Below are 72,089 nucleotides of genomic sequence, written 5' to 3'. Positions count from 1 at the left end.
TCAACTTACAAGGTTCCATCAAGACGTAGCAGATATTTTAGTTTAGGCCTAAAGGGGTCAAATTGGCTGGATCGCTATTGACTTATCCGAAGATTTTGATAGGGTAGATCATGGGAGACTACTAACGAAATAGAAGGCCACTGGATTAGACAAAAGTGTGATTAAATTGGTGGCCAAATGTCTAGAAAATAGAACTCAGAGAACTAGAGTAGGAAAAGCATCATCTAATCCTGTAACGATTAAGAGGATGGTTCCGAAAATTAGTATTATTGAACCTTTATATTTTCTAAACAGTAATTATGATTGGTGTAAAATGGCAAATAGAAATATTAATGTCCATTGGGGTGGGTTTAAAGCACTTATTGGAAGGTGTGAAAACAGGCATGTACCCTTACGGGTGGTAAGGAATTGTAAATAAATCTCGCATGTTCATAAAGTATATGCTGGAGTAGCCCCCTGGTGAACTAATGGTGAACTAAGGAATGCACAAATCTGTTCAATATTAGACAGTCGTACTTACCACTTAATGTAATCTTGGGGCAAAAGATCTCTATAGGTCGACGCCTCGAACAAATAACATTTTAAATATTAATGTAATCTTTGATTTTTTAACATTTATGGTATCCACTTGAACGGAAGCAAATGCAAGTGCATTATTATACTGAGGAATGTTCCGGATGTAATTCTTGGTTTTAATATAATTCTCTTCTCTACTGATAATTACAGCATATTATAATGGCATAAAATAGGAATCCCAGCAGCAAAAATGTGAAATGGATAGCAAAGATGGCACGTACTTGCCTACAGCAACAGTATTTGCAAATCGCACACTTCGTACAATTTTTAATTTTATTTTTAAAAAATGTCGATATTAATGAAATGAGAGTGTAATTCATCACTGTTCATATCTATTTTCTTTTGAATTTTCATTTGTCTCGATCGGTTACTTGTGAGCGCCACCAAAGGGATCTATTCTACTGTAATAATATATATGATAAAAGTAAAGAACTGGAATCACAGATAAGCCTTTTTGCTGATGATGTTATTCTGTGTAGAGTAAGAATTACCCTACAGAATTGTGAACAACTACAAAATAACCTCGACAAAGTTATAGGATGAATGACAGGCTAGTTTATGCTGATAGGTGGGGTGATAAGAAATCAGGTTGTAGATTTCACCAAGAGGAAATGTCCACTCAGTTTTAATTACTGTGTAAGTGGAGTGAATGAACCTCATGTATCCTGTTCTAAGTTCCTAGGTATTAATATAAGGAAAGATCTTCATTGAGATAATCACATTAACGGAGTTGTAAATAAGGGTTACAACTATCTTCTTATAGTTATGAAGGTATTTAAGGGTTATAGTAGGGTTGTAAGGGACAGGGCGTATAAGTCACCGATACGACCCCATGTACAGTATTCTTCCAGTGTATAGAACCCTCACTAGGACTACTAGTTTCGATAACTGGAAAAGATCCGAAGGATATCAACACGATTTGCTCTGGGTGGAGTAGTATTACGAAAGTGTAACAATATTTGGGCTGCGAAGATTTGGGAGTAAGGAGACGAGCTGATCGACTAAGAGGTAACTTCCACACTGCCAGTGGAGAGATGGCATAGATGAATAAGCTTGAGTAGAGTTTTTAAAAGTAGGAAATATAATAATATGAAAATAAATGTGGAATTCGAGAGCATTAATTGGGGCAAGTATTCGTTCATAGGAAGAGGAATTATGGATTGGTATAATTTACTGATTAATATGTCCGCTAAATTTCCAGATTACTTGAAATTATTTAGGAATACGCTCGGTAAACAATTTACAGGGATCTGCCACCTTGGAGATAGCCCTAATTATATATCAGTTGTAAATAATAATAATACAACAATAATAATACAATAATAATAGTGCTTAATATTATAGTCGGTGCGGTACATACTCTTACGACTATTAATCACAAGGTCCAAATTCGAAATGACCTGTTCATTTGCATGTTTACGTAAGGAAATTTCCAAACCATTAAACTCTTTACTTTGTGTCATGTAAACTGCAAGTTTGTCCACCATCGGTAGTACTGAAATTTCCAACTATTCAAGGTCAAATCAGCGCAGTAGGTACAAGGAATTTTTGAAATGTGTTGCGTGAACACGCTGCTAATATTACTGTTTAGTGTGTAATATAATGTTATTCGTTAACCTCTTATTCCTGAAGATGTGTATCCCAGTTAAATTTATGATGGTACGTTATCACATGGAGGTACTTCTTAACAGGATTGTTCTTTCTTTATTTGTACAGTAAGACAATTTATTCCATTTTGTACGTTAGTTATATATATTTAATTATATATTTACTAGGTGGTTTATATTAACTTGATCACGATCAGTCAAAAATTGTGTTATAAGATTTGTTTTACCATTTCATTCTTGCATAACGTTTGCAAAGAATCTTCATATGCCCACAGGATGTGGGTATAACTAGATTATTTTTCTGCGATGCTCATGTGATGTAGCCTCGTAATTATTCTAAACAAGTGGAGGTAATTTTTGCAGGTATTGTTTATTGGCATCGTTGTATCCCGAAGAAACAAATTTCATTTCTATTCTAATTGTTTACTCACTTCACGTGTAGAATGGATTAGAATATAATTTTCAGCAGTAACATTAATATGGCAATGGGAAAAATAGGAAAATGAAAGCATTAGATATTCTTTCAAGAAACGTACGATAAAGGTTGAGAAATTAACAAATTGTTAATATACCCGATACATTCCGATGTATTGTGTTATACATCTCAGAGAAGTTTTACTGTTTTTAAACAAACCCCCCAAAATTAACCATGTTCAGTTTTCTACATCTCAGCCAATTCAATGAATGTGCCATCCCATCATGTGTGATAGTACATTCATCGCACCCTCGCAATGTATTCACAACTACGAGATATTATTTTCATTATTCGTATGAATATTCAATATTGTTATTTAATTTTTATATTTATTCTTAATATTTTAAGCTGGATGGTCTCCATATGTGTTATCATTAATTTGTTTGTACAAGCGGATGGGAAAACTGTGCTATTTACAACTCGGAAAGTTCAGAGTCCGATGACGTGGCTTTGTTATTGTCTTGGGACCCGGAAGAGGTTCGCGGCGTAGTCTTGGAATAACAAGAAGATCTTCCATTCGTGATTGGATGGCAATCAGGAACAGTCTAGACGTACCATGAGAGAGTAGGGTGAAGCTGAGGTCTATATAGGCATGTGAAAAAACGGCCGGAGACATGGATTAAAATATTTTTGAACGTGGTTGACTTGAAATTTTTGTTTAATGTGCAGTGTGATACTAACTTACAAACTGTGGAGTGCTTAAGCACTTGGTATTGTACCACTTGTGACGTCTTGGTGTCTTATATGCTGATTATTACTGTATTTCAGACTTTCCATAATCTATAATCTGGAACAACAAGCGTGTGTTGCTCAAATGAAAGTACTTTTAAACCAAGTGTTAGAATCAGTGAACACAGATTTATAAAGGTACAGTATCAAGTGCCGACAGTCAGAAACTGCAGGTTGTGTTGATACACAGGGACAGTGAAGGATATTCATCTATCTATCTATCTATCTATATATATATTTTGTAATTAATGCTCATCGGGCTGACTACAAATGGTAGCTTGGTCCTCGCTTTTGTTTCCCACTGTTTTGTTGTTGTTGTTGTTGTATAATTGTGTATATATGGAGTCTTCCAGCAGTATTTTGTGAGTGTATTCTATGCATATCTTTGTGGATTGAAAAAGTGCCCATGCAGGGATATTATTCAAAATATAGTTAGTTATTTTAGAATCAGTGGAGTTATTGATGAACCTAGGTGAAGTTCCTACCTATTTATTCGTTTCCAGAAGGTTAGGTAAGATCTGGGTGTACCAGTACGCACCTTTATGTACACGCTCTGAGTGAGCATTATCGCGCTCTCTTAAAATTCGAGGGATCCATTTAGGCGAACTCTGGCGCCCATATTACGGACATTTCTATTAATTATTTTATTAACTTGTTTGAGTTAATTTATTTATTCATGTGTCTTATTTATATATTACAAATAACAGCCAAGCGTGAGGCGATTAAGTAATTTATTTTATTCATATTTTATTATTTTTAATCATATTTTAATATGGCACACAACAGTGGGGCAATGGTCATTAATTGTTATTTTAATCATATTTCACATGTGAAATTGTGTTTGATAAGAATGATTATGTTATATTGGTGCAGACGCATGTGAAAACGAATAAATTACAACTTGGTTTTAATGACCCAGATGTCTGGCGTAAAATAAATAGTCCTACATGTTTTAATTATTATTAACGTACAGTAAGTTATCTGAATTGATTAAGGCTGGAAAGAAGACAAGGACGTGAAACTCTTCAGTTCACAGGTAGGCTATATATCTATATTAAGTGAAGCAAGGGATTTATATTTTATTTTAAATATGAATACTCTTGTTAACGTAAATGTCCGTACAGGTCTTGGATCCGTTGAAGGAGTGGAATGTAAAGGTTTCCACTATTTGTAACCTATGTACTAGGTAGGTAGAGTGGTTAGCTCTTTGCCTGCCGTCGTTGGCTGTCAGGAAGGAGGCTGTGCCGACTTGATGGAACCAAGGAGGTCCATATTCCTCTTCAGAAGTCGAAAACTCGTGCCTAAATATTTCTAGTCAAGGGATTTGTTCTTCTACGAGTACAATCCTACAAACTGGCTGGGATTCGAACCCGATACGTCAAGGCCGAAAGGGGAAGACACTGACCAGTTAGCTACGGATTTTGACGTCTACAGTAATTCTGAAGTTTATAATTTACAGAGGAATTACGTTCAAGATAGAATAAGATGTAGTAGCTTACTCTTTAGAAATACAGACAGGGATTATTAGAAATAACCAAAATTTTGTGGGGAAAGGTTTATTTCACTTGCAGTTTATATGTGCTGCACTGTTCACATCAAGAAATATAACATGAACCGTTGAATTAAACGAATCCTTCAATGGAGGTAGAGGTATCCGTGTTTGGTATGGATATGACTGTCCATGTAGTGAAACCGGAATCCTATTTTCAGGATAAAATATTGCATTAAAATGTCCAAAGTTCGGTTAACTTAAAGAAATGGCGAATGGTGAAGGACCAGAGAAGATTTAATACAACTTCAAAAAATTGGAGGAATTAACATCATATGTACACCATTTAAAATTAATCGAGAATTGGATTAGAATAAAAATCCTTCTGGGGCCGATGACCTTAGATGTTAGGCCCCTTTAAAAAACAAACATCATCATCAACATCAAAAATCCTTCTTGTTTTCATCATTTTCAATTTCAGAATAGGATTACTTATCCACAAGTTACCTCCACACTGATGTATTGTATGTTGGGAAAAACACAGATGCCACTTAGCGAACAAGGCTGAATGAAATGGCTACTGCTCGTTTGACATGTTAACTGTGAACGATATGTAGATAAGACTACAATGAGCGGAGTGGCAACGCGTGTTAACGCACTGCGGCTATGGAGCCAAGCTCTGCATTCGGGAGATGAGTGGGTTCGAGCCCGACCGTTGGCTATCCTGAAAATGGATTTCTGTATTTTCCCATTTTTACGTCCAGGAAAATGCCGAGACAGTACCTTTTCATAGGCGACAGCCGATTCCTTCCTCCTCCTTACTCAATTTCTTCACCATCATTCATTTCATCACCATTAGATCCTCAACTGAGGTTGGAGTCCGGAAGTGCATCAGGTCATAAAAGCATGCCATATAATTTCATCTCACATCATGCCCGACCCCACATCAGGAGACGGGAGTAAGTGGTAGGAAAGACTACAAAATCACAAACCCACTGACTGAAAGGTTTCTGGAAGGAAACTGAAGGGATATGCAAATTAATATTTTCCACTCTTTCCGTTCATTTTTGTCCTTAAACTATTTATTCCGTAGAATAATTTTTCGTTGTATATTATTCCTAAATAATTACTTGAACATTATTTGCCCGAGCTATTCCTCCAAATATCCTTTACTCCCATAGCAGTATTATGTACATTTTACCTAAATACGAATTCGCTCATTTTTCTCAAAACTATAATGGCTACCCAAATGAAACGGAGAATTTAATCTGAGCGTCGTTATTCTAAAAAATATATCTTCGGAATATATATGAGGGTGCTGTATCTATGTGCGAAAGCAAAGCAGTTCTGCCATGAATTCGTCCAAAATAGAGAAGCTTATTTCCAAGAGGTATCACATTTTAACCCTCCAAGTAATATGAGTCGTTAATAACGACTCATTTATGCCTTTGTGAGATGATAAAGTCGTTATTAACGACTCATTTTTAGAGCCGTATTGCTGGGAAACCATTTAATGAATATCGTCTAACTTTGCACTAACCGATATTTCAGTGCATTACCTATTTCGTGTTGATAACAGTGATAAAAGCATTTATCATCTTTCCTATAGCAGAACTAGTAAAAAACATTGGAAAATAATATTTTTCAATCTTTTCGACATCGCTCTTATTTGATGCATTAGTTTTGTATTCTAAGAATGCGGATACGCCTATAGGTCGAGATGAGTTTGTGGACTGTATTGTATTAGATTTAGCAGATGGAGTTCAGCCTGAACATCCAGGACTCAGTCAACAAGATGAACATTGTCTTCAACATTTACCTTGGCGAAAAGAAAGATTATGCGTAGTTTGTTCGGAAGATCCTACCACAAAAAGAAAGCGAAGCAACTTCTGGTTCCCTAAATGTAATTGGGGCATTCATCCTACTTGCTACCATAAGTTGAAACACTTCTACAGGTACATAGTAAAGGGGAGGAAATGAAAAACTCTTGCAAGTGACTCGAAGTAAAGAATTATGCCCGAAGGGGAGATGTACATAATTTGTTTTTGTACATAACTTTCTGTTCTTTAGTTTTACGGTAAGTATGCACTCTAAATCTATTGTTGCTAACAAAATGGTGAATATTTTATTTATTTACATTTACCTTTTGTTTCGGTTTTATATAGTTTTGAAGCTACGTACAGTGATAGTTGAAACATTGTTTTTTTTTTCTAAAGTGGAAAATTGTAATTCACCAACCCCAATAAAATGGAATCAAGATATGTACACAATATTCTTACTCAATCACATTCTCTAGCTTATACTGAACAAAAAGACATGTAATATGATATATTTTACTGTCATTTTGTATTTTTATGATTTAAAGAACTTGTACTAAGACGTTACAGTCGCTTATCACCTAAGAGGTTCTTACGAATCACTTGGAGGGTTAAAATAATTAATAATACAGGAGAAATGGAAAACGCTCAACGACGGGAAATTCATTTTAGCACACTTATTATGTTCAGATAAAACAAATGCAATGTTATACGACGTATTTCTGTTAAAACGTTTGCAGCTCAGGAAATATTCGAGAAAAGAAACATGGATTTGGAACGTTTTGGCTCTGAAATTCTGAAGACTTCCATCTGAAAGTCATAAATTTCGCTGCAATCATCAGAAAACTGATTGTAAATAAGTACATAATGATCAAAATTAAGTTATTTACATTGAAGGTACAGATTAGTGAAGTCATATTGAATGAAACCACTGAGCACAACAATGTAAATTGCTGCTGGTCACGTGGCTCCTCATTCACTACACGGGTGGCCAATTCACCCCGTGGGATCTGGTACTTATTGACACCAACCGTGATTTTCAACGCGCTCTTGGACATGGATTTGTGCCATTTTAACGATTTCTTCTCCGTTCATATTATGAAGCTTCCTACCAAGGTATATTTTCCATCGTCATCTCAATTTTGAACTTTTTTGATCTGGTACCGTTTGAAAATAAGCTTCTTAACGGACCACCTTCGGTTATTCAGTTTTATGTGGCAGATGGTGTTAGTGGAGCCGACGTATGTGTATAGGAGTGAGTGAGTGAGTATCGCTCTGTACAATGTTCAGATGGTATTGGGAATTACGTCATGGTCGAGTAAGGATGCGCCAATACCGGGTGAGGCACAGTGGCCCACTTGGTGAGAAAATGACTTCAAGGGATGCCATTTCGCTAGTAATAGTGAGTCCGAGGCGTCGTTGAAAAATGAGTCCGCCGCCAACAACGGACACCGTTCACTCGTGGTGTCCGTCATCAAGTGGACGGCAGGGACACTGCTTGAATCGATAAGGCGACTATATTTAGGCAGATCTATCACTCACATATCAATCATTCTTTACTTCATGAATGTTCGCGTGTTCAAATGTAATGAACCATTACTGAAATCAACAAAAGGTCCCACTTCTATTTGGACAACCCTTATATTTTTCACCAGTAGCATTAATACCGATTCCAGCTGTAACCAATAAACGTATTTCGAAATAATAAACGTCTCTGGTACAAAAATAACCGAAAGAAGAAGAAGAGGAGGAAGGACAGGGCTTGTCCAACCTAGATTCTATCCAAACGATGGAACAATTATTATTATTATTAAACAATTATTAATGGCACGAAACGTATTCCGGAAGAATGGCACAATCGGTTCCGATTTATTGTAGACAAACACCATCCGTCTCTATACCTACAGTACGTAGCTCTGATAGAAATCCAAAAATAGCAGAACGAGAGAGAAATTGCCATTACCCAAATAAGCCTACCTCTGGGCCAAGCAAAGATGGAAATCGAACTGGAAGTGGCTGCAATTGAAACAAAGAATGCGCTCCAATATAATAAATTACAATACTTATAACAAGGAATTAGAACATATGTTGGATTATTTAAGAACTCTTGCTTGTCTTTTCACTTTATGAAATAAATCGTGCTTTATGTTCACAATGTTGATGATTTTGAAATAAATTACTGTAAATGGTGATACATTTGGGGGAAAAAATTATTCCAGGGAGAAAAGGTATTGGGAAAACACATATACGGAGAATGGTATTACGGAGAATACATATTGGAAAAAATCCTTTCTAGGAAAAATGACCGCGAATCACCATGATGATAATGTTATTGGCTTTACGTTCCACTACCTACATGTTACGGTTTTCGGAGACGCCAATGTGCCGGAATTTAGTCCCACAGGAGTTCTTTAAGAGCCAGTAAATTTACCGACATGAAGCTGACGTATTTGAGCACCTTCAAATACCATTGGACTGAGCAGGATCGAACATGCCGAGTTGGGGTCAGGAGGCCAGCATCTCAAGCATCTGAGCCACTCAGCCCGACCCGCGCATCACCTTGCTCTCCATTAACTTATGAGCGATGGAGATAAAGTTCTAGCTCCCGATTCCTCTGCATATTGAACAGTGTGATTTAGAATAATTATTACTTTAGTACTGTGGGTGTATCCCCACGTACATCCCAGGCCGTAGTTGGTTGCCCGGATTTACGGAGAGCTTAGTTTAATCCCTTGTGAGGCTTGCATTTAATGCATAGTTAGTAAACCAATTGTGGATGTCATTGCTATCGCAGCGTGGGAATCACAATGGATACTGGGCGTTTAATGCGTTGAAGTCATAATACAAGCGAATATCAATATATAAATGACGTATTATCTCACTCTGATGGAGAGAATAACGTAGTTGACGATTCATATGAACATACAGATATGTAATACTAGTTGTAGTTGACAAGTTAGTGTTTGTGATATTAGAATGTATCTGTCCACCTCTGTGGTGTAATGGGTAGTGTGATTAACTGCCACCCCCGTAGGCCCGGATTCGATTCTCTGCTCTGCCACGAAATTTGAAAAGTTGTACGAGAACTGGAACGGAGTCCACTCAGCCTCGGTAGGTCAACTGAGTAGAGGGGTTTCGATTCCCACCTCGGCTATCCTCGAAGTGGTTTTCCGTGGTTTCCCACTTCTCCTTCATGCAAATGCCGGGATGGTACCTAACTTAAGTCCACGGCCGCTTCCATCCCTCTTCCTTGTTTATCCCTTCCAATCTTCCAATCCCCACACAAGGCCCCTGTTTAGCATAGGGGTGAAGGGTGGGAGAGGTACGATCCCACGCTGGCTCCGAGGAAAAACCAACCCTGGAGGGTAAAGAGATTGAGAAAGAAAGAAAGAGAGAAAGAAAGAGAATGTATCTTGATAATAATAATAATAATAATAATAATAATAATAATAATAATGACCGGGCGAGTTGGCCGTGCGCGTAGAGGCGCGCGGCTGTGAGTTTGCATCCGGGAGATAGTAGGTTCGAATCCCACTATCGGCAGCCCTGAAAATGGTTTTCCGTGGTTTCCCATTTTCACACCAGGCAAATGCTGGGGCTGTACCTTAATTAAGGCCACGGCCGCTTCCTTCGAACTCCTAGGCCTTTCCTATCCCATCGTCGCCATAAGACCTATCTGTGTCGGTGCGACGTAAAGCCCCTAGCAAAATAATAATAATAATAATAATAATAATAATAATAATAATAATAATAATAATGATAATAATTGTTTTACGGCCCACTAACATTTTTATACTGTTTTCGAAGAAAATGAGGTGTCGTAATTCTGCTCCGCACAAGTTCGTTAACGTGTCATTAAATTTACAAGGCCGACGTATTTGAGGACCTTCAAATACCAGCGACCGGGCGAGTTGGCCGTGCGGTCAGGGGCACGCGGCTGTGAGCTTGCATCCGGGAGATAGTGGGTTCGGATCCCACTTTCGGCAGCCTTGAAGATGGTTTTCCGTGGTTCCGATTTTCACACCAGGCAAATGCTGGGGCTGTACCTTAATAAAGGCCACGGTCGCTTCCTTCTAATACCTATGCCTTTCCTATCCCACCGTCGCCATGATACCTGTCTGTATCGGTGCAATCTAAAGCAACTAGCAAAAAAAATACCACCGAACTGAGACTGAATTAGACCCGACAACTTGAACTCAAGTTAGCACTCTACCATCGGCATTGCTCATCCTAACACTCTTAGAATATTTCAATTCATCATGTACAAATAATTCTTGCTTTTTATGTAGACTTACGTAAATAATAGGCTGAAATATTTCTGATAAACTGTTTTAGCTAGTTGTGTATGTGCATAAACTGTCTGATAGTCGATTGGTTTATGGTATCTGTGGAGTAATGTGTAAGTGAAAATGATTCGGGTTTAGGATTGGGACAGACATCATTGATATTGAAAATGCACAATCTCTACATTTTCCTGATTTCAATGTGGAATAATCGAAGAAAAGATTGCATTTAGGAAAACCAATGTCAGTATCTGGATTTGCATTTCAGATTTATGAACGTTGCAGCACCCCAATCCCACAGTGTGGAAATTCTCGGAGAATATGGGTGATATAAGTCTTTCTGGTGCCCTGGAGTTGTTTAGGTTAGATCTAATAAATTCTTCGACGACATTGTAGCATAGCTTGCCTTCATATTACTGAGCCAATCATCAAGCTGAGACCAGGTCAAAATCTCCCCTCAGAATATTTACATGTATGTGTGTATGTATGTTTAGTCATCAGCCCGAAGGCTAGTTGGATCCTCAACAGTTCCACCATGAGCTGTCATAGATGGCCTAGGCATCACTGAAGAGGCGTACTAGGGAAATTAGGAGTGAGGTAGTTTCCCGTTGCTTTCCTCACCGAGCCAGAAGTTGCTATTACATATCAGTCTTCCAAGCCCACTGAAATGTATGCACCAACCGACCCTATGAGCAACAGTTTTTCACACCATTCATAGCAGGGACTGACTGCGTAAGGAATGGCATTACTAGCATCGCTCATACCTCAGTCACTTTCATATCGTCAAAGCCAAGGATAAGACAGAGACAGATCAATGAAAGTAACAAAATTGCTCTAGCCTATACCAGAAGACATAGTGCAGGGTAAACACTAGGTCCTGCCAGCAAAGGCATATGTTTACATTACGTACCTATAATCCCAACGAAAACTCCCAAGTTTACACTTCGTCTAACAGGGAAAATTTTAATTTACCTATTAGATGAAATCTAAGTTGCACTATAGCAGAACATTAAAACGAGACTTTCTTTCTAAGATTTTAAACAATGCAACGTGCATAATCTAGCAGCATATAACTTATCTTTGCAGAGAGAGAACTGGAATGGCTTGGAGGTACTTATTCGCTTGCTCTTTGTACTCTGCTATGAGGTGGGATGCACAAACAAGTTTCTACAGTACATAATAGAAAATATAATATAAAGATTAAAGAATGTCTCCCGAAGGCGAATGCGTATTTCAATTTAAACCTCATATAGAGACAAGGAAAGAACTTTCAAACAAATTTCCTTTCACTATATGTGTACACATGTCTTTCAGCAAAACAATATTTGATAGGAGGACAGAGTGGAGCCATTTAACGGGATTGAATCTACGCTCATTTAGTGATTAAATAGTCTGTATTAATATCGCAAAGGCAGACATTTTATGAGTTTGTCCCTGGAGGCTGAACTCGGAAACCACTCAATTAGTTTCAGTAATTCTTTCGCCATTAGGGAACTTATAATACTGTAACTTGTTTAAAATGACACAGAAGATACCTGACATATTGTGTGGTTATAAAAGAGTGTAGTCGTAACCGATATTTATTTTAGCAGTCGAACGAGGTGGAGAATGATGTAGAACAAAACCTAATTAGGTTTATTTAGGACTGTATTTTATAATTATTTCCTTTAAGCCTGAAATTCATGTGCAAAGTTGATATACGTACGACATAAAACACAGTATTAAATTTCACAAGCAAGCTTTATGTCGTACAGTCAAACTTACTGCTTATCTTTTTCATTTAGGAATATGAACTGATATTTTTGTCCGTTCTCTGTGACTCAGTCAATCCGTACATTCAGTTATAGGAAGTCCCTTCACTGTGATTTTTATGTAAGTGTAGGCCTAGCTATTTTCCCGGATCATTCATGTGCACAGGCAAGAGTTATCTCGATAGTTTATGAAGAAGGAACAGTTAAAACTCTTTGATAGCAACATCTATTACATCAATAAAACTTTCTTTACTCTGTCACATAATTTTTCGACCTACTCTAGCTTTCAGCAATTTAAATTATCTTCAAATTCAAATGCAGTACATGCTCGTTAAGTCGTGTTTTTGTTTGTTTGTACAATTTGCTCTTAGTTGCAGCGATACAGGCAGGTCTTATGGTGACGATGGGATAGGAAGGGGATAAGAGTGAACAGGAAGCGACCGTGGCTTAAATTTATTTAGGAATAATAACGAATATTTTTCTTGTACTCTGTGATTCAATTAATCCGTATCTTCAGTCAGAGAAAGTCCCTTCGCTGTGATTTTTACGTGAGTGTAGCTAATTTCCCTGATGATTTGTCTGGGGCGAAAATGGGTAACCACGAAAGACCATTTTCAGGGCTGCCGACAGTGGGGGTTCGAACCCACTATCTCCCGAATTCAAGCCGATAGGTACTTGACTCAAAACGCGCTGCAAATTGCTCTGTAACTCTTGTTTCTTCTCTTCGAAACATACTAGAAGTAAGTAAATAAAAATATTTTCTTTCAAATTAATGTGTTTCATAGGTCAAGCTGAAGATATCTACGAAAGAACTAAGGGTTTTCATTATCTTTATCAACAACAAACTATGAGACCTCTCATACTTCAACACTTCCTGTCTTGAAATATTAAAACTCCGCTTCCAGTCTTATGGGCACTGTTATCTTCCTACTTTCCAGTATGATGAAGTTCAAGTTTGAGTCTTCTGAGTAACCCATTATTATCCGTTAGCATCTTGTGGCATATCTATTTAAGAAGAACAGAACTGCCCCATGCATTTTGTCGTACTGCTAGCCCAATATTTAGTACAGTGAGCCTTGCACATGCCCGTCGTATATTTTTATGCTCTACTATACTCTGTGTCAAACACCCTCACTCCACAAATTTTGTAGCCCAATCCCCACTTGGATTAGTAATGTCCCAGGGGTTGAGGGTTGCTAGGACATGCTACATAGCGCACCTGTTTCACCTGTTCTACCACATTTCTATGATGAAAATTTCGTCCTGAAATACGCAAGCATCCCTTGCAAAAACTAATCAGTTAGTTATACTATATTTTCACGAATCTACATGGACCTTCCATTTGTCCGTTTTCTGTGTTATTTATTTAGTTTATGCACGTTAAACCGCGCAAAAATTGAGAAAGAAAGTACATGATCACAAACGCAATCAATATCATTAATAAAACAGGTTAAATATAAGCCGGTCCCGTGGTGTAGGGGTAGCGTGCCTGCCTCTTGCCTGGAGGCCCCGGGTTCGGCTCCCGGATATGTCAGGGATTGTTACCTGTATCTGAGGGCTGGTTCGAGGTCCAATCAGCCTACATGATTACAATTGAGGAGCTATCTGACGGTGAAATGGTGACCCTGGTCTAGAGAGTTAAGAAGAACAGTCGTGAGGATTCGTAGTGTTGACCACACGACACCTGCTAATCTGCAGGCCTTCGGGCTGAGTAAAGATCGCTCGGCAGACCAAGGCCCTTCGCGGCTGTTGCACTATGGGGTGTGGTTTTTGGAATAAATATAAAATGTGAAAAATAACACATAAAGTAGAAATCGAGAGACCGGGTGAGTTGGCCGTGCGGTTAGGGGTGCGCAACTGTGAGCTTGCATCCGGGAGATAGTGGGTTAGAAACCCACTGTCGACAGCCCTAAAGATGGTTTTCCGTGGTTTCCCATTTTCACACACGGCAAATGCTAGGGATATACCTTAGTTAAGTCCACGGCCGCTTCTTTCCCACTCATGGGCCTTCCCAATCCCATCGTCACCGTAAGACATAATTTATGCCGCAGCGACGTAAAACAGATTGCAAAAGAAAAAGAAAATAAATGGAGAGAGAGAGATATGATCAATACAGAAAATACTGCAGAAATAAAACTACGCACAGACAGAAATGATGCAAAATACAAGTAAATGCATAACTGAACAAATAATAAATGTGAACTAAACTAGGATGCTTAGTTGTTGCAGCCACTTAATAGCCGTTGTCGACGCTGTTAGGTCATCGATCGATCCGGAGAAGGCTCTATTTGAGTATCTCAAGGTGATGCATGGTATCATCTGGCATTCTTCACAACAGTCATCGCTGGGGGAAGGTCGAAGGATCAAGAATGCATAGCAGAGTCACTACTTCCGTGTCCAGTGCGTACTCTGTTTAGTGTGACTCATACACTCAACGGAAGATGAAGTACGGGCGGGGGCTGCATAGGGTCAATGATCGATCTCTATTCATCGCGGGTCTTAGCAGTCCATTCTTCATTCCAGGTTCGCAGAAAAGGTATTATAAATTCATATAGAGTCAGTTAAAAGAAAGTAAGCACGCTTAACGGTTTAGGTGATATCGTGATTATACGAACGGAACATACAATTTATGCGAGGAATCTGAACCACTGGGACCTGACTTTTATTTTTTTTTAATCTCACATTCATTGGCAGAGATTCGAACCGTAGCCACATTGATTAGAAACTAGTAATGATACAACTCGCCTGTCTATGCATCCTGTTTTTAATCCAGAGAAATGAAGTTCTGAGATTCGTCCTACTTATTATTAAGATATTTAATAATAATAATAATAATAATAATAATAATAATAATAATAATAATAATAATAATAATAATAATAATAATCGAGTGGAATGGGCACACATATTAACGCTCTACGAGTATAGAACCAAGTTCTGCATTCGGGAGACGAGTGGTTTCGAACCCCACCGTCAGCTGTCCTGAAGATGGTTTTCTATGGTTTCCCATTTTCCATTCCAGGCTAATTCTGGAACAGTTCCTCTTCATAGGCTACAGCCGATTCCCTTCACCTCATTGCCCAGTTTCATTCGCCATCATTCATTTTATCTTCATTGGCTCTTCAAGTGAGTCTGGGGCGTTACTGAAATCCGACCGTAAAAATAAAGTCATACGATTTCATCTCACCTCATTCCCACCCAGGTATCAGGAAATGGAACTAAAATGATTGACATGCATAAATAACAAAAACAACAACAACAACCACCGCGATGATGATGATGATGATAATAATGATAATAATAATAATAATAATGTTGCCATTGATGCCTTTACGGCCCGTACTTATAGACAGGTGTATGACATTGACACAAGCCTGGAATAAAACATCTGGCGATGAGGAACGTACGAATTTGGATAACACCGAGACGAAATAACAATAGTGAAGGGACACCTGTCTTTTGTCATATGTTTCGTACACATGTTGTAACCCTCTTAGACTGATTCTGATGGTTCCGTCAGCTTCCACTTCGAATGCTAGTGCTGTACCACGTCCGGGGAGCCATCTGGTGACGAATGAACGTACCATTTCCACTTCTATTATAAGGTCTAAATTCAAAATTCATTGTTTAAGAAGCCTTTCTCGTGGACAGTCGAGATTTTCTTCTGATGACGCAGAGCATAGTTCTCTGCGAAACGTAAATAATTTCACCTTATTTCCTTCACACGGCATAAGCCCAAAAGCCTATATCATGTATAATAATAATAATAATAATAATAATAATAATAATAATAATAATAATAATAATAATAATAATAATAATAATAATAATAATCGTATGACCTCTGCTACCTTGTTGAAGATATTGTTATTAAACGCCATTTAGGCAGTCTGTATGCCAATTTCGACGCTTCGCTTTACTCTACCAGATGGCTGGTCACCAGAGTTCTTTTGCATGCAGAGATCGTATGTGGAGTGCCGAATTGATTTCCTTTTCGCCTTTCAAAATTTCGACTATCGCAGATTGTAGTGTTCCTCTTGACTAATTTGATTCCAGATTAATTCCCTATTTCACTTGATGATCAATGATGCCCTGTTTTCTCAACTGAATGTCCTAATGCGAATGACGGATGCTTGTTGATATCTCTACAGGGGAGAGGAGTTCACATGTGACTTTTATTGTGAATAATTTTACTTATAGGCCTAGTGTGCTTATCACCGGAAAGTCAATACAGAAGGCTCCTAGTTATAACAATTATTCGTGTGCGTGTTATCCGATTTGCAGGTCATTCGCGCAACCGAAAAATGAAATAAACATTGAAATATACTCTAGTATTTTTGCTGCTTCAGACACATATTTCGCAGTAGAATGGGCAATCTAGTAGAGGGTTTATAAATGAACCTGAGTGTTTCTGTTGTATTAGAAAATCGAGAAGCACCATTTAGATCAAATTATAGTGAACACTATCATTCAAACTCGTTCCAAAAGCATAGAAATGCACCTCTTTATTTAACAAACCAGAGGAAAATCTCCAGGCATTAACTGTCCAAGCAATATCTATGTTAATGTGCTCATCCTTTCCGGTCGTGCTTTTACTCAGGGACTGATGATTTTCAGACGATGTTTTTTGCACCAGGAAGTGTAAATAAGTTAATACAGAGTAGTTTGCTGCCATCTTGACACGACTACGTGTCTATAAACATGGACATTATCATGGTTTCCGATTTCGGCAGTTGTTGTTTATATGTACCTGATATTGTTACTCATTAGTTACGCATGTTACATTTCATTATCAAAGTTTAGGTTCGTTAATTTTTCTGTTCGCAGTACGAATGATAAGTGTTTAATGTACGATTAGTTATATATTGAGTTTTGAGAGTAAATACATGAAATATAATGGATAAATAAATAATTCATAAATATTCTAAAATCCATATTACCTTTTACCGTACACACGTTAATGTATAACAGGGTCAGCCAACTGGCTGGTGTGTGGTGTAAGAGGGCCCGTGTGACGTCGGAGAGCACATGTGACGTATGAGCGCAGATGGTGGAGAGACGCTGTCGTAGAGTGAGACGAAGAGACAGCCTCGCTTTGTAGTAAACACGTGCAGTGTTATACGTAGTGGTGGTGGTAGTGGTACAGTGCGGTACATAAGTATGGATGAACCGGGCACATCACGGTGTGACAAACTACCTAAACCTCCAATCTTTTTATCTTTATGGGAAGATCTATTTTTATTTGTTGAAAATGATAGGAATGCTACAGCTAAATGTTTAGTTCGTTTATGTGGAAATAAAGTTGCTTTATAACTCTTATGGTACTTCATAACAAAGTTACGTTACAATAACATCTGTGGAGAGAAATATGTACAACACATACAGCATTGTACCTGCAGCCCTTGGGCTTCCCCCTAAGAATGACGTTGTGTTTCCCCTCGCCCCTCTAGCCATCACTTATCAGTTACAGTACTAAGTACTTCGTTTCGCTGCCCGAGCAGAGTGTATGACGTGTTACCTGACATCACATGTACACGCAGTTGGCTGACCCTGATCCATAATATCGTGAGGCTGTGAACGTTCAACATGTACTGATGTCACCGTGAAAAAGTCATTGGTGTAGGCTGTCACTGTATTAGCGGCCGCAGGGTTTTGAGGGTTTCCTAGACTCACTTATTAGAAATAAAATACAAATAATAATGGATAATACATTTTATTCAATGGAATGTGGTACACTTGGTACGTGGGTAATAATTTTGTGTAGTATGGGTCTCTGATATGAGAAATAAGAGACATAATTTAAGAGTTAGGGAAAAATATTACGAGTAAAAGTAAGTTCAATAAATGAATTGCCGATTGTGTTGGGATAGTTGCTCAGCACAACATTCAAATTAAAGTGATGTTAAGAAAATCAAACGCCTTTTCATTTCTTTGGATGTTTATAATAAAATCGGCCATCATGATGATTAGCACATCAACATCAACTAACCGGGCGAGTTGGCCATGCGGTTAGGAGCGCGCAGCTGTGAGCTTGCATCCGGGAAATAGTGGATTCGAAACCCACTGACGGCATCCCTGAAGATGGCTTTCCGTGGTTTCCCAATTCCACACCAGGCAAAAGCTGAGGCTGTACCTTAATTAAGGTCACGGTCGCTTCCTTCCCATTGCTTGGCCTTTCCTGTCCCATCGTCGCCATAAGACCTATATGTGTCGGTGCGACGTAAAGCAAGTAGCAAGAAAAACATCAACTGACCACGATGTACTTTTTACCGACTGAGCATTTTTTATCTTTTTAGACTTTCTTACTGATATTTTATTTTTCTCATTTTCTTTGTTTTCCTTTTTTATTTGAGGACGACACACACCGAGCCAATAAAAATAACCAATTAATGTTATCATTACCGAAACGGCCGGGAACCGAACGGGGGGCCCCTTGAATCAAAGACCAGTACGCTAACCATTACGCCATGGAACTGGACGTATTCACAACGACAGCTAACCTCCAGGTGAGCGCGCGAGTCAATACAGCGCCATATTAAACAGAGTATGCGTATGAGGTCACATATTAAGCAAACATGTTTCCTTAATTTGAAGCGCTATTTCATGAAAAACACATTTCAGCCTTTCAATTTATTTTTTGCAACAGGTAATCTCCTCTATTACCTGTCAATTGAGACATTAACCGTAATCATAAGTTAAACACTCTCGGCGATATACGCGTTCAACCCAAACATTAAAAGCGTCTTAAAATGCTTGTTTCCTGGTACCCGTTGTCGGGGAACGTAAGTCTACGTTAAAAGATGTGGGCACATAGGCGTACATACCCAGTACGATGATCCTGGCCGTTGTGTCCAGGCTGAATGGCTTAGAGCCAGGGCCTCTCAAACGCCCAAAATCTCACGCGTGCAAATCGAGGCGCAGAGACTCCATGCACTGTGCATCGGTCCGACTCGGCTCAACTCGGCTTGATTTGAATGGTGTAGTGCGCTGACAGCGACGAAGCGTTCGGTGATACATGGCTTGTTTGTCAGTGAAATAGATAAGCGCAAGACAACAACATACTAATGGAGCAACCAATGGAGCAAGCAAAGACTTCCGAAAGTCCATTTCAATCGAACTGGGAACTTTCGTATATTTTTGTCAGTCGTGACGCTAAACTCAAATGCTTAATCCGTGGGAAAATAATTATATGATATGTTAATCAAAAAGATCTATTTTCCAATACAAAGGCTTTGCTCAAATTCTACGAGAATTTGTCGAAGGAAGAATTTCCTAATCTGCATCGGGAAGCAGCTAAGATTATTTCTATGTTTGGTTTCCACATGCGTATGTGAAAGGTATTTTTCCTGTTTTGACTTGTACAAAAACTAGATTGCGTGCGAGGAGGCCTATTTGTAATTGTAATTTACAGAAAGCTCTCAGAATTGCTGTCAGCCAGTCCCTTGTTCCAGGCATAACTGGTATCATTGCAAAGTTAAAGGGAAAGAAGGGCTAGAGAAGATACATTTTCTGCTGAAACCAAATTGAAAGAAGAATGTTTTAACACCGGTAACATTGTCCCATACAACAGTGTCACCGCTCACCGCACATAAACATTTCGCACTGAGGGGTGAATCAGCGGGAAAGGTGGAGAAGGCGAAGACAGGCCAAACGGGTGAGACAGGTGTAGGAGAAGTGGAGTAGGGGGTTTGGACTCTGGTCAACCTAGTGAAGTCGTCTCCTGCACCTTGCGCCGTGCAGTGCACGGGCTCATGCACCCTGAGAGGCCCTGCCTTAGACGGTAGAGAGTTGGCTTTCTGAGCTCAAGTTGGTGAAACTGATCCGGGCTCAGTTCAATGGTGTTTGAAGATAAACTCCAGGCTCGTTTCGATACATGTACCACCACATAAAAGAAATCCTGCTGGACAAACTCCGAAAAATGTAAAAGTAGTCAGCGACACATAAAACAAATATAATTATATTTTTTCTGTCTCAATAGACACATAGAACAAACGATTACAATACTACTCAAATGAATATTCACTTGGAATGTTCGTATAAGTCCTGGATGGAAGAGGAAAGAAGAAAGGTCGTGAAGAATACAATACAAAGAACTTGAAGTTTTTTAAGGGAGAAGCTTAATTGGTGATCATGGAGGGGATGGTTATTGCCTTCTTTCACCATCGAAGTCAGTCATTTGTTTTTTCTGTGAAGACCTTGACAAGTATAGTAGGGCCCAACAATGCAGATATATTTCATAATGCCAGTATCGGCATGAATTTCGTAGTACTAAGTTTATGTAGATATTCAAGGCATGGTTGACTACTGCAATCACTTTGGCTGCTCAATATGTTCTGCATTGGCATGCATACACTTCTGATTTTGGCGACGACTGCACGAACAACGGTAAATAAAGTGTCCACGGGGATTGTTCTCGAAGTCGCCTCAATTTCTTTTCGAAGTGTAGGCAGATTAGCTAGTTTTCAACAAAACACTACAAATTCTAAGTTTCCCCACAGTCAGAGGTCGAAGGGTCTTAATCAGGGAAACGTGGCAGGAATTTATTAGGAGTTCTTCGTCCTATCAAAGGTACTAGCAACATGCCATCAAGTTAAATCCACTCGTCGCGGTGATAGTGTGGTTGAGCGTCTTCCTGCTACAAGTAAATAGTAAATTTGCTCATCTGTATAAAGCGCACCGTGGTGGTGATGGTAGTAGTGATTGTTGTTTTAAGAGGAAGAACAACTGGGCAACCATGCCGGTGAAGCGTGTCGAGGTACGCCAGGTCAAACAAAATAATAGTCCAGTTAATTCTTTAGTTAACAGTCCACATCAGACATCAACACCGTTATATTGATTTATTTCAAGTGAACGTGCTGATTTTCTGTAGCACGGTGAACACAATTATGATGGTTCATTGTACCGTTAAATTACAATTCAGCTTCATCAGACTATACAACTGTTCCTGCGAATTCTCGAAACCACTCGCAGAACAGCGTTTGTCGATCAGGAGTGTTTCTTTTTTTGCTATTTGCTTTACGTCGCACCGACACAGATAGGTTGTATGGCAACGATGGGATAGCAAAGGCCTAGGAGAGGAAAGGAAACGGCCCTGGCCTTAATTAAGGTACAGCCCCAGCATTTGCCTGGTGTGAAAATGGGAAACCACGGAAAACCATCTTCAGGTCTGCCGACAGTGGGATTAGAACCCACTATCTGCCGGATGCAAGCTCACAGCTGCGCTACCCTAACCGCACGGCCAATAACAGGAATGAGGCGAGTAACAATCATGGGATGAATATTCTCTATTTCACTCTTTCCAGAATTCGTCGTACATTCGTTCGGCTACCTCAGTTCTCACATGCGCATTGTTTGACAGACTTCTGTGATGAGCATGTACATTTCTGTAACACCATATCCGAGGAAATTGGACTTGTTGCTGATCGACATCTCCCAGATCGTTCCATGTACACTAGGGATATGCATGGATGGAGAGTGAGCTACCAGAGACCTCATGTAAGGCTTGCACAGACACGATATATTACGTCATCACGTCGCATGGGTTCTGATTCCTTTAACTTGTACCTCTACGGGTTAGAAGTAAAGCTCAAAGCATACCTGAAAGGGGTAACATCACAACACATCCTGACATACAATCATTAACCTCTAACACTGTAGATTAGACTAATTTTACTTTTTAAATGCGTTGATTCCATTAATAACAAGAAAGTGCCTTGCTGGTGGCAGAAAAATGCACATATAGCACTCATATCATAAACTGCATAGATGACATATACTATAAAAGTATAGACGTTAATTTGATATGAGAAAACACAACTTGCTTCATCTCTCCTGATTTGCTGGCAATTTGCACTTTCGTTAGTTTGCCAGAGGAGGGACGATATGTTAACCATTTGCATAATTACGAGTGCATAACAGTTAAAAGATATGTGTCCCTAATGAAAATTAAGGTAATGAAAAACAAAAATTCTTCTGACAACGACTATTGGCGTAGGGAACTGCGAAAAATATGCTCGAGATCATAGATTTCTTTTGCTACTGGTTTATAGTCGCACTAACACTTCGAAGGTTTTCGGCAACACAAGGATGGGTAAGGTCTAGGATTGGGATGGTAGCGGCCGTGGTCCTAATTGAGGCACAACCTCAGCATTTGCTTGGTGTGAAAATGGGAAACTACGGAAAATTATGTTCAGGGCTGCCGACAGTGCGATTCGAACCTACGATCTCCCGAATGCAAATTCATAGCTGCGCATCCCTAGCCGCACTGGCAACTCGCTTGGTAATTCATAGATATACAGTCCGTATGTAAGTACAGTATAAACTCAAGAGACCAACTGAAGACGTAGAATGGGAAGCAGGCTGTGATGGCTCACTGTGAATGAACATCACTCGGCTAGCACGCACACAAACATCTCAACTGCATCAAGGTAGAGCTTATGCTCTCGTACAACTCAACATCCCTCCTAAGACATGGTATTATAAGTTTCATCGCTCACGAGGTCTAACGGTTTCAGTAATCCGAATGAGGCTCAATCATGGATTATTCCCTTCACATCTACATCGCATAGGTGTTTTGGCTTCACCGCGCTGTAGATGTCAGTATGGGCAGAATGGAGATCTCAACCACATTTTGTTTAAGTGTGGCCTTTATGATGCTTCTCGAAGCCTTTTTTTTACCTGAACTATCTGATGTACAAGTGCCGTTCCCGACCAGCGCTGCATTGGTGTTGCACGGTGAAAACAATTCAGTTCTCACCGCTGTGATGGACTTTTTGAGAACCGCGGAAATAAGAATTTGACTATGTGCTCTTTACATTGTTGCCAGTGTTTTGTGTTTTGTTGTGTTTTGTGTTTTGTTTGTTCTACCCCTCTTCTCTCGGAAGAGAGATTCAGTGTAGTGTTTTCTACTTGAAGACTGTGGACTATTTGGTTTTCATTCTTATATGTACTTTGCGTCCGCCTCTGTGGTGTAGTGGTTAGTATGATTAGTTGCCACCCCCGAAGGCCCGGGTTCGATTCCCGACTCTGCCACGAAATTTGAAAAGTGGTACGAGGGCTGGAACGGGGTCCACTCAGTCTCGGGAGGTCAACTGAGTAGAGGTAGGTTCGATTCCCACCTCAGCCATCCTGGAAGTGGTTTTCCGTGGTTTCCCACTTCTCCTCCAGGCAAATGCTGGGATTGTACCTAACTTAAGGCCACGGCAGCTTCCTCCCCTCTTCCTTGTCTATCCCTTCCAATCTTTCCATCCCTCGCCAAGGCCCCTGTTCAGCATAGCAGGTAAGGCCGCCTGGGCGAGGTACTGGTTATCCTCCCCAGTTTTATCCCCCGACCCAATGTTTCACGCTCCGGGACACTGCGCTTGAGGCGGTAGAGGCGGGATCCCTCGCTGAGTCCAAGGGAAGAACCCTGGGGGGTAAGCAGATTAAGAAAGAAAGAATATGTACGTTGCATTGATAATTTATATTTTTGTATGTGTGCTATGAGTGTTCCTTGTACATGGAGGACGAGGAAATGTTGTTCCAACAAGGGTCAATTCAGTTTAAAAAATATCACACACACACACATACACGTACCTCTACTTAGTCACAGGCATCAAGTGGTCAGCCCTTGGATTACACCCACACGCCTCTATTGTACAATACACATCACACATGGAGCTAGCGGTTTCACACATATCGTATGAGAATATGGGTAGGTGGCTCTGTCGCAGACGCATGTTGCCGTCGTCGTAGCACTTCATGCACTTCCTCCATTTGGAAATATCACTTTAAAGTGATCTCATGTCGTTCTAACGTCAAGCGTGCCTGTGCCATTTGTCTGACTCTCCATATGGTCACATGATGCCGCAGAGACCGTTGCTCCTTTTAGAGACAACATAATACGATATTTTGCCGCCATATTTCAGTTTGGGTGATTGTAGCCTCTTTGGCTCAGGTGGTAGGGCGCCGGTCTCTCACCACTGGATTCCGTGGTTCAAATCCCGGTCACTCATGTAAGAATTGTGCTGGACAAACCACAAAGAGGACAGGTTTTTCTCCGGGTACTCCGGTCTTCCCTGTCATATTTAATTCCAGAAAAACTCTCCAATATCATTTAATTTCACCTTCCAATCATTAATCATTGCCCCGAGGAGTGCGACAGGCTTCGGCAGCCGGCACGATTCCTATTCTCGCCGCTAGATGAAGGCTTCATTCATTCCATTTCGACCCGGACGAATGACAGAAAACAGGCTGTGGATTTGTTTGTTATTAATTCAGTTTGTATGATTGAAAACTGCATATACCGGGTGGTCCACCAGCCACTTGCGATCCAGCTTTATGCACCTCCCTTCACATTCACTACAATTGTGAAAGACATCGCTCCCTCTCCCTAAACCGGGGTAATATAACGAGATATGTGTTTACGGGCTAGAGGACACCAGGAATCGTGAGCGCCACTAGTAATTCATTATGGGTACCCCGAATGAACCTGTAAAACGAGTATAGATTCGCAGAACACGTACTTTAAAACAGGAGTGGACGCACAGACGTGGAGCACGGTACTGTATAGGCTGGGAAATGGGCGCCGTACGTCAAGTGTCGCAATAGCTCGCATGGCAAGCGGAAGGGGAGATATGTTGTAGTGGACAGTACTCGAGGCAGGAGGTTCGAATCTCACGTAACATTTTATTTTTAACAACCTGGGATATGGTAAGGTTGCATATTTGATAGCTTTCAAGGACCGCTTTGTTTATTTGACCCTGTAAAAGATCGTATGTATCGTTGCGTTGGGTATGGTGCTGGGTTGGACGAGGATGAGGAGGTGATGGTCCGTTTTCCAGTATAGGCTGAGAAGTGGGCACCGTAGGTGAAGTGTCACAGTAGCTTACATGGCTAGCGCGCGGTAGGATGTGTGGTTGTTGACAGTGTTCGAGGGTTAGAAGTTTCAAGTCCCATGCAAGTAATGTTTAAGCAATTTGCCTGGTATGTGGCAAGGTTCTATACTTAATGCCGGGATTTTTCACAGACTGATTTTTTATTTGGCCCTGTAAAGGGGCGTTGGTAAGGAGCTGGGTTGATAGAGGCTAGGTAATAGGTGACAGGATTTCAGTTAGCCACGTCGTTTAACGCAGCACCTGCTCGAACTGATGACTGCGCGCGATGTTGTAAGGATCGTCTGGCCCGTTGCAACGTCTCTGGCGAAACGGATCGGCATGCCTCAGTGATGAGCTGTCTAAGGTGAAACGGACTCGCCGGTTCCTGTGCATACACCAGTTGTTTTACATGGCTCCACAGAAAAAATCCAGGGGCGTAAGATCGGGCGATCTGGCGGGCCAGGTGACAGGTCCTCCCCTTCCTATCCATTTCTCAGGATACGTCTCATGGAGATGGTTCCGGACGACCACCGCCGCGTGCGGTGGAGCTCCGTCATGTTGAAACCACATCCTGCAGCCGTCAAAGAGTGGCAAATGTTCCAGAAACAGTGGTAGTTCATCTTGGAGGAACCGCAGATAGCGTAGGCTAGTCAGATGGCACTCATAGGAATTGAGATCGATGAGATGATCACCCATGATTCTATCCCATACATTCACGTTCCACTGTATCTGAAAGCTGTTTGTCACATCCAATGGTCATCATCCACACTCCAGTAATACACATTATGGGGATTAACGGTTCCATTGTTGTGGAATCTTGCTTCGTCCGTAAATAAGAGAGTCGCTAGAAAAGCAGGATCATTGTCCACATTCTGTACGATCTATTGACAGAACGCCACCCGCGCATCGAAATCATGACCATGAAGCTCCTGGTGTAAGTGCAGATGGCACGGGTTAAACCAGTGGGTATGCAATATCCGCATAACAGACGCTCGGCTGATGTTCGTCTCCTGTGCAATGGCCCATGTGCTAGTATGAGGGTTATGCCGGATAGCGTCAAACACGACCTCTTCATGTCAGCGGACGTCACGGGATGATCTCGAACAGGCCGTGTCCTTCCCAGGGATGCAGTATGCCGCAGGCGTCTTTCCACAATCCGAAATGTCATGCCCGTCGATTGTCGTCTATCCAGATAACGTTCTTGGTACAGGCGTTGTGGCCGGTATGCATTCTGTCTAGCTTCTCCACAGATAAGTAACATATCCACACAGTCGTCGCTGGAATACACCTCGAGGCAGTGAATAAAATTTGTGTTGTGAATTGCTTCGAAGGAGGGGAGTTCACGCAGCTACATATTTACCTGCCAGCGCATATTGTTTTCGTTCCAATATCCAACTCCATTGCTAAATAAGTGGTTAGCGTCCTGGCTTTTGGACACAGCAGTCCTCGGTTTGATTCCATGCGGGGTCGGCAATTTTAACCATAATTAATTTCGCTGACACGAGGGCTGGTTGTATGTGTCTTCTTCATCATCATTTCATCCTCATCACGACGCGCAAGTCGCCTACGGATGTCAAATCAAAAGACCTGCATCTGGCGAGTCGAACTTGTCCTCGGACACTCCCGGCACTAAAAGCCATACGCCATTTCATTTTCATCGTTCCAATGGGGTCTACGAAGCTTGGAACATATACGACGTAGCTATCTGGGCACAGACCATCATCTCCACATCCTCGTCCAACCCAGAACCATACCCTTTGCAACTATACATACGGTCTTTTAAAGGGTCAAATAAACAAATCAGTCCTTGGAAGCTGTCAAGAATGCAAACTTACCACACCCCAGACAACTGGCTGTTGAAAAAAAAATACGTGGGATTCGAACCCCCTACGTCGAGCACTGTCCACTATTACGTATCTGCCGGCGCGCTTTCCGTGTGATCTACAGGGACACTCAATCTACCGCCCCCACTTCCCAGTCTGTACAGTACCATGCTCCCGTTCTGTGCGTCTACCACCTATTTTAAAGTACGTGTCCTGCGAATCTGTACTCGTTTTACGGATTCATTCGAGCTACCCATAATAAATTGATAGTTGCGCTCACGAATCTTGCTGTCTACTAGTCCGTAAACACACATCTCGTTATATTAGCCTGGTTTAGGGAGAGGGACCGATGTCTTTCAGAATTGTAGTAAATGTGAAGGGATGCATAAAATTGGATCGCAAGGGGCTGGTATACCACCCGGTGTAACTGCTACGGACGTGTGTATTCTTTTTCGACACTTATGTACGTGTGCGTCCGCCTCTGTGGTGTAGTGGCAAGCGTGATTAGTTGCCAACCCCCGTAGGCCCGGGTTCGATTCCCGGCTCTGTCACGAAATTTGAAAGTGGTACAAGGGCTGGAACGAGGTCCACTCAGCCTCGGGAGATCAACTGAGTAGAGGTGGGTTCGAATCCTACCTCAGCCATCCTCGAAGTGGTTTTCCGTGGTTAATCACTTATCCTCCAGGCAAATGCCGGGATGGTACCTAATTTTTTAGACTTATCCATCATTAGGCAACTATATTCCTTAAAATTCAACATCTTCAGAAAGCTTACCCAAACTTCTTCCACTATTCATCAAGTTTCTTCTCATCCACAAATCCATAAAAGAGCGGCTTATAATAGTATGGTTCATCGAGCCTATACAGTCCCAATGTCTGAATGTGATCTTAAAAAAGAATTAAACAATATCCGTATGATCGCTAAACTCAATGGTTACAATAGTTCTTTCATTGAAAGTATTATCAATAAATACTAACATCGTCCTATAACCACTCTGAAAAAAGATAAACCAAAAATTTCTTCATTTTCTACCTTCACGTTCAATAAAGATATTTACAAGGTCACTAACGTTTTTAAAAAACATGATGTTAAAATCTCCTTCAGAACCAACAATAATAACGCTAATGTCTTACACAACTCATCATCTATTAATAGAACTGATCTTTTTTCAAAATCTGGTGTATATAGATTCAAATGCAACAGCTGCAATTCTTCTTATATCGGACAAACAGGAAGAAGCTTTAAAATACGATACCTTGAACATGTCAATGCCCAAAAACACAATAAATTTTCTGCAGTTGGTCAACACATGAATGATTATAATCATAAATTTACCGACATTAAACAAGATATGACAATTCTCAAAATTATGAATAAAGGACCCCTCCTTAACATAACAGAGAATTGCTTTATAAATTTAGACCAATATTTCAATCCCAATTTCAATCTCAATGACATTTCCGATAAATCAAACATTCTTTTTGACTTGCTAATTCAACTTTTCAGACAATCAAAACCTAATATTAAAGGTCCGATTGTTCATTCTATTTTTACTACTTTTCTTAATCATTCTTCCATATTCCCACATCCCTCAGCCCCACCTTAAAAAAAGTCTCATACCTTTATTTTCCTTCCTTCACCTCCTCAAAAATTTTCCTTTGATCCTTACCTACCTCCGTTTCTCTCTTCAGCTAATAATTTTTTTAAAAAAATCTCATACCTTTATTTTCCTTCCTTCACCTCCTCAAAAATTTTCCTTTGATCCTTACCTACCTCCGTTTCTCTCTTCAGCTTAAAAAAGTCTCATACCTTTATTTTCCTTCCTTCACCTCCTCAAAAATTTTCCTTTGATCCTTACCTACCTGCGTTTCTCTCTTCAGCTAAAAAAAATCTTACTGTCTTTTATTCAGAATCAAATTTATGGTCCGCATTGAACTGCGAATTTATATCCACCTTTATTTAACTCCATATATGTTATTCCACCTCGTGAAACATCCATCGTCCTTCAAGATTCCAGAAGCAGAAGAGCTTTCTCCTAGTATCATACTTCGCATCGTCTATTAATTCTACTTTATAAACATCTTGAGAAGACAATGTTACTGTTACGGAGTTTTTCCGTGGTAGGTAGAGGTGAAAGAAGGTGCGGGTGTGAATAGGTCTCCAGCTACTATAGCAAAATTAATTTAAAATTTAACAAGGTTATATTTTCTTTTCAAAAACAAGAAATAACAAGCATGGCAGGTACAAAGTAGCAAGTCAAAAAGGGTAGTTACAATATTTACAGGAATTGGGCTTCGCGCCCTGATTTTACACAGCTTGGGCAATCAGCTCAGTTTTACCCCAAACACGAGTTTTAACAGAGGGGCAGAAAACCCCATTCATACCTAGGAGCCCTTGCTCCAAATTACGCAGAAAAGCCTCCACGAGGCATACAACACTTAATTTTCAAAAGAGCCACTCTCTCTCAAAATTTAAGCCTCTCCCAGGCCACACCAAACTCCACCTTCAAGTTGTCCTCACTGGACATAGACACAGGGGTACAATACCCAACCTACTGAGGTCTATTAAATGAAAAGGGGCAATTACATGACCTCTAAAATAACAATTTGAGAGGAGGCAATCTGCACTCCTAATACACTTGTTTTTAAAAAACCTAATCTGGCTCTAGGCCACTAATGCAAGGGCTAATCCCATACTACCGAGGTGACTTTAGAAAAGAGCAATTTGTTTTACATTAACGAAGAATAGGTTGAGAAAATAAGTTCACCTCAAAACAATAAGAGTGGGAGCTCGAGAGGGTTAGCACTCTCTATCCCAATATGCAGCTTAAAAGAGAATAGAAGAAAAGATCGTTACATTTTAGGAAAAGGTTACATGGAGGAACGCTTCGCACCCGCCCCGAGAGTTAAACTGCTGAGCTAGCAAAGAAAGAATTTATTAATCGGCCATTACCTTATTGATGACCGCAGCCGAGGAAAGAGGCGCTTCCCGCCTCCTGCTATGTACTTTATACACTGAAAGATGGAACAGAAGTGGCCCGGAGACCCTAAAATCAGCAGTTTATATCCTCTCGCGGAAGGTTCTAGGCGTTAGGGGAATGAAAACACCCTCCCACAAACTTTTTATTGGCTCGGGTACAGAAACATATCCAAGTTGGGGGAAGATACATCGGATTGGTCGGAAATAACTCAAAGAAATTCAGGATTGGTTAAATGCAAAACAAGGGGAAAGAGAGGGGTATACAGCCAACTTAAACAATAACTGAAAAAAATTTAGCAAAGACAAACATTTGAAATAAAAATTTCTCCAACAAAATAGTTCTTTGACTTCGCACTAGGTTGCACTATTGTTGATCTTCAGTAGTGTCCTCTAGAAGAGAAAGTTCACACTTCTTACTTCAAGCGAAACAAAAACACATCACAAATGACACAGTTCAAAAACTCAAAATTTTCCACGTGGTGACATCTTCTGAGAAAGTAGAGAATTAATAGCGTAGATAAAGTTCAGACTTCCTCCAGCAGAGGAGTTTCAACTGGCGCACATTTTAAATTAGCGGAGTGGAGGTGTACCGCCCGGTACAGACCTCCCCCCCCCCCAAAAGTTCCTCCCGGGGTGACACATGAAATGGTTTGAAAACAAGGTCCAAGTTTTGATGTAGATATGGAGATAAATTGCCAAAAAAATTTATAAGATTTTCTTAGTTTGGTTTGATTTAGTTTCAAAATTTTGTTGTTGCAGATGAAGTTAAGTTTTTAAGTTTGTAGAAGTAGAATTCCGAAGATAGACTTTTAATACTTAAAAGTGATGAAAAATTTTGCAATGTCCACCAAATATTGCTGTTGAATTCCCGAGTGTAGTCATTGCTTATCGTAACTGTCCATGTAGTTGAGGTTGATGAAGTTGGATGGCCAGACCGGCCGTTGCAGCTTGCGTCCAAAGGAGGCCGCTCGGACCCCTCAAGTACCCTGAGATACCGCTCGCCCGCACTATGAGGGGAGCAGAGGTGTTGAAACACGCCGCGCCCGCGGTGAACATATACAGGCTGCGGGCAAGTAGCAGGTCGTGCGCCGCACATCAGCCTTGGCCGGGAGGAGAGCTCCGGCTCGCCGTGCACATGTCGTCCTCGCTGGGGCCGAGGGGGCCCGTCCTCGAACCCAGCCGCGGCACAGCGCCGCGCGGCTGCAGGGGCACTGAAACATTTAAGCTAGGCGGCAGAATTGTGTTGGACCATCATGTTTCTTTTGAGGGCACAGGCATGTAGAGAGATTGAGGGGCCAGCGGCGTGCAGATATCCATGGCATTTCATCTAAGCCAGCCACTGTGTGTAGTGGAGCAGGAGACGGGAGCGTGGTAATGGCCGTGGCAAGGACAGGATGGCAGTTTAACAAATCGGGGAGGTTTTACAGAAATGCTTACATATAAAATAAAATAGAAGGAGCAGAATGCCTTAAGAGTGGAACTCAAAAAAAAAAAATATAACCTTCATATTCCTATCAAATTATATGAAGCAAGTTGACACAAAATTTACACCGGTTTCACCTGGGACAGGTGAACCCTAAATATCCTCTCGGTGGCTGGATTGCTTACTAACAATGTAACCGGCGTAAGAAAATCGAGAATGATGCATGGCCCATGAAATCTGGGTGCAACCTTGCCCGCGGGAACAAAATTCTTGACCATCACCTGGTCGCCTACCTTCAAAGTGGTGGGTCTCCGTCCACGATCATACTTTTCTCTAACCTTTTCATGAGATACCTTAAGATTGGCTTTAGCCTTCTTCCAAAGATCTTTAATATTATCCGGATCTATTGTCTCGGGTAGAATGTCACTCAGAGACCAAAGGTTAGAGAGCGGCGTGTTGGGAACAAACTTGAACATCAAGGAAGCTGGAGTGAACTTATGAGATTCATGAACCGCCGAATTCAAAGCAAAAGCTAACCAATGCAGGGACGTGTCCCACCTGGAATGATCTTCATGATGATAGGCAATAAGTGCGGACCTGAGATTACGATTAACCCGTTCAGCCAGAGATGGTTGAGGGTAATAAGCAGAAGTAGTTACATGAGAGATGGATAAGTCAAAACAGAATTTACGAAATAAGTTAGATGTAAAAGCCTTCGCATTATCAGATACAATATATTGGCACGGACCAAAAGAAGCAAAAATAGAATTTAAGCAAGTAATGGTAGACTGAGCGGTAGCCAGCTTAGTCGGAAATAACCAAGAAAATCTGGTAAAACCATCTACACACACAAGGATGAACTTGTTGGCATTACCCTTTGACTGGGGGAATGGTCCTACATAATCAATATACAGGCGTTCCATGGGGCGCGACGCTTGCTGAGAAGACAAGAGGCCTACCTTGGTGGACATGGTCGGTTTACTAAGCAAACAGGAATTACAAGCCTTTACTAGTTCACGGATTTCACCGTCCATACCTTTCCAGATGAACATTTCACGAATCTTTTCACGAGTTTTAAAAATTCCAAGATGCCCTCCTAATGGGGTCTCATGATAATACTTGAAGATCATAGGTACAAGAACAGCTGGAACGACAACTTTCATCATCTTATCATGCCTCGAAGGGCAACATAGAACACCATTCCTCAGAACATAAGGGACAACATGTTCCCCAGAAGAAAGGGTTTCCATTATCGGAGCCAGCGTCGGATCTTCACGTTGGTATTTCTCGATATCCCTAAAGAGCATGGGAGCATCTGTTAGGATGGCATTAACCTTAGATAGTATGGACTCGGAAGGTGATGAATTGTCGACCGGTTCGTGGGTCTCGACGTCGTTAGAAAAAATACGGCTGAGTCCATCAGCACCAACATTTTCGGTACCTCTAATATGTCTAACATCAAACTGGAAGGCAGAAATACGGATGGCCCAGCGGGCTATACGACCAGTACGACGCGGCCTACCTAAGACCCAGCTTAAGGCTTGATTATCTGTCTCCAGGTCGAATTTGACATGTTCCAGATAGAGACGGAACTTCTCTAAGGCGAATAAGACTGCCAAACCTTCGAGCTCATAGATGGAATACTTGGCTTCTTGAGCCGACAATGTCCTAGACGCATAGGCGATGGGGCGCCTCCCTAGTTCAGTCTCTTGAAGAAGGACTGCAGCTACCGCTGACGACGATGCGTCGGTTTGGACAATGAATTTCTTCGAGAAATCAGGCATAGCAAGTACAGGGGCATTACAAAGAGCTAATTTAAGGTCTTTAAAAGCGGCTTGTTGAGAAGGTCCCCACTCGAATTTGATGCCTTTCCTACGAAGAAGGTTTAAGGGCGCCGCTCTATTAGCGAAGTTAGGAATAAACTTCCTGAAGAAATTCACCATACCAATGAACCTGGCGATACCTTTAATGTCTTTGGGAGGTTTAAAATCACGGATGGCCTGTGTTCTAGAATGATCGACTGCTACACCATCCGGTGACACAATATGCCCTAGGAAAGACATAGAGGGCTTAGCAAAGGCAACCTTGGACAACTTAACAGTTAACCCAGCCTTACGAAGGCGATCGAGAACTTCTCGCAGATGATCTAGATGTTCTTCAAAAGTCTCTGAAAATACGACGACATCGTCCAAGTAGTGATATAAGTACTCAAATTTGATGACGGAGAAGACCCTATCTAGTAGCCTAGTGAGTACAGCTGCTCCCGTGGGGAGCCCGAAAGTCACGCGGTTGTATTCGTATAAATTCCAGTCCGTGGCAAACGCTGTAAGATGTTTAGACTCTTCGGCAAGGGGAATTTGATTATAGGCCTGATTCAAGTCCAAGATAGTAAAGAACTTGGCCTTACGAAACCATGAAAAACAAGAATGAAGGTCGGGAAGGGGCACAGATTGTAACACCACCTTCCGATTGAGAGCCCTGTAATCAATGACAGGCCTGAAGCCTCCTTGGGGTTTCGGGACTAAAAAAATAGGCGAAGAATACGCTGACTTAGAGGGCCTAATAATACCGTCCTTCAACATCTGATCGATGATTTCTTTTAGAGCCTTCATTTTAGGTGGAGATAGCCTACAAGGTGGAAAACGGACAGGAATCGAATCCGTGACCTCAATTTTGTATTCAATAAGGTCAGTAACACCAAGAGTATCAGAGAACACCTCGGGAAACGACTGACACAATTTGCGAATACTATCAGCCTGCTCCTCAGGTAGATGTCTAAGGTCTAACAACATCTCATCCTGGGTAGGCGAAATAGAAGAACATGATGAAGAATTACACTTTAATAGAGGGATATTACAATTAGAGGCAAATTTGAAAGTGCAAGACCTACTCTGAAGATCGAGCACAAGACCAGTGTGAGAAATAAAGTCCGCTCCCAATATAATGGGGCAAGACAAGTGCTTGGCCACAAACAATTTAACTTTCCATGTGAATTTAAAAATACGAATTTTGACATATAAGGAACCGAGAATTTCTAATGGAGAAGAATTAGCCGAAACGTATTGGATCGCCGACAAACAATAGTTAGGAAGTTTACAAACAGATTTCAATTTTGAATACCAATCAGCCGAAATAACAGAACAGACACTACCTGAATCTAAGAGAGCTGTTATAGGCTCGTTATTTAACTCAATTTTGAGAAAGGGGACCGGTGCGGGGGTATCCGCCGCAATCCTAAGACACTCTTTGGGACCTTCAAAAGATGAATTTGAAAATTGCTCGTTCCCTGAATTTACAACCTGTTTACCAGGGGCTGAGTCTCGGGAAGATGGATTAGTCGACTCAGCCGAAGCCACTAGTCACTTTTTATTATTGGCATAGGCGGAATTTGCACCAGAAGTTGAGCAGGAGGGGGTGCTATTCGAATTGGGACAATTCTTGGCGATATGTGAGAAAGCCCCACATTTAAAACAGCCTTGTGATGACCCGGCTCCATTCCTTGTCCCACTTGACTTGATCAGTGGACACTTGTTGCGCAGATGGTCAGGCGACCCGCAAGCATAACATTTACGGGGATTGACTGGTCGGCGAGGAGGAGGCCGAGTATTACTAAAGGGAGGCGGGGGTTCTTTCGCGACACGCAAAGAATCGGCGTATCTAACTCCTTCCGCTGAGACGGCCAATGCTTCAAGTTCAGAGAAAGTTTGCGGGCACGCCGCGAAACACAAATATGACCTGTAGGGTGGTGAAATCCCTTCCACAATAGCTTGTACAATCTGATCCTCAGGGAAATGAAGAGCAAACACCCTAGTATAAAACTTAATGTCCTGTATGAAATCAGCCAAGTTTTCATCCAGGCGTTGTACACGGTAATAGTACTTCTGAATAAGGGAGGACCTGGTCCTAGCCGGGATGAAGTTAGCTAGCAAATGGGCATGGAAATCCTCAATAGATGATTGCTCGGCAATGGCTCTTACAATTTTATCTGAGAGAATACCAATAGCATACGGATAGATAATTTGCAAAATTTGACATGGAGAAAGAGAAAACACAAGGGCATGATCCTGAAATTCAACTAGAAATCTTAAAAATGAAATTACATCACTGGTGGTATTAACGGAAAACTTAGAGATACCTCTGAGCAACATTGCCAATGGATGAGGCAAGCTGCTAAACTCGGGTGACATAGTAGGTAAAGGTTTCAATGGCAAGGAAGTTAATTCAGAACGGATGTTATTCAATGATGCACGACGTTCAGATTCGTTGTCCAATGGGGCAGGGATAGTTTGAGCAGCAACGGTTATCCTATTAACTTCTCCCTTGGGAGGCGCTTCCCCACTACCTGCATTCACTGTGGTGGGTAGATCGCTTTTGGGAGGAACCTCCCCTGTTAACAATTGAGTGACCTTGCTAGATAATTCAGACATATTTTCAAGCAGCGTACTAGCTTCCTTCTTCTGAACGTCATTCAACTTTAGAGACAACAGATCGGTAACCCTATTCGAAAAATGATATAGCCTAGCTTGCACACGCTTAATTTGATTAGGAGAAGGATCATTTTCATCAAAAAAACTAACTACAGAAGCTAGCCCAGTAATATTCTCCGTGATCGTGGAAAGAGAGTCGTCAATTTCTTTCTCTCCCAAATTGGGGATGGAAATGGGCAAATCTAGGGACTCTCTAAGCTTGTTTGTGTCTACTGCAACCGTGCCTCCAGATTGTACATTTCTAATAGTCAATTCATAGATCAACTCCTCCTTGCGCAAATAGTTAAGATGGAGAACATCGCGAGGGCCGGGCATGGTGACAGAACAATTTTGAAAAACTCAAAAAATTCCAGCAACTGGGAAAATAGTTAGAGTTCGGAACAAACAATGTTTAGCCGTCAAAAGGGGCTAAATTGAGACCCATTCAACCACGCTCTGCTACCACTTGTTACGGAGTTTTTCCGTGGTAGGTAGAGGTGAAAGAAGGTGCGGGTGTGAATAGGTCTCCAGCTACGAAAGCAAAATTAATTTAAAATTTAACAAGGTTATATTTTCTTTTCAAAAACAAGAAATAACATGCATGGCAGGTACAAAGTAGCAAGTCAAAAAGGGTAGTTACAATATTTACAGGAATTGGGCTTCGCGCCCTGATTTTACACAGCTTGGGCAATCAGCTCAGTTTTACCCCAAACACGAGTTTTAACAGAGGGGCAGAAAACCCCATTCATACCTAGGAGCCCTTGCTCCAAATTACGCAGAAAAGCCTCCACGAGGCATACAACACTTAATTTTCAAAAGAGCCACTCTCTCTCAAAATTTAAGCCTCTCCCAGGCCACACCAAACTCCACCTTCAAGTTGTCCTCACTGGACATAGACACAGGGGTACAATACCCAACCTACTGAGGTCTATTAAATGAAAAGGGGCAATTACATGACCTCTAAAATAACAATTTGAGAGGAGGCAATCTGCACTCCTAATACACTTGTTTTTAAAAAACCTAATCTGGCTCTAGGCCACTAATGCAAGGGCTAATCCCATACTACCGAGGTGACTTTAGAAAAGAGCAATTTGTTTTACATTAACGAAGAATAGGTTGAGAAAATAAGTTCACCTCAAAACAATAAGAGTGGGAGCTCGAGAGGGTTAGCACTCTCTATCCCAATATGCAGCTTAAAAGAGAATAGAAGAAAAGATCGTTACATTTTAGGAAAAGGTTACATGGAGGAACGCTTCGCACCCGCCCCGAGAGTTAAACTGCTGAGCTAGCAAAGAAAGAATTTATTAATCGGCCATTACCTTATTGATGACCGCAGCCGAGGAAAGAGGCGCTTCCCGCCTCCTGCTATGTACTTTATACACTGAAAGATGGAACAGAAGTGGCCCGGAGACCCTAAAATCAGCAGTTTATATCCTCTCGCGGAAGGTTCTAGGCGTTAGGGGAATGAAAACACCCTCCCACAAACTTTTTATTGGCTCGGGTACAGAAACATATCCAAGTTGGGGGAAGATACATCGGATTGGTCGGAAATAACTCAAAGAAATTCAGGATTGGTTAAATGCAAAACAAGGGGAAAGAGAGGGGTATACAGCCAACTTAAACAATAACTGAAAAAAATTTAGCAAAGACAAACATTTGAAATAAAAATTTCTCCAACAAAATAGTTCTTTGACTTCGCACTAGGTTGCACTATTGTTGATCTTCAGTAGTGTCCTCTAGAAGAGAAAGTTCACACTTCTTACTTCAAGCGAAACAAAAACACATCACAAATGACACAGTTCAAAAACTCAAAATTTTCCACGTGGTGACATCTTCTGAGAAAGTAGAGAATTAATAGCGTAGATAAAGTTCAGACTTCCTCCAGCAGAGGAGTTTCAACTGGCGCACATTTTAAATTAGCGGAGTGGAGGTGTACCGCCCGGTACAGACCTCCCCCCCCCCAAAAGTTCCTCCCGGGGTGACACATGAAATGGTTTGAAAATAAGGTCCAAGTTTTGATGTAGATATGGAGATAAATTGCCAAAAAAATTTATAAGATTTTCTTAGTTTGGTTTGATTTAGTTTCAAAATTTTGTTGTTGCAGATGAAGTTAAGTTTTTAAGTTTGTAGAAGTAGAATTCCGAAGATAGACTTTTAATACTTAAAAGTGATGAAAAATTTTGCAATGTCCACCAAATATTGCTGTTGAATTCCCGAGTGTAGTCATTGCTTATCGTAACTGTCCATGTAGTTGAGGTTGATGAAGTTGGATGGCCAGACCGGCCGTTGCAGCTTGCGTCCAAAGGAGGCCGCTCGGACCCCTCAAGTACCCTGAGATACCGCTCGCCCGCACTATGAGGGGAGCAGAGGTGTTGAAACACGCCGCGCCCGCGGTGAACATATACAGGCTGCGGGCAAGTAGCAGGTCGTGCGCCGCACATCAGCCTTGGCCGGGAGGAGAGCTCCGGCTCGCCGTGCACATGTCGTCCTCGCTGGGGCCGAGGGGGCCCGTCCTCGAACCCAGCCGCGGCACAGCGCCGCGCGGCTGCGGGGGCACTGAAACATTTAAGCTAGGCGGCAGAATTGTGTTGGACCATCATGTTTCTTTTGAGGGCACAGGCATGTAGAGAGATTGAGGGGCCAGCGGCGTGCAGATATCCATGGCATTTCATCTAAGCCAGCCACTGTGTGTAGTGGAGCAGGAGACGGGAGCGTGGTAATGGCCGTGGCAAGGACAGGATGGCAGTTTAACAAATCGGGGAGGTTTTACAGAAATGCTTACATATAAAATAAAATAGAAGGAGCAGAATGCCTTAAGAGTGGAACTCAAAAAAAAATATAACCTTCATATTCCTATCAAATTATATGAAGCAAGTTGACACAAAATTTACACCGGTTTCACCTGGGACAGGTGAACCCTAAATATCCTCTCGGTGGCTGGATTGCTTACTAACAATGTAACCGGCGTAAGAAAATCGAGAATGATGCATGGCCCATGAAATCTGGGTGCAACCTTGCCCGCGGGAACAAAATTCTTGACCATCACCTGGTCGCCTACCTTCAAAGTGGTGGGTCTCCGTCCACGATCATACTTTTCTCTAACCTTTTCATGAGATACCTTAAGATTGGCTTTAGCCTTCTTCCAAAGATCTTTAATATTATCCGGATCTATTGTCTCGGGTAGAATGTCACTCAGAGACCAAAGGTTAGAGAGCGGCGTGTTGGGAACAAACTTGAACATCAAGGAAGCTGGAGTGAACTTATGAGATTCATGAACCGCCGAATTCAAAGCAAAAGCTAACCAATGCAGGGACGTGTCCCACCTGGAATGATCTTCATGATGATAGGCAATAAGTGCGGACCTGAGATTACGATTAACCCGTTCAGCCAGAGATGGTTGAGGGTAATAAGCAGAAGTAGTTACATGAGAGATGGATAAGTCAAAACAGAATTTACGAAATAAGTTAGATGTAAAAGCCTTCGCATTATCAGATACAATATATTGGCACGGACCAAAAGAAGCAAAAATAGAATTTAAGCAAGTAATGGTAGACTGAGCGGTAGCCAGCTTAGTCGGAAATAACCAAGAAAATCTGGTAAAACCATCTACACACACAAGGATGAACTTGTTGGCATTACCCTTTGACTGGGGGAATGGTCCTACATAATCAATATACAGGCGTTCCATGGGGCGCGACGCTTGCTGAGAAGACAAGAGGCCTACCTTGGTGGACATGGTCGGTTTACTAAGCAAACAGGATTTACAAGCCTTTACTAGTTCACGGATTTCACCGTCCATACCTTTCCAGATGAACATTTCACGAATCTTTTCACGAGTTTTAAAAATTCCAAGATGCCCTCCTAATGGGGTCTCATGATAATACTTGAAGATCATAGGTACAAGAACAGCTGGAACGACAACTTTCATCATCTTATCATGCCTCGAAGGGCAACATAGAACACCATTCCTCAGAACATAAGGGACAACATGTTCCCCAGAAGAAAGGGTTTCCATTATCGGAGCCAGCGTCGGATCTTCACGTTGGTATTTCTCGATATCCCTAAAGAGCATGGGAGCATCTGTTAGGATGGCATTAACCTTAGATAGTATGGACTCGGAAGGTGATGAATTGTCGACCGGTTCGTGGGTCTCGACGTCGTTAGAAAAAATACGGCTGAGTCCATCAGCACCAACATTTTCGGTACCTCTAATATGTCTAACATCAAACTGGAAGGCAGAAATACGGATGGCCCAGCGGGCTATACGACCAGTACGACGCGGCCTACCTAAGACCCAGCTTAAGGCTTGATTATCTGTCTCCAGGTCGAATTTGACATGTTCCAGATAGAGACGGAACTTCTCTAAGGCGAATAAGACTGCCAAACCTTCGAGCTCATAGATGGAATACTTGGCTTCTTGAGCCGACAATGTCCTAGACGCATAGGCGATGGGGCGCCTCCCTAGTTCAGTCTCTTGAAGAAGGACTGCAGCTACCGCTGACGACGATGCGTCGGTTTGGACAATGAATTTCTTCGAGAAATCAGGCATAGCAAGTACAGGGGCATTACAAAGAGCTAATTTAAGGTCTTTAAAAGCGGCTTGTTGAGAAGGTCCCCACTCGAATTTGATGCCTTTCCTACGAAGAAGGTTTAAGGGCGCCGCTCTATTAGCGAAGTTAGGAATAAACTTCCTGAAGAAATTCACCATACCAATGAACCTGGCGATACCTTTAATGTCTTTGGGAGGTTTAAAATCACGGATGGCCTGTGTTCTAGAATGATCGACTGCTACACCATCCGGTGACACAATATGCCCTAGGAAAGACATAGAGGGCTTAGCAAAGGCAACCTTGGACAACTTAACAGTTAACCCAGCCTTACGAAGGCGATCGAGAACTTCTCGCAGATGATCTAGATGTTCTTCAAAAGTCTCTGAAAATACGACGACATCGTCCAAGTAGTGATATAAGTACTCAAATTTGATGACGGAGAAGACCCTATCTAGTAGCCTAGTGAGTACAGCTGCTCCCGTGGGGAGCCCGAAAGTCACGCGGTTGTATTCGTATAAATTCCAGTCCGTGGCAAACGCTGTAAGATGTTTAGACTCTTCGGCAAGGGGAATTTGATTATAGGCCTGATTCAAGTCCAAGATAGTAAAGAACTTGGCCTTACGAAACCATGAAAAACAAGAATGAAGGTCGGGAAGGGGCACAGATTGTAACACCACCTTCCGATTGAGAGCCCTGTAATCAATGACAGGCCTGAAGCCTCCTTGGGGTTTCGGGACTAAAAAAATAGGCGAAGAATACGCTGACTTAGAGGGCCTAATAATACCGTCCTTCAACATCTGATCGATGATTTCTTTTAGAGCCTTCATTTTAGGTGGAGATAGCCTACAAGGTGGAAAACGGACAGGAATCGAATCCGTGACCTCAATTTTGTATTCAATAAGGTCAGTAACACCAAGAGTATCAGAGAACACCTCGGGAAACGACTGACACAATTTGCGAATACTATCAGCCTGCTCCTCAGGTAGATGTCTAAGGTCTAACAACATCTCATCCTGGGTAGGCGAAATAGAAGAACATGATGAAGAATTACACTTTAATAGAGGGATATTACAATTAGAGGCAAATTTGAAAGTGCAAGACCTACTCTGAAGATCGAGCACAAGACCAGTGTGAGAAATAAAGTCCGCTCCCAATATAATGGGGCAAGACAAGTGCTTGGCCACAAACAATTTAACTTTCCATGTGAATTTAAAAATACGAATTTTGACATATAAGGAACCGAGAATTTCTAATGGAGAAGAATTAGCCGAAACGTATTGGATCGCCGACAAACAATAGTTAGGAAGTTTACAAACAGATTTCAATTTTGAATACCAATCAGCCGAAATAACAGAACAGACACTACCTGAATCTAAGAGAGCTGTTATAGGCTCGTTATTTAACTCAATTTTGAGAAAGGGGACCGGTGCGGGGGTATCCGCCGCAATCCTAAGACACTCTTTGGGACCTTCAAAAGATGAATTTGAAAATTGCTCGTTCCCTGAATTTACAACCTGTTTACCAGGGGCTGAGTCTCGGGAAGATGGATTAGTCGACTCAGCCGAAGCCACTAGTCACTTTTTATTATTGGCATAGGCGGAATTTGCACCAGAAGTTGAGCAGGAGGGGGTGCTATTCGAATTGGGACAATTCTTGGCGATATGTGAGAAAGCCCCACATTTAAAACAGCCTTGTGATGACCCGGCTCCATTCCTTGTCCCACTTGACTTGATCAGTGGACACTTGTTGCGCAGATGGTCAGGCGACCCGCAAGCATAACATTTACGGGGATTGACTGGTCGGCGAGGAGGAGGCCGAGTATTACTAAAGGGAGGCGGGGGTTCTTTCGCGACACGCAAAGAATCGGCGTATCTAACTCCTTCCGCTGAGACGGCCAATGCTTCAAGTTCAGAGAAAGTTTGCGGGCACGCCGCGAAACACAAATATGACCTGTAGGGTGGTGAAATCCCTTCCACAATAGCTTGTACAATCTGATCCTCAGGGAAATGAAGAGCAAACACCCTAGTATAAAACTTAATGTCCTGTATGAAATCAGCCAAGTTTTCATCCAGGCGTTGTACACGGTAATAGTACTTCTGAATAAGGGAGGACCTGGTCCTAGCCGGGATGAAGTTAGCTAGCAAATGGGCATGGAAATCCTCAATAGATGATTGCTCGGCAATGGCTCTTACAATTTTATCTGAGAGAATACCAATAGCATACGGATAGATAATTTGCAAAATTTGACATGGAGAAAGAGAAAACACAAGGGCATGATCCTGAAATTCAACTAGAAATCTTAAAAATGAAATTACATCACTGGTGGTATTAACGGAAAACTTAGAGATACCTCTGAGCAACATTGCCAATGGATGAGGCAAGCTGCTAAACTCGGGTGACATAGTAGGTAAAGGTTTCAATGGCAAGGAAGTTAATTCAGAACGGATGTTATTCAATGATGCACGACGTTCAGATTCGTTGTCCAATGGGGCAGGGATAGTTTGAGCAGCAACGGTTATCCTATTAACTTCTCCCTTGGGAGGCGCTTCCCCACTACCTGCATTCACTGTGGTGGGTAGATCGCTTTTGGGAGGAACCTCCCCTGTTAACAATTGAGTGACCTTGCTAGATAATTCAGACATATTTTCAAGCAGCGTACTAGCTTCCTTCTTCTGAACGTCATTCAACTTTAGAGACAACAGATCGGTAACCCTATTCGAAAAATGATATAGCCTAGCTTGCACACGCTTAATTTGATTAGGAGAAGGATCATTTTCATCAAAAAACTAACTACAGAAGCTAGCCCAGTAATATTCTCCGTGATCGTGGAAAGAGAGTCGTCAATTTCTTTCTCTCCCAAATTGGGGATGGAAATGGGCAAATCTAGGGACTCTCTAAGCTTGTTTGTGTCTACTGCAACCGTGCCTCCAGATTGTACATTTCTAATAGTCAATTCATAGATCAACTCCTCCTTGCGCAAATAGTTAAGATGGAGAACATCGCGAGGGCCGGGCATGGTGACAGAACAATTTTGAAAAACTCAAAAAATTCCAGCAACTGGGAAAATAGTTAGAGTTCGGAACAAACAATGTTTAGCCGTCAAAAGGGGCTAAATTGAGACCCATTCAACCACGCTCTGCTACCACTTGTTACGGAGTTTTTCCGTGGTAGGTAGAGGTGAAAGAAGGTGCGGGTGTGAATAGGTCTCCAGCTACGAAAGCAAAATTAATTTAAAATTTAACAAGGTTATATTTTCTTTTCAAAAACAAGAAATAACATGCATGGCAGGTACAAAGTAGCAAGTCAAAAAGGGTAGTTACAATATTTACAGGAATTGGGCTTCGCGCCCTGATTTTACACAGCTTGGGCAATCAGCTCAGTTTTACCCCAAACACGAGTTTTAACAGAGGGGCAGAAAACCCCATTCATACCTAGGAGCCCTTGCTCCAAATTACGCAGAAAAGCCTCCACGAGGCATACAACACTTAATTTTCAAAAGAGCCACTCTCTCTCAAAATTTAAGCCTCTCCCAGGCCACACCAAACTCCACCTTCAAGTTGTCCTCACTGGACATAGACACAGGGGTACAATACCCAACCTACTGAGGTCTATTAAATGAAAAGGGGCAATTACATGACCTCTAAAATAACAATTTGAGAGGAGGCAATCTGCACTCCTAATACACTTGTTTTTAAAAAACCTAATCTGGCTCTAGGCCACTAATGCAAGGGCTAATCCCATACTACCGAGGTGACTTTAGAAAAGAGCAATTTGTTTTACATTAACGAAGAATAGGTTGAGAAAATAAGTTCACCTCAAAACAATAAGAGTGGGAGCTCGAGAGGGTTAGCACTCTCTATCCCAATATGCAGCTTAAAAGAGAATAGAAGAAAAGATCGTTACATTTTAGGAAAAGGTTACATGGAGGAACGCTTCGCACCCGCCCCGAGAGTTAAACTGCTGAGCTAGCAAAGAAAGAATTTATTAATCGGCCATTACCTTATTGATGACCGCAGCCGAGGAAAGAGGCGCTTCCCGCCTCCTGCTATGTACTTTATACACTGAAAGATGGAACAGAAGTGGCCCGGAGACCCTAAAATCAGCAGTTTATATCCTCTCGCGGAAGGTTCTAGGCGTTAGGGGAATGAAAACACCCTCCCACAAACTTTTTATTGGCTCGGGTACAGAAACATATCCAAGTTGGGGGAAGATACATCGGATTGGTCGGAAATAACTCAAAGAAATTCAGGATTGGTTAAATGCAAAACAAGGGGAAAGAGAGGGGTATACAGCCAACTTAAACAATAACTGAAAAAAATTTAGCAAAGACAAACATTTGAAATAAAAATTTCTCCAACAAAATAGTTCTTTGACTTCGCACTAGGTTGCACTATTGTTGATCTTCAGTAGTGTCCTCTAGAAGAGAAAGTTCACACTTCTTACTTCAAGCGAAACAAAAACACATCACAAATGACACAGTTCAAAAACTCAAAATTTTCCACGTGGTGACATCTTCTGAGAAAGTAGAGAATTAATAGCGTAGATAAAGTTCAGACTTCCTCCAGCAGAGGAGTTTCAACTGGCGCACATTTTAAATTAGCGGAGTGGAGGTGTACCGCCCGGTACAGACCTCCCCCCCCCCAAAAGTTCCTCCCGGGGTGACACATGAAATGGTTTGAAAACAAGGTCCAAGTTTTGATGTAGATATGGAGATAAATTGCCAAAAAAATTTATAAGATTTTCTTAGTTTGGTTTGATTTAGTTTCAAAATTTTGTTGTTGCAGATGAAGTTAAGTTTTTAAGTTTGTAGAAGTAGAATTCCGAAGATAGACTTTTAATACTTAAAAGTGATGAAAAATTTTGCAATGTCCACCAAATATTGCTGTTGAATTCCCGAGTGTAGTCATTGCTTATCGTAACTGTCCATGTAGTTGAGGTTGATGAAGTTGGATGGCCAGACCGGCCGTTGCAGCTTGCGTCCAAAGGAGGCCGCTCGGACCCCTCAAGTACCCTGAGATACCGCTCGCCCGCACTATGAGGGGAGCAGAGGTGTTGAAACACGCCGCGCCCGCGGTGAACATATACAGGCTGCGGGCAAGTAGCAGGTCGTGCGCCGCACATCAGCCTTGGCCGGGAGGAGAGCTCCGGCTCGCCGTGCACATGTCGTCCTCGCTGGGGCCGAGGGGGCCCGTCCTCGAACCCAGCCGCGGCACAGCGCCGCGCGGCTGCGGGGGCACTGAAACATTTAAGCTAGGCGGCAGAATTGTGTTGGACCATCATGTTTCTTTTGAGGGCACAGGCATGTAGAGAGATTGAGGGGCCAGCGGCGTGCAGATATCCATGGCATTTCATCTAAGCCAGCCACTGTGTGTAGTGGAGCAGGAGACGGGAGCGTGGTAATGGCCGTGGCAAGGACAGGATGGCAGTTTAACAAATCGGGGAGGTTTTACAGAAATGCTTACATATAAAATAAAATAGAAGGAGCAGAATGCCTTAAGAGTGGAACTCAAAAAAAAAATATAACCTTCATATTCCTATCAAATTATATGAAGCAAGTTGACACAAAATTTACACCGGTTTCACCTGGGACAGGTGAACCCTAAATATCCTCTCGGTGGCTGGATTGCTTACTAACAATGTAACCGGCGTAAGAAAATCGAGAATGATGCATGGCCCATGAAATCTGGGTGCAACCTTGCCCGCGGGAACAAAATTCTTGACCATCACCTGGTCGCCTACCTTCAAAGTGGTGGGTCTCCGTCCACGATCATACTTTTCTCTAACCTTTTCATGAGATACCTTAAGATTGGCTTTAGCCTTCTTCCAAAGATCTTTAATATTATCCGGATCTATTGTCTCGGGTAGAATGTCACTCAGAGACCAAAGGTTAGAGAGCGGCGTGTTGGGAACAAACTTGAACATCAAGGAAGCTGGAGTGAACTTATGAGATTCATGAACCGCCGAATTCAAAGCAAAAGCTAACCAATGCAGGGACGTGTCCCACCTGGAATGATCTTCATGATGATAGGCAATAAGTGCGGACCTGAGATTACGATTAACCCGTTCAGCCAGAGATGGTTGAGGGTAATAAGCAGAAGTAGTTACATGAGAGATGGATAAGTCAAAACAGAATTTACGAAATAAGTTAGATGTAAAAGCCTTCGCATTATCAGATACAATATATTGGCACGGACCAAAAGAAGCAAAAATAGAATTTAAGCAAGTAATGGTAGACTGAGCGGTAGCCAGCTTAGTCGGAAATAACCAAGAAAATCTGGTAAAACCATCTACACACACAAGGATGAACTTGTTGGCATTACCCTTTGACTGGGGGAATGGTCCTACATAATCAATATACAGGCGTTCCATGGGGCGCGACGCTTGCTGAGAAGACAAGAGGCCTACCTTGGTGGACATGGTCGGTTTACTAAGCAAACAGGATTTACAAGCCTTTACTAGTTCACGGATTTCACCGTCCATACCTTTCCAGATGAACATTTCACGAATCTTTTCACGAGTTTTAAAAATTCCAAGATGCCCTCCTAATGGGGTCTCATGATAATACTTGAAGATCATAGGTACAAGAACAGCTGGAACGACAACTTTCATCATCTTATCATGCCTCGAAGGGCAACATAGAACACCATTCCTCAGAACATAAGGGACAACATGTTCCCCAGAAGAAAGGGTTTCCATTATCGGAGCCAGCGTCGGATCTTCACGTTGGTATTTCTCGATATCCCTAAAGAGCATGGGAGCATCTGTTAGGATGGCATTAACCTTAGATAGTATGGACTCGGAAGGTGATGAATTGTCGACCGGTTCGTGGGTCTCGACGTCGTTAGAAAAAATACGGCTGAGTCCATCAGCACCAACATTTTCGGTACCTCTAATATGTCTAACATCAAACTGGAAGGCAGAAATACGGATGGCCCAGCGGGCTATACGACCAGTACGACGCGGCCTACCTAAGACCCAGCTTAAGGCTTGATTATCTGTCTCCAGGTCGAATTTGACATGTTCCAGATAGAGACGGAACTTCTCTAAGGCGAATAAGACTGCCAAACCTTCGAGCTCATAGATGGAATACTTGGCTTCTTGAGCCGACAATGTCCTAGACGCATAGGCGATGGGGCGCCTCCCTAGTTCAGTCTCTTGAAGAAGGACTGCAGCTACCGCTGACGACGATGCGTCGGTTTGGACAATGAATTTCTTCGAGAAATCAGGCATAGCAAGTACAGGGGCATTACAAAGAGCTAATTTAAGGTCTTTAAAAGCGGCTTGTTGAGAAGGTCCCCACTCGAATTTGATGCCTTTCCTACGAAGAAGGTTTAAGGGCGCCGCTCTATTAGCGAAGTTAGGAATAAACTTCCTGAAGAAATTCACCATACCAATGAACCTGGCGATACCTTTAATGTCTTTGGGAGGTTTAAAATCACGGATGGCCTGTGTTCTAGAATGATCGACTGCTACACCATCCGGTGACACAATATGCCCTAGGAAAGACATAGAGGGCTTAGCAAAGGCAACCTTGGACAACTTAACAGTTAACCCAGCCTTACGAAGGCGATCGAGAACTTCTCGCAGATGATCTAGATGTTCTTCAAAAGTCTCTGAAAATACGACGACATCGTCCAAGTAGTGATATAAGTACTCAAATTTGATGACGGAGAAGACCCTATCTAGTAGCCTAGTGAGTACAGCTGCTCCCGTGGGGAGCCCGAAAGTCACGCGGTTGTATTCGTATAAATTCCAGTCCGTGGCAAACGCTGTAAGATGTTTAGACTCTTCGGCAAGGGGAATTTGATTATAGGCCTGATTCAAGTCCAAGATAGTAAAGAACTTGGCCTTACGAAACCATGAAAAACAAGAATGAAGGTCGGGAAGGGGCACAGATTGTAACACCACCTTCCGATTGAGAGCCCTGTAATCAATGACAGGCCTGAAGCCTCCTTGGGGTTTCGGGACTAAAAAAATAGGCGGAGAATACGCTGACTTAGAGGGCCTAATAATACCGTCCTTCAACATCTGATCGATGATTTCTTTTAGAGCCTTCATTTTAGGTGGAGATAGCCTACAAGGTGGAAAACGGACAGGAATCGAATCCGTGACCTCAATTTTGTATTCAATAAGGTCAGTAACACCAAGAGTATCAGAGAACACCTCGGGAAACGACTGACACAATTTGCGAATACTATCAGCCTGCTCCTCAGGTAGATGTCTAAGGTCTAACAACATCTCATCCTGGGTAGGCGAAATAGAAGAACATGATGAAGAATTACACTTTAATAGAGGGATATTACAATTAGAGGCAAATTTGAAAGTGCAAGACCTACTCTGAAGATCGAGCACAAGACCAGTGTGAGAAATAAAGTCCGCTCCCAATATAATGGGGCAAGACAAGTGCTTGGCCACAAACAATTTAACTTTCCATGTGAATTTAAAAATACGAATTTTGACATATAAGGAACCGAGAATTTCTAATGGAGAAGAATTAGCCGAAACGTATTGGATCGCCGACAAACAATAGTTAGGAAGTTTACAAACAGATTTCAATTTTGAATACCAATCAGCCGAAATAACAGAACAGACACTACCTGAATCTAAGAGAGCTGTTATAGGCTCGTTATTTAACTCAATTTTGAGAAAGGGGACCGGTGCGGGGGTATCCGCCGCAATCCTAAGACACTCTTTGGGACCTTCAAAAGATGAATTTGAAAATTGCTCGTTCCCTGAATTTACAACCTGTTTACCAGGGGCTGAGTCTCGGGAAGATGGATTAGTCGACTCAGCCGAAGCCACTAGTCACTTTTTATTATTGGCATAGGTGGAATTTGCACCAGAAGTTGAGCAGGATGGGGTGCTATTCGAATTGGGACAATTCTTGGCGATATGTGAGAAAGCCCCACATTTAAAACAGCCTTGTGATGACCCGGCTCCATTCCTTGTCCCACTTGACTTGATCAGTGGACACTTGTTGCGCAGATGGTCAGGCGACCCGCAAGCATAACATTTACGGGGATTGACTGGTCGGCGAGGAGGAGGCCGAGTATTACTAAAGGGAGGCGGGTGTTCTTTCGCGACACGCAAAGAATCGGCGTATCTAACTCCTTCCGCTGAGACGGCCAATGCTTCAAGTTCAGAGAAAGTTTGCGGGCACGCCGCGAAACACAAATATGACCTGTAGGGTGGTGAAATCCCTTCCACAATAGCTTGTACAATCTGATCCTCAGGGAAATGAAGAGCAAACACCCTAGTATAAAACTTAATGTCCTGTATGAAATCAGCCAAGTTTTCATCCAGGCGTTGTACACGGTAATAGTACTTCTGAATAAGGGAGGACCTGGTCCTAGCCGGGATGAAGTTAGCTAGCAAATGGGCATGGAAATCCTCAATAGATGATTGCTCGGCAATGGCTCTTACAATTTTATCTGAGAGAATACCAATAGCATACGGATAGATAATTTGCAAAATTTGACATGGAGAAAGAGAAAACACAAGGGCATGATCCTGAAATTCAACTAGAAATCTTAAAAATGAAATTACATCACTGGTGGTATTAACGGAAAACTTAGAGATACCTCTGAGCAACATTGCCAATGGATGAGGCAAGCTGCTAAACTCGGGTGACATAGTAGGTAAAGGTTTCAATGGCAAGGAAGTTAATTCAGAACGGATGTTATTCAATGATGCACGACGTTCAGATTCGTTGTCCAATGGGGCAGGGATAGTTTGAGCAGCAACGGTTATCCTATTAACTTCTCCCTTGGGAGGCGCTTCCCCACTACCTGCATTCACTGTGGTGGGTAGATCGCTTTTGGGAGGAACCTCCCCTGTTAACAATTGAGTGACCTTGCTAGATAATTCAGACATATTTTCAAGCAGCGTACTAGCTTCCTTCTTCTGAACGTCATTCAACTTTAGAGACAACAGATCGTTAACCCTATTCGAAAAATGATATAGCCTAGCTTGCACACGCTTAATTTGATTAGGAGAAGGATCATTTTCATCAAAAAAACTAACTACAGAAGCTAGCCCAGTAATATTCTCCGTGATCGTGGAAAGAGAGTCGTCAATTTCTTTCTCTCCCAAATTGGGGATGGAAATGGGCAAATCTAGGGACTCTCTAAGCTTGTTTGTGTCTACTGCAACCGTGCCTCCAGATTGTACATTTCTAATAGTCAATTCATAGATCAACTCCTCCTTGCGCAAATAGTTAAGATGGAGAACATCGCGAGGGCCGGGCATGGTGACAGAACAATTTTGAAAAACTCAAAAAATTCCAGCAACTGGGAAAATAGTTAGAGTTCGGAACAAACAATGTTTAGCCGTCAAAAGGGGCTAAATTGAGACCCATTCAACCACGCTCTGCTACCACTTGTTACGGAGTTTTTCCGTGGTAGGTAGAGGTGAAAGAAGGTGCGGGTGTGAATAGGTCTCCAGCTACGAAAGCAAAATTAATTTAAAATTTAACAAGGTTATATTTTCTTTTCAAAAACAAGAAATAACATGCATGGCAGGTACAAAGTAGCAAGTCAAAAAGGGTAGTTACAATATTTACAGGAATTGGGCTTCGCGCCCTGATTTTACACAGCTTGGGCAATCAGCTCAGTTTTACCCCAAACACGAGTTTTAACAGAGGGGCAGAAAACCCCATTCATACCTAGGAGCCCTTGCTCCAAATTACGCAGAAAAGCCTCCACGAGGCATACAACACTTAATTTTCAAAAGAGCCACTCGCTCTCAAAATTTAAGCCTCTCCCAGGCCACACCAAACTCCACCTTCAAGTTGTCCTCACTGGACATAGACACAGGGGTACAATACCCAACCTACTGAGGTCTATTAAATGAAAAGGGGCAATTACATGACCTCTAAAATAACAATTTGAGAGGAGGCAATCTGCACTCCTAATACACTTGTTTTTAAAAAAACCTAATCTGGCTCTAGGCCACTAATGCAAGGGCTAATCCCATACTACCGAGGTGACTTTAGAAAAGAGCAATTTGTTTTACATTAACGAAGAATAGGTTGAGAAAATAAGTTCACCTCAAAACAATAAGAGTGGGAGCTCGAGAGGGTTAGCACTCTCTATCCCAATATGCAGCTTAAAAGAGAATAGAAGAAAAGATCGTTACATTTTAGGAAAAGGTTACATGGAGGAACGCTTCGCACCCGCCCCGAGAGTTAAACTGCTGAGCTAGCAAAGAAAGAATTTATTAATCGGCCATTACCTTATTGATGACCGCAGCCGAGGAAAGAGGCGCTTCCCGCCTCCTGCTATGTACTTTATACACTGAAAGATGGAACAGAAGTGGCCCGGAGACCCTAAAATCAGCAGTTTATATCCTCTCGCGGAAGGTTCTAGGCGTTAGGGGAATGAAAACACCCTCCCACAAACTTTTTATTGGCTCGGGTACAGAAACATATCCAAGTTGGGGGAAGATACATCGGATTGGTCGGAAATAACTCAAAGAAATTCAGGATTGGTTAAATGCAAAACAAGGGGAAAGAGAGGGGTATACAGCCAACTTAAACAATAACTGAAAAAAAATTTAGCAAAGACAAACATTTGAAATAAAAATTTCTCCAACAAAATAGTTCTTTGACTTCGCACTAGGTTGCACTATTGTTGATCTTCAGTAGTGTCCTCTAGAAGAGAAAGTTCACACTTCTTACTTCAAGCGAAACAAAAACACATCACAAATGACACAGTTCAAAAACTCAAAATTTTCCACGTGGTGACATCTTCTGAGAAAGTAGAGAATTAATAGCGTAGATAAAGTTCAGACTTCCTCCAGCAGAGGAGTTTCAACTGGCGCACATTTTAAATTAGCGGAGTGGAGGTGTACCGCCCGGTACAGTTACGATTCTTTATTTTTCAATTGATCTCTGAATGAACAACATTATCGCTTAAGAACCAAGTTTTTTCGATTTCCATTTCCACAATTTATACGACGCACGGAACTTTTTTAATGATCTCTATTTTTTAACATAATATAGCGCTTCTCTGGTTTCCTAAGCCTCCTCGCGCAACAATTGCCTTGTTCCAAAAAATGAAGAGCCTTTCCAACATCCTTGTATTTTGACGTCTTTCAATACCTTATAAAATACGACGTAATCTTCTTCGAATATACAACAGCTAAGAAGAAGCCAGCATTCAACCTACTCTTCTTCTTTATTACATCATTTAGTGCACAGTGGTCTTTTATAATATACGGCGCACCGAACTTTACATAACTTCCGCTCAGTGCTTCGTCAATTGGAAGAGTTATTACTTTTAATATATCTCTACTCAAATTCCCACATGGTATGTACCTTCAAAAAGACTGTACTTGTGTTTACATTGTTTATGTTTTTCTTCGATATTTACGCTTTAATTTACTTCAGGCTGATGATGACCTGTTACTAGGTCGAAACTAGTCCCTATGTAATTTTCATTTTGTATTGAAAAGGTGGACCAATAATAATATATTATTTTACTCTATTGTAATCACAGTTCAATACGGATCTATCATTATGAAACTTATTTCTTTTAATTAAATACCTAATTTAAAACCAAGGCCGGTTCCTTTCCTCTTCCTTGTCTGCCCTGTCCAATCTTCCCATCCCCCAGATGGCTTCTGTTCAGCATATTAGTTGAGGCCGTATGGGCGAGGCACTGGTCCTCCTCCCCAGGTGTATCAACTGACCCAAAGTCTCACGCACTAGGACACTGTCCTTAAGGTGGTAGAGATGGGATCCCTCGCTTAGTCCGATGGAAGAACCAACCCTAGAAGGTAAACAGATTAAGAAAGAAAGAAAGAATGGAAGAAGGAAGGAAAGAAAGAAAGAAAGAAAGAAAGAAAGAAAGAAAGAGAACATGATATACGTGTGCAATGTATGCATGAATACTTACCAACTTCCGATAATTTGTTTCTTTGAAATAAGTCCTTGGTTCGTCAAAATTTGGATTGAAATCTTGATGTCATCATGGATACTTCTCACAGATTGTTCTTCAATGTTCCTTCTCGAATTTGACGTTAATCTACTCAGCTTCCTTAAGATGTTCCTATAGTTCGTTGGGCAAAATATTGTAAGACTAGAAAGTTTCAACATCATGGACTGTATTCTCTTAGTTTAAATTCCCTCTCTAATGTTTTCGCTGTCCATCACAAATGCACAGGCATATCATGTCACTTGCAAATAATAAGATTTTTGATACAAGCTGATGAAATTTACGAGTGAGAACTCATTCGAATCAGCCACTACGTAATGATGTCAGAAGATGCCCTACTTAATGAAGGGATTGGTAATGGCGCACCCTAGACAGGTGTGCGTAATAGAAACCAGATATTGAAAGCCTGTAGCCGGAAAGAAGCCAAGGAGTCCCCAGTCGATAAAGGCGAGCGCGTGAATTTGTGACAGGAATCATTTAAGATTACGAGAGACTCCGCGATGCGATCTGCGTGAAATTAGATCGGTATAAAGTAGAGCCCAAGAGCTACAAATGAACTACTCACACGATTCTGAGAGATCGTTATTAGCGGAGCGAATTTTCGCTCCTTGGCGGGGCGTATCCCCTCTTTAGCCGACAAGCCGGACCTCTATAAAGGAAATACAGAATCAGCCCGAGTATCCATTATGATCTGTTCTACCGTAGTACTTAGGCGTCGGTGTGAAATGGAAATTGGAAATTGGAAATGACCAGAACGCGTCATTTGTGCCGGCAGTTGCAGAGAGGAATCGACCAGAGTCGCGCCTGTGTGCCTACATTCATCTCTTCTGTGAATGTCTAGAACTTCCAACCGCAGGAGTCCACAGTTCGAGACATCATGTATGAGATCAAGAAGAAGATGAACCAAGGACTATCAGCTAACGAGTCGTCCGTCATGAAGGCTTAAACCCCTAGGTGTACCTCCGAATGACATCATGACTACGAGCAGTAACGTTGAATACAATCCGTTTTTCTATGCACGAGAATCCTGTCCAACCGATATAAATATGATATTTGTATGTAGAAAATGTTCCAGTATGTAATTTCCATAATACGTACGTAACGCGATATGCGTGTTTAAATGGGGATAGTTTATTCTTCGTTGCTTTTCATAAGGGTTTCATCCATTATTGGGTGTGGTCACGATTTTATTCCGTGAAAATTTCTTGCATGAATTAGTACGTAAGGCCCCATAGTGTGTTGTGTGTGCGTGAAGCATTTTAAGGCTGGAATAAATACTTTCAGAGACTTCATAACTCAGTCTAATTTCCATGTAGTCGACATGGAAAAGGGGTGAAAAGGGGGTGAGTTGTTTAAATGAGTAATATCTATTTCTCAGAAACTTCAAACTTTACAGATGTAAACACCGGTAATTTGCAATAAAAATATTGTTTTGTCTTCTATAATACCATTAAGGGGGGAGGGGGTGAAAAAGGTTGGAAAAGGGGTTGGAAACCTTTTATGAAGATACTTATATTTTAAAAACTGAAGATGTTACAGACATGAAAACTGGTACTTGGAATATCCTTTAAAATTAAAGAAACACGTATTTTTTGTGTTTGCAAAATTCAATCAATGGGGGTTGAACAGAAGTGGAAAATGAAGTGATTTTAGACGTGAAAACTGGTATTTGGAATATCCTGTAAATGTAAAGAAAATTAGATAATTCGTTTCCAGAAAATCCACTGAAGGGGAACTGAAAAAGCGGGTAAATTTTTAAAATGAGCATATCTACAGTATATCTCAAAATGGTAACTTGTTACAGACGTGGAAATTCATATTTTTAATCTACCTTAAAATTTAAGAATCATGTATATTTTTCTTGTTCGGAGAAACATTTAAGGGGGTTAAAAAGGACGGAAAAGGGGGTTCAATTCTTTTAATTAGGATAGTGAAATCTCAAAAACTGAAGATGCTATAGACGTGAAAATTTGTATTTGGAGTCTCCTTTAAATATAAATTTATACGTATTTTATGTTTTTGGAAAGTCCTCTCAAAAGGGGAGGTGGTGAAAAAGAATTGAAAAATTAGCTGAATTCTTTGTATGAGGATACTTATATCTCAAAAGCTAAAGATGTAGCACGCGTGAAGATTGGTATTTGAAATCTCCTTTAAAAATAAAGGAACTCGTAATATTTTGTTTTTGGAAAATTTACTTATCGGTGGAGGGCGAAAGGAGGAGGAAAACTTAATTCTTTTTAATGGGATATTTGTATCTCACAATTGAAGGTTACAGATTTGAAAATAGGTATTTGGAATCTCCTTTAAGAATAAGGGAACACGCATTTTGGGGAGGAAATCAACTTAACAGGGGGGAAAATGGGCTGAAAGAGGAGTTGAATCCCTTTTATGAGAATACCTATATCTCAAAAACTTAAGATGTTACATACATGAAAATTGGCATTTGGAAACTCCTTTAGAAGTGAAGGAACAGGGCTCTTCTTTGAAAAATCCACTTAAGGGGAGTGAAATAATTGAAAAATTAGTTGGATTATGTGTATGAGGTAACTTATATCTAAAAAAACTAAAGACGTTGCAGACGTGATAATCGGTATTTGGAATCTCCTTTAAAAATAAACACGTTTTATTTTGTTTTCGGAAAATCGACTTAAGGGGCGAGGGTGGTGAAAATAAGTAAACGAGTTGAATTCAGTTCATGAGGGTACTTGTATCTCAAAAACTAAACATGTTACAGTTCTGAAAACTGCTATTTGGAATCTGCTTTAAAACAAAGAAACGCGCAATATTGGGGGGGGGGGGGATCAACTAAACGGGAAGAGGACTGAAAAAGGAGTTGAAATCTTCTTTATGAGGATACTTATATCTCAAAAACTTAAGATGTTACAGACGTGAAAATTGGTATTTGGAATCTCCTTTAAAAATAAAGAAATAGGACCCCATTTGTTTTCGAATAAATCACTTAAGTGAAGTGAAATAATTGAAAAAGTAGTGGTATTATTTGTATGAGGATATGTATATCTAAAATACCTAATATGCTACAGACGTGGACATAGGTATTTCGAACCTCCATTAAAAATAAAGAAACATGTATTTCATTTCTTTTTTCGACTTGAGAGAAGACCGTTTCTCACGTGTACAATTCTATGTTGCATGGTCATCTTAGCCCCTAAAGGCAATACTACAAACATAGTTTACAAAGAGTTTCTGCGGTAAATGATTTTAAGTTTTGGTGATTTCTTTAGGAATTTTAAGAAAATTTCTTAATAAGGTGCCGAGGAACGATTACTTTTATCAAATTACGCAATCAACGCGAGCGAAGGTAGTCCTACATACTTAACATGATCTACCTGTTGTTGTTTTATAGTATAAACCTGGCATTCAATTCTTTTAGGTTTCTTCCTCCTGAAATCGTTTTAGTCTTGAAGATGCTAATTTTCATATCATGTAATGCGTTATGCTACAGGTTTTCAGCATACTCTGCCATTAAGACGAAGACATCTGCATAGGCAAGATTACTTAATATGTTTCCACGCAACTGAATCCCTCACTGTTATTTTATACCTTTCTGCAAATGATCCATGTACTAAGTTGAGCACGATATACAGAAAATAGATTTCTTAAATGCAAACTGAACAGGCTAGCTTGAGCACAGGAGGTGAGCTCCTAACCAACTGCGCAATTTGTTCAGTTTAATTCAACATTGCCAAGTAACTGATTCGTATATTCATCTAACAGTAATTAACTTTTCGGTATTTACTTTAAGTATGAACTACTAGTTCTAGTAGCTCTGTGGCTTTCAACACCAGCTCGGTGTACTCAGAAGGATGTGGATACGAATTACTCCTAGACAAACAAGTAGACCTAGGATTTTCTCAAACCTCCCCAGAAACAAGAACCGTATTAATTTCTGATGACAATGATGGCCGGGTGTAGAGCTGACATCCCGGGGTATATGTTAGGTTATATAATGAGGAATTAGGGTTGGAATAATTTACTAAGGAAGATTCTCGATCCAACTTCTCCTATATCATTTAAGAAAAGATTAGGTAAACAACTGATAGTGAATCTGACACATAAATGCAGATCAGTGGCGACTGATGTTTCTTGCGACGTTACTCTTCGAAGTGACATTTTAATTGGTTTATTTGACGGAGGATAAAATGTATTTGTTCTCTTACGTGAGCTATGAGCCAGAATGTGATTCAATGTTTATTTCACCAGAATAAAAACTACCTCGGTCTCTGTCAACATCTCCCCATCTTGGCACAACGATTTCGTGTGAATATTGCGAGCGTTGCAGCCCTTGAATGGCAGAACCTGCTTCGACGTTGGGTGGCGTCATCCGTGTGTAAACTGCATGTCAGTGTGGTTTGTGACTTGCAGGAATGTCTGCGACAGCCAAATTACCAATTTTCCGAAACAAGAAAAATTAATCTTTTACGAGTAAAGTCCTTCGATCCGGTCAAGAAATCGGGGCACCAAGGACTGAAGATAAAGGCGCTGTCCATTCAGCCCTGGATGCGAACTCCTTCCTGGTGACAGGTACTCATTTCCTGACATATCCTTCATTTCTGAAAAAAAGACAGGATATACCAAGACTCATTTAGGTTATTTGGAAGCTTCACTGCTACTTTATCTACCGTAATACCAATTATTTTATTCACGTTCGTTGAGAAAAAGACGGTAGACAAAATTCCCACTTCATTTCCCCAAATGCTATTTACTACTTTGTTATACAGTATGCATTAACATGGAAATCCAGCTTAGCAGACGTATATCCGTAAGTGTTCTTTTGACAGATCATGAAGAGCTCGAAGTATTTGACTTTTTAAAAGAAAGAGAAATCTTGACCTATTTACTCTCATGAGATATTGGGACCCTAGGTTAATTTGCTGAGAGTATGAACGGATGTCTCCTTTCCAAAATTACCTTAAAGTTAATATTTCTTAATTATATAGGGCTGATATTTTCACGTTGCAATACGTCATTTTTAGGTCAGTAATGAACCTGCTAAGAAGAAAACAATACATTTGTTCCAGATACCTTGCAAGATACCTCATTCATCCATCAAAAACCTAGAAAAGACTATATTTATCCCTGAACTTGAGTATGGTTTTCACTCTTTCGTATAGTATCACATTTCTTTTAATTTAATCTTATAATTTATTCCTCCCAGTCTTGAAAACCAAGCATCCGACTCACTGACTGAATGGTCTGCGTTGAGGTCTTCGCTTCAGACGGTCTCGGGTTCGTTTCCCGGCCGGGTCGGTGATTTTATTTGCATCTGAATAATTCTTCTGGCTCTGGGACTAGATTTTTGTGTTTGTCTCCACATTTTCCTCTTCATATTCAATCAATCACAATAAATAATCGCAATATTGATTACAGCCCTCCATATAGGGTTGCGTCAGGACGGGCATCCGGACGTAAAACGGGGCCAAATCCACATGTGCGATACAGTTCACACCTGCGATCCTACAAGTGTGGGAAAAGCGGCAGAAGAAGAAGAAGAGTAGTCTTGAAAACCAAGCAATACGGCTGAAGATGCCGTCACGCCTATCACGTTTCATTCCAATATCTGTATACATCTGGCTGGGGAGCAGTCGTCATGGCAGGCCACTGCCCTTCATGGCCTTATGTGCCTTTCTCTTTATTAATTTGATGTTATTATGTGGCAACACAAGAGATAATGCGTAGATCAATAGAGTCAAATACTGTTGGTATCTTCATGAGCCACGAATAACATATGATATAAATATTTAATTATAATATGCGTAAATAAAATTGTTCAAACTACATTTTCATTACGTCGCACCGACACAGATAGGCCTTATGGCGACGAAAGGATAGGAAAAGTCTAGGAGTGGGAGGGAAGCGGCTGTAAATGGAAAAACACGAAAAACCACCTTCAGGGCTGCCGACAGTGGGGTTCGTACCCACTATCTCCCACATATAAGCTCACAACCGTACGCTCCTAACCGCACGGCCAACTCGCCCGGTGTTTAAACTACTTGTGAGCACATTGGTTTCATGGTAGAAACATTGAAATTTTTCCATTCGGTGAAACAACTTATCTGGAGGGTGTCTTATTTTTGGAGTCTCAATTTACATATGTTCCCTTAATTAGGGGAAAATGGCTGGATAGGTTTCAACTTAACTTTTCATTTGGACTTTCTATATTTAGTAGTAAATCCTAGAATGAATATTACTACAAATAACTTGATTGTAAGTGGGTAAGGTAAAATATTTCCCGATTAGTTATTGTTCCTGTCCGCCTCTGCGGTGTGGTGGTTAGTGTGATTAGCTGCCACCCCCTGAGTCCCGGGTTCAATTCCCGGCTCTGCCACGAAATTTGAAAAGTGGTACGAGAACTGGAACGGGGTCCACTGAGTCTCGGGAAGTCTACTGAGTAGAGGTGGGTTCGATTCCCACCTCAGCTATCCTGGAAGGGGTTTTTCGTGGTTTCCCACTTCTCCTTCAGGCAAATGCCGGGATGGTACCTAACCTCAAGCCACGGCAACTTCCTTCCCACTTCCTTGGCTATCCCTTCCAATCTTCCCATCCCCCCGCAAGGCCCCTGTTCAGCATAGCATGCCTGGATGAAGTACTGGTCATTCTCCCCAATTGTATCCCCCGACCCCATGTCTCACGCTGCAGGGCACTGCCCTTGAGGCGTAGAGGTTGGATTCCTCGCTGAATCCGAGGGAAAAACCAACACTGGAGGGTAAGCAGATTAAGAAGAAGAAGAAGTAATCGTTAATTATAATAATCATAATAATAATATTTTCTTATTGCTACTCCCATGAGGGTGGATGGCGTCTGTCGTGCGTAGTAAACTGTGTGTTATTGCTGTGTACCGAGCGAGTTGGCCGTGCGGTTAGGGACGAGCAGCTGTAGCTCGCATTCAGGAGATAGTGGGGTCGAACCAGACAGTCGGCGGCTTTCTTCCCACTTCTAACCCTTTCCTATCCCATCATTGCCATAAGACCTATCTGTGTTGGAGCGACGTAAAGCAAATTTGTAAAAATAAAAAAAAATATTATGTGTGGTGTATAAGTTGCAGGGGTTTTGGGGACAGCACAATCCTCCGGTTTATGTTTAAAATCTCCGACCCTGCCGGGAATCAAACTCAGGGCCCTCTGAAAAGGAAACCACTACGCTGACCGTTCAGCCACGGAGTCAGACATTGTTCCTAATGAAAACTTTCATGAGAAATCACATATGAACGCTGTACGTGGAGAACTTCCGAAACTTCCAGCCGTGCCTGTAGTTACTCAGATTACGATAGCAATAAACTGTATTTTATTAGTACTTAAGTATAATTGATTCCATATTTCTCCAAATTTAAGAGCGTATATTAAAAAATGAATTAAAACGAGATTGTAGTTTTACGTGACTGTTGATAACGTGATCGTAGCCAGGCTACCTCTAGTTACACGTGGAATCCGAACCACAGGGAAGTGATTTTTCATTTCAAGTATCCCACATGCATTGTAAGAGTGTGTAATTAAAGGCGAATTGCAACATACATCGTAAGCTACAAACATAAATAATTTTACTTATCTGCATTAGATAGGGATTTGCAGTGGATCGTTCGATGTAAGCTAATAATTATTTACGGTATTATTATTACTTATAATAAAAAATATGATTTTTCGAGAAGAAATGTTCACAACATTCAGCAGCGAGAACTGCAGCAGACTACTGTACCACACAGCTAGTACGGAAGGAACTATTGTACGCGCAATTTTTAGTGATAGATTTTTGTACTGTGATGAGGAATAAGGAGGGAGCACTGCCGGTTCCGCTAGTACTGCCAACTGAATGGAAATGAAATCTGAATTGAATCGATAATATGACCGATAGATATGATTTTTTAAACCTTTATTATATTACGCCAACAACTGTGTCACACACACACACACAATATATAATACTATATAACATTTCTCGATGCGAAACTTGTTCCTAGCATGAATTCTAAAGTTTGGCTTTTCTGTGTAAACAACAACAGTACGAGTACTTAAAGTGTGAGCCAGATGTCGCACAGCGATGATAAGCGATTCTTAGTTTGTGTTTCAAAGGTTGCCAATACGAATCTCGAAGATAACCGAAGTCGACCGATTCAGCACTAGGGTGTAAATCTATCGCTAAAAAGTGCGGAGATAATACACATTTTGTCGTCACTTGTGTCCGGGAGAGCCAAGCAATACTCGACCCGTATAATACGTTGCTCGTAAAGCCACTTCTCCGTGACAGGAGATAATTTGAATCTGACTTAACCTAACAATACTTGCTAGAGTTCTAACACTATCCTGGATGGGATACTAAAGATCCAGTGAGTTGTAACCAGCATATATTCAGCAACAGAATGCACATGTCATAAAAATTTGAGAAGTGATATTTTTCAAATATAGTTCTGTATTGTCTTGTTAATTCATTTCGTTGTGCTTTACGTGCTACATGCTACGTGTGTACTATCTGCATGCATATAAACTGTCTCGCTGTCACCCCCGGAGACCCGGAATTTTATTCCCGGCTCTGCCACGAAATTTCAAAAGTGGTACGAGGGCGGATATGGGGTCCACTTAGCCTCGGGAGGTCAACTGAGTAGAGGTGGGTTCGATTCCCACCTCAGCCATCCTGCAAGTGGTTTTCCGTGGTTTCCCAATTCTACTCTAGGCAAATGTCGGAATGGTACCTAACTTAAGGCCACGGCCGCTTCCTTCCCTCTTTCTTGTCTATCCCTTCCAATCTTCCCATCCCCCCCCACTAAGGCCCCTGTTCAGCAAAGCAGGTGAGGCCGCCTGGGGCGGTACTGGTCATCCTCACCAGTTGTATCCCCCAACCCAATGTCTCACGCTGCAGGACACTGACCTTGAGGCAGTAGAGGTGGGATCCCTCGCTTAGTCCGAGGGAAAAAAACAACCTTAGAGGGTAAGCAGATGTTAAATATGGTTAGAGTGGCACCAGTGTAATTATTTTTCTAGAAAGTAATGTGTGAATTAATCCTCAAAGATACAGGACATCCAGATCAGTGAAGCCCAAGAAACCAAATTCACCTTCGTATGGCCCATGAGGAGAGGATCATTGGTACAGTGCTGGCATCTGGATCCCAAGATCACGGGTTTAGACCCGGCAAAGGTAACCGAATTTTTGAAGGGCGGAAGGAAGTCCATTCGACACTGCATGTCGTATATCGTCTGGTGACACATTTGGTGTTTACAAAACAAAATTAATTAAAAGTCAGTGACTAACGCCCAAGAGAAATCCAATTTACTCTGTCATCTGGTAGAGTAAAGCGGAACATCGACATTAACGCGGCAGGCAGCCAGATGGCTTCAACTTAAAATACCTTCACACGGTAGCTGAGGCCATGCTATTATTATTATTATTATTATTATTATTATTATTATTATTATTATTATTATTATTATTATTATTATTACTATTATTATTATTATTAATAGTAGTAGTAGTAATAGTAGTAGTATTTTATTATAATTATTACTATTATTATTATTATTATTATTATTATTATTATTATTATTAGTTTATTAGTATTATTATCATCATCATCATCATCATCATCATCTGTTTATCTTCCAGGTTCGGTTTTTTCCTCGGACTTAGCGAGGGATCCCACCTCTACCGCCTCAAGGGCAGTGTCCTGGAGCTTCAGACTCTTGGTCGGGGGATACAACTGGGGAGTATGACCAGTACCTCGCCCAGGCGGCCTCACCTGCTATGCTGAACAGGGGACTTGTGGAGGGCTGGGAAGATTGGAAGGGATAGGCAAGGAAGAGGGAAGGAAGCGGCCGTGGCCTTAAGTTAGGTACCATCCCGGCATTCGCCTGGAGGAGAATTGGGAAACCACGGAAACCCACTTCCAGGATGACTGAGGTGGGACTCGAACCCACCTCTACTCAGTTGACCTCCCGAGGCTGAGTGGACCCCGTTCCAGCCCTCGTACCACTTTTCAAATTTCGTGGCAGAGCCGGGAATCGAACCCGGGCCTCCGGGGGTGGCAGCTAATCACGCTAACCACTACACCACAGAGGCGGACTATTAGTATTATTATTAGTAGTTTTATTAATTTAGTGTGACTATTTATAGCCGAGTGCAGCCCATGTAAGGCTGACTCCCCGATGAGGGTGGGCGACATCTGCCATGTGTAGGTAACTGCGTGTTATTTTGGTGGAGGATAGTGTTATATGTCGTATGTGAGTTGCAGGGATGTTGGGGACAGCACAAATACCCAGCCCCAGGGCCAATGGAATTAACCAATGAAGGTTAAAATCCCCGACCCGACCGGGATTCGAACCCGGGACCCTCTGAACCGAAGGCCAGCCAACGAGTCGGACATTATTATTTTTATTATTAGTAGTAGTAGTAGTAGTAGTATCTTTCTTGAGCGAACCCCATGGCCCCATGTTAACCTCCAAATGTGGCAGTCGTATTTCTACTGTTTAGCGCCAAATCCCAGGACTGAACAGCCCTGAACAGCCTTGGCCTACATAGCGACCGCTGCTAAGCCAGGGGGCGTGCGGATTCGAAGGCGAGATGTGGCTATCTTAACGAATCCTTTCGGCCGTTATTCTTGGTTTTCTAAACCCGGGCCTACCTCACCGTGAGGCAACGCCTCAGTTGTTCTCACGTAGGCTGAGTGTACCGTAAAACAACTCTCAGATACAGTTAAACATCCTTGGCCTGGCAGGAAATCGAACCCGGGGCCTCCAGGTAAAACTCATATTCACTACCCCTAGACCGCGGATTTGGCCAGTTTAGTACCACCTGGAATAATTAATCGAGATATTTTAAGACAACATATTTGCAAGAGGAGGTAAAGCGATAACTTTCTAAGTAGTATAATTGGATGGTTCGGCGGCCGCCGCCGCCGCACGCCTCCTCCTCCGCCGCCTCCTCCGCTGCCGCCGCCGCCGCCCGCGGGAAATTTGAATTTTGGCGGGAGATTTGAATTTGTAAACAAAGCCACGTGCTTTTTGACAGCTGTCATCGACAACAACGCAACGCTAACCTCACTGCTGCCATCTTGACGGGCCTAAACCTCACTAGTGCCAACTTAACCTAACTAGCATGAGGTAAACAAAGCCACGTGTTTTTTGACAGCCACGTGCGTTTTGACAGACAACAACGCATCGCTAACCTCACTGCTGCCATCTTGACGGGCCTAAACCTCAGTAGTGCCAACTTAACCTCACTAGCATGAGGTAAACAAAGCCACGTGCTTTTTGACAGCCGCGTGCTTTTTGACAGATTTGTAAACAAAGCCACGTGCTTTTTGACAGACAACAACGCATCGCAAACCTCAGTACTGCCATCTTGACGGGCCTAAACCTTAGTGGTACCAACTTAACCTAACTAGCATGAGGTAAACAAAGCCACGTGCTTTTTGACAGCCACGTGTTTTTTTGACAGCCACGTGCTTTTTGACAGACAACAACGCATCGCTATCCTCAGTACTGCCATCTTGACGGGCCTAAACCTTAGTAGTACCAACTTAACCTAACTAGCATGAGGTAAACAAAGCCACGTGTTTTTTGACAGCCACGTGCTTTTTGACAGCTGTCATCCGCCATCTTTGAGCACTGTGACCTGCCCTCTTTTATCACCTGTCATCGGCAGTGCTGCCATCTTGACGGGTCTAAACCTTAGTGCTACCAACTTAACCTAACTAGTGCGAGGTAAACAAAGCCACGTGCAGCTGTCATCCGCCATCTTTAATCTATAGAGCACAGTGCTGCCCTCTTTAGCTACTTACCATTGAAATGTGGTGGCAGATAATTTGAAAAATGCTTTTTTGACAGCAGCCATCTTGCATCGCAAACCTCAGTGCTGCCCTCTTTAGCTAGATACCTGTGGTGGCAGACAATTCCACGTGACAACAGCCATCTTTAATCAAGAGAGCACCGTGCTGCCCTCTATGTGGTGGCGGCAAATTCCACGTGCTCTTGTTTGGAAACAAACTCACGTGCTTTTTTGACAGCTACCACCCGCCATCTTTAATCAACAGAGTATAGTGCTGCCCTCTATGTGGTGGCGGTAAATTCCACGTGCTCTTGTTTGGTAAACATAGCCACGTGCAGCTGTCATCCACCATCTTTATCAACAGAGCACCGTGCTGCGGGCAATTTCATCACCTATCACCCACCTTTTTGACAGCCGTCATCCACCATCTTTAATCAACAGAGCACAGTGCTGCACTCTATGTGGTGGCGGCAATTTGAAAAAATCTATGTGCTCTTGTTGGGAAACAAAGCCACGTGCTTTTTTGACAGCTGTCATTCGCCATCTTTGAGCACTGTCCTGCGAGCAATTTCGTCAGCTGTCATCCGCCATCTTTAATCCAGAGAGAACAGTGCTGCACTCTATGTGGTGGTGGTAAATTCCACGTGCTTTACAAACCTATGCGCTTTTTTGACAGCTGTCATCCGCCATCTTTGAGAACAGTGCTGCCCTCTATGTAGCGGTGGCAAATTCCACGTGCTCTTGTTTGGTAAACATAGCCATGTGCAGCTGTCATCCGCCATCTTTGAGCACCGTGCTACCCTCTTTAGATGTAAATTCGTCACCTGTCATCCGCAGTGCTGCCATCTTTAGCTAGATACCTTTGAAATGTGGTGGCGGATAATTTAAAAAGAAAAATTCTACAGCAGCCCTCTCTCGACGCTAATTGCATAAGATGGCGGCTATACATGACTCCTTAAGGGTGCTTACGCAAGATGGCTGCTATACACAGGTTCTTATGAGACGCCCTTGGGATGCTTGCTCAAGATGGTAGTTATACATGGCTCCTTATGAGATGCCCTAGGGATGCTTGCTCAAGATAGCGGCTGCTCTTATGGGACGGCTTAAGGGTCCTTGCACAAGATGGCTTGAGACGCCCTAAGGATGCTTGCGCAAGATGGCGGACACAAGATGGCGGCTATACATAACTCCTTATGAGACGCTTTAAGGGTGCTTGCGCAAGATGGTTGCTACTCTTAGCTTAGAGGCTAACGTGTCGTGATAGTTCGATTAATTAAATTTAGGGCTTAAATATATTGAAAACGGTGCACCGTAGAGCAAAACGGACAAAAGTTTTCTGCCTAATACCTAGGTTCGCAGTATAAAGAACAAGAAAATCATAGTCTAATGATGGGATCAACGGTTCGGTTCCTACTTAGGCCCTTTGGCATTTGCTCTGTTTTAGCTTGTATTGAAGCGAGTCTTCGTAACATGATCAGGTCTAGCTATGGTAGAGAGTATAACGTACCGTGGAGGTTCGATTCATTAAATTGTTAGGCTTAAATGCAAAATGTTAAATATCTCGAAAACGATGCATCGTAGAGCAAAACAGACAAAATTTTTCCGCCTAATACGTAGCTTCGTAGTTTGCATCAGAAAGGGCAACTCAACAAATTCTTGCGATATTTCATGTAGCTATTTCTAGCTAAGTGTAGTCTAAAAAATAAATCCTAGTCTTGTTACATCAGGAATGTAACAGGCTCTAGAACGAGGAAAAAATATTCTGGGATAGCGTGCCTACACACACACGCGCACGCAAGCTGCATCCAGCTCGCTAGCTCCTCGCTGGAATGCGTTTACCTCAGCAGGGTACAGAGTCCACTACACGTGTACAGTTCGCATTAAAATTATTAGCAGCTTCTCGAGTTGAGCTCAAACCTCCCCCAGTTCAATCATAGTACAAGTACGTCAGCTTGTAGAACTTGTATATTTCGGTACCTCAGCGTTTCATGTTATTGCTAGCAGGTAGGGGGTACGGTAGATGTAGACTTAGCTTAGTAAAACTCACGACAATGTCCGACCTCAGTAGGCTGAAACTTGGTTTCTTCCGAACATTACAACATAGCCTACTCCTACCGGAGAAGCCAGCTTAACGCCTCCATCTGACAAATGAATCACCCTCAACACTCTTCAATCATTCTCGCTACTTCGGAAGATAACGGGTTCAAACTGGAAGCCGCAAATGCTAGGTGAGGGACCTGTGCGATCGTCATTGCATGATCTAGCTGGATGCCCTTCCCGACGGTATAAGTTGCCAGGATTTGAATCGCGTACCCCGACTAGAAGAAGCCTGCACATAGCTTAACGCCTCCATCCGACAAATGAATCACCCTGAACATTCTTCAATCATTCTCGCTACTTCGGTAGATAGCGGGTTCGAACTAGAAGCCGTAAATGCTAGGCGAGGGGGCCTGCGCGATCGTCATTACATGATCTAGCTTTAGCTCGGTACCTACAGGTGAGGAATACCGCGTATGTACCCTCGAGAAGTCGAGGATCACATGCTAACTTTCCAAGGCTCGAACTCTTAAATTCTGACACCTCGGCATCAACAGGAGGTTCGAATATGTCAGCTTGCAGGAGTACAGGGAGGGCTCTTGTTGCATTCGTTCTGACTGTACCCGCAGTTTGTCAGCGATTTTTTCACATCCGCTCGGTAACAAGCAGAATATTTAGCCGCTGCAGTCTGCGCGAAGTGCTCACAGTTCTCTGTATGCGTTTATTACGTACGTACACACATCTCCCGTCTGCTGTGAATATTATTCTTCAGCCTTTATCTTAAGGTAAGGTAGAACTGTTAGTTACTTTTTGCAAAGCAACTTCTACGCTAGACATCTACATTCATATATGTTTATTCTTTTTTTAGGTACCGTTCGAAAGTACGCAATTTTATTCATCCCAGTAACAGCCTGCAGCACGTGCATTTTTTTTAAAGGTATGTTTTCGAACTTTGAGTTGTAAAGATAATTAGGTTAGATGATGCACCCTACACTACATTCATATATGTTTCTTCTTTTTTTTTAGGTACGACCAGAATATTATCATTCGAGTTTCAGGCTTGAACGCACGCATTTTATACATCCGAGTAACAGTTTGCAGCGCTAAGATTTTAAGGTATGTCTGACCTCTATTCGTTGAAACTTGGTTTCTTCTAAAACATCATAACTTTAAGCAATTGATAAATAGTTGTTCTCTTTAATCCTCACGCGAGGTACGTACATAGCTATGTCCGCCCTCAACAGGCTGAAACTTGGTTTCTTCTAAAACATCGTAACTTTAAGCTATTCATAAACAGTTGTTCTCTTCAACCCGCATACTATAGACGTGGTGCGCACATAGCTATGTCTGCCCTCAACAGGCTGAAAATTGGTTTCTTCTAAAACATTGTAACTTTAGAGTATTGATAAATAGTTGTTCTCTTTAATCCTCACGCTATAGACGGGGTATAATTTCAAACAGGCACACATGGCTATGTCTGACCTCAACGGGTTGAAACTTGGTTTCTTCTAAAACATTATAACTTTAAGCTAATCATAAATAGTTGTTCTCTTCAACCCGCATCCTATAGACGCGGTATAAATTCAAACACGCACACATAGCTATGTCTGACCTCAACGGGTTGAAAGTTGGTTTCTTCCGAACATCGTAACTTTAGTCTATTGATAAATAGTTGTTCTCTTCAATCATCATGCTATAGACGTGGTATAATTCCAAACACGTACACATAGCTATGTCTGACCTCAACGGGTTGAAACTTGGTTTCTTCTAAAACATCGTTACTTTAGTCTATTGATAAATAGTTGTTCTCTTTAATCCTCACGCTATTTCGAGGTGTGCACATAGCTATGTCTATCCTCAACAGGCTGAAAGTTGGTTTCTTCTAAAACATCGTAACCTTAAGCTAATCATAAATAGTTGTTCTCTTCAATCCTCATGCTATAGACGTGGTATAATTTCAAACACATAGCTATGTCTGACCTCAACAGGCTGAAACTTGGTTTCTTCTAAAACATCGTAACTTTAGAGTATTGATAAATAGTTGTTCTCTTTAATCCTCACGCTATAGACGGGGTATAATTTCAAACAGGCACACATGGCTATGTCTGCCCTCAACAGGCTGAAACTTGGTTTCTTCTAAAACATTGTAACTTTAGTCTATTGATAAATAGTTGTTCTCTTTAATCCTCACGCTATAGACGAGGTATAATTTCAAACACGCACACATAGCTATGTCTGACCTCAACAGGCTGAAACTTGGTTTCTTCTAAAACATTGTAACTTTAAGCTAATCATAAATAGTTGTTCTCTTCAACCCGCATACTATAGACGGGGGTATAATTTCAAACACGCACACATGGCTATGTCTGACCTCAACGGGTTGAAACTTGGTTTCTTCTAAAACATTGTAACTTTAAGCTAATCATAAATAGTTGTTCTCTTCAACCCGCATACTATAGACGGGGTATAATTTCAAACACGTGTACATAGCTATGTCCACCCTCAACGGGCTGAAACTTGGTTTCTTCCGAACATCGTAACTTTAGTCTATTGATAAATAGTTGTTCTTGCATACTATAGACGAGGTATAGCTATGTCTGCCCTCAACGGGCTGAAACTTGGTTTCTTCCGTAACTTTAGAGTATTGATAAATAGTTGTTCTCTTTAATCCTCACGCTATAGACGTGGTATAATTTCAAACACGTACACATAGCTATGTCTATCCTCAACGGGTTGAAACTTGGTTTCTTCTAAAACATCATAACTTTAGTCTATTGATAAATAGTTTTCTCTTCAATCCTCATACTATAGACATGGTACGTACACATAGCTACGTCTAGTCTCAACGGGCTGAAACTTGGTTTCTTCCGAACATCGTAACTTTAGTCGTTCTCTTCAATCCTCATGCTATAGGCCTAACTCACAGCCATGTCCAACCTCTATACGCTGAAACTTGGTTTCTTCCGTAACTTTCACCTAATCTCTATCGGTCGTTCTCTTTTCAGATGTTCCCCTGCTGCGAGGAATGTAATGAAACGTTTGCAAGGCGTGATAACTTCATGCGCCATATGAAATCAAAACACCCTAGCATAACATCTGCTTTATGTAAAGTTTGTAGTGTGTATTTCGCTAACGTAGAGCGATATGAGGATCACTTAGCAGAGGTACATCAAATATCTACTCACCCTCAGGTAGTAGTAGGGAAAAAGCGTGCAGCTACTGATGTAGCTGTAGAAAGTACTAGTAGTAAAAAACCTAGAAAAAATCATGAACAGATGTCCCCCTGCTGCGAGGAATGTAATGTAACGTTTGCAAGGCGTGATAACTTCACGCGCCATATGAAATCAAAACACCCTAGCATAACATCAGCTTTATGTAAAGTTTGTAGTGTGTATTTCGCTAACGTAGAGCGATATGAGGATCACTTAGCAGAGATACATCAAATATCTACTTGCCCTCAGGTAGTAGTAGGGGAAAAGCGTGCAGCTACTGATGTAGCTGTAGAAAGTACTAGTAGTAAAAAACCTAGAAAAAATCATGAACTTCAAACTATTCACTGCGAGCACTGTAACACTGATGTTCCATCTTCGCATTTTCAGGGGCACTTACGGAGTAATGCGCATAAAAATAATGCGTGTAGAAGTGGTAGTAACGCAAACATCGAGGAAATTAATACAGCATTTAAAAGTAGGATTGCTAGTTACCGAATTCGCACCAGTCAAAAGTTTCAGAGCACTTCAAACTTTTTAAACTGCGTTCAACCGGATGTACAACAGCTTCTTGCTAAATCTTTGTCCAATCATAGTTTATTTAAAGTTAATTTTGAACTTTTCGCCTTGTACATTAAAAGCACGGATGAATCCGAAATAACGGACATTAAATCATTTAATACGAAGAATTTTATCATAAGTCAGTCGACTAAATTTGGCGATGTACTTAGGGATGTCTCTAACATTATTTCAACTAAGAGCGAGGAATTTCAGGAAAAGGAATCAGGGTGGGCTTTAGTTGAGATAATGTATCTAGAAGTTAACATCAATAAGTACAATCCTATGCGTGGATCTTCGCACATTGAGCTGCCGACATGGATTCAGCGAAAAGAAGCTGTTGTAAACTTCCAAAACAATGACGAAGCATGTTTTGCATGGGCGGTGATGTCAGCTTTAAATCCTGCGAAATCAGACGTAGCTAAGAGAACATCATCGTATCCACACTATTCAACGCAGCTAAATTTCGATAGTATAGAATTTCCCGTACAGTTAAAAGATATTAAGCGCTTTGAGGAACTAAATAACATTAGTATTAATGTGTATGGTGTAGAGAAAAAGTCTGTAGTAGGTCCTCTGTATTATACATGTCATAAGAAGAGTACTCACGTTAATTTACTCTATATTGAAAACAGTGAGAATAGCCACTTTTGCTGGATTAAAAATCTGAGTAGACTTGTTGGTAGTCAATTGTCAAACAGGTGTAACAAAAAGTGGCTATGTGATGGATGCTTGCAGTATTTTAGAACTGAAGATCAG

Source organism: Anabrus simplex, chromosome 2 (genome assembly GCF_040414725.1).
Source record: "Anabrus simplex isolate iqAnaSimp1 chromosome 2, ASM4041472v1, whole genome shotgun sequence".
In the NCBI taxonomy this organism is placed as follows: Eukaryota; Metazoa; Arthropoda; class Insecta; order Orthoptera; family Tettigoniidae; genus Anabrus; species Anabrus simplex.
Note: the sequence above shows the minus strand (reverse complement) of the source record.